The 72089-nt window shown below is 47.0% G+C and overlaps 3 protein-coding genes across 4 annotated transcripts; 2 read left to right on the top strand and 1 right to left on the bottom strand.

The window, feature by feature from the left end:
• The first annotated feature begins 7484 nt into the window (after positions 1-7484).
• LOC135806830 (transcription factor Sox-7-like) lies at positions 7485-10607 on the top strand. Its single transcript, XM_065321019.1, has 2 exons — positions 7485-7799; positions 8763-10607. The coding sequence occupies exons 1-2, from the start codon at positions 7660-7662 to the stop codon at positions 10159-10161; spliced, it is 1539 nt and encodes a 512-aa protein (XP_065177091.1). The 5' UTR covers positions 7485-7659; the 3' UTR covers positions 10162-10607.
• Positions 10608-33003: 22396 nt separating this feature from the next.
• LOC135812448 (protein N-terminal glutamine amidohydrolase-like) lies at positions 33004-45432 on the top strand. The gene is made up of 6 exons (XM_065325815.1): positions 33004-33316; positions 35518-35617; positions 36204-36257; positions 40293-40438; positions 42639-42772; positions 43449-45432. Exons 1-6 carry the CDS (start codon positions 33240-33242, stop codon positions 43568-43570), a joined length of 633 nt encoding a protein of 210 aa, XP_065181887.1. The 5' UTR covers positions 33004-33239; the 3' UTR covers positions 43571-45432.
• A 239-nt stretch (positions 45433-45671) lies between these two features.
• LOC135812431 (transcription factor SOX-11-like) lies at positions 45672-62820 on the bottom strand. Of its 2 annotated transcripts, none has more exons than XM_065325803.1 (3): positions 62311-62820; positions 48660-49399; positions 45672-47344 (listed from the first exon to the last, which is right to left on the bottom strand). In XM_065325803.1, exons 1-3 carry the CDS (start codon positions 62362-62364, stop codon positions 46264-46266), a joined length of 1875 nt encoding a protein of 624 aa, XP_065181875.1. In that variant the 5' UTR covers positions 62365-62820; the 3' UTR covers positions 45672-46263. The 2 variants fall into 2 exon arrangements, with proteins under 2 accessions (XP_065181875.1, XP_065181882.1); XM_065325810.1 differs by lacking the exon at positions 62311-62820 and adding an exon at positions 49610-49822.
• Positions 62821-72089: the final 9269 nt, after the last annotated feature.

The raw sequence follows: 72089 nt of genomic DNA, 5'->3' as shown, positions 1-72089 counted from the left end.
GAGGTGAATTGAAAATCGAAAGATTTTCTCTTTTGAAACTCGGATGTTGAGCCTATAATAAATGTAGAAAGGAAAAGGAAATATAGATACGAGTTGAGAGTACTCTCTGGTTACTCTCAACTCGTATCTATATTTCCTTTTCCTTTCTACATTTTCTCTTTTATTTTCAGGAATCCTGAGTAGCAAGTTCCTGAAAGCCTCACCCGGACCAGCCCAGATATCCCCATGCTACCGCCCACACAGACAACGGATGAAAGGAACTACAATGTAAATGCTAGGCAGTACCATGACTGATGCACCTGGATGTTGTCTTGCTAGTGCATGTACGACTAGCGGAATCAATGTGTCGGGTAGCATTTGACGTTGTTTCTCAACCACGTACTAGACCCGGCTCCACTGTTCCCAATTGAATTAGAAAACAACCAGGAATGTGTGAGTCAGAGCATGACATGCTAGATACAATGACATGTACTTGACATTGGATATTGTCATTCTCTTGTTCATTCATGATGTCCATTATACACCCATTCAATGAATCATAATACATGTTCATGTTCATGTATATCAGGTCGTTTCACTAGCGCATGTGACCTGGGTCAACGCCTTTACCAGACAGCACTACATTTTCTAGGAAAGTAAGCTGTATCGCCTCTCCTTGGAACATCTTCCACCCCCTCCCCGACATACACGCGGACCTACATTGACAGACACACATGTACAATTGTGTGTACATGTACATGTACATGTATGTGCTGATGTCAGATGTCACCCAACATTAAAAGACCTTCAAATCACTTATCATTACATTGTCATGCACCAGCAGAATGCTGGTGGAATCAGCATTTCCTACGCGTGGAAAAACTTAGGAAAATCCTCTCTACACCATACTGCGCGTGCGCCATGCATGTACGTGTACATGTACATGTAGTTCTGATGTGTCTTGACTCCTGCCAGTCCTGCGGTACATCCTCTCCTCTCCGCTTCTACTCTAGCCATTCCTCAATGAGTACTCCACAACTTCTCTCTGTTGAATGTGCACTCAGGCCGGTAGCTATTCATGTACACCAATGTATAGCACCCACGATACTACGCCGCCCCGGCCTGCGTGGTGGAAACTCTTTCTAATGAGTTAATTTAAGAATCATTTGTAAAGTGGGTGACGCTGAAGTATGTGAAGGTGTGGTGCATGCTACTCCATGATTTTTAACTCTTACTTGTGCATGCATGTAGCTTTAGTGTGGTGGCAAAGGAAGCAAGTGAGTCTGTCTGACTCAGACTCCGAGGGGGCGGGGGAAGAGCTGACATGAGCTTCTCCTCTAAGATTGATGCACTGAAGAGCTGAGACGTTGACTCGCATTGCCCTGGTCACTGGTCCTTCCCTTTCGGCAAGTTTTCGCTTCGCACTGGCTGGGTAATATGTATGAGCAGCGAGGGTGTGTACTAGTATACAATCAGGCATGTACTCTATGGTGTAGACTTCCCAAGAAATGGTAGATACAACTCTACTCGGCATTTCTTCTGTTTGTATAAGACGGCGACTGTGGACATCGTAACGTTCATGGAAGTCCCATCTTTTACTAGAAGCATGTTGGAACTAGAAACTGCTGCCAATTGACCTTTTTTCGCAGGTGAAGGTGCAGAATACCCCTCGCTCTCTCAACAACAAGGCAAGGCTCCAGTTGCACATTGTTCCGGAAAGGGCCAAGATCCAGGGAAAACGTTACTCCACACCTATGCGGGGCTATGATGTTGTATAAAATGTCGTACATACACGTGCATGCATAAAGGATTCGCACAGAAGATGCATGCAGCGCGACACTGGTTGCCTGCACTTTGGAAGCAGTAGGGGAAAGTGCGTGCTTGGAACTACCACTACTCAGATTGGTACACAATCAATCATCCACTTCTAAAAGCGTACAATGACAATGTGCAGTCATGTAGATGGCAAATGCGCTCTTGCCAAGTGGGCAAACGGCAATGTATGCTGTATCTTGGATGCGCGCTCCAACAACCTTCCAACTTGGGGCTCTAAGTTATGTATATGAGGGGGTACTTGTCATTCATAATAATTTTATTATCACTTGTAAATACTAATACTAGTACATGTAAGTGGAACTCGCAGGACAAGAAGGCATTGTACGTCGGTGAATTGGATCCCGCTACGACATAGCTCGATATCACACTGGACCAAGTCTAATAACGTATTTTGTTAGATCAAGAGACCCCCCCCCCCCCCCCCCCCCGCCTCCGTCCATCCACTCTGAGTACCATGTCATTGATGTCGTGTACATGGACATGACTGCTCTATTGTGATTTAATTCACGTATAATGTACATGTACATGTACATTTTTAAGGGGCCCCAGAGGAGCAAACAATACACATGTACATGTATGACATACATACTATAGTATCTGTTCACATTTTTGGTATTGATCGGCACTTATGAAATTCAACAGCAGTATCCGCCGGATATACAATGTAATTCATGAAGGCACGTTAAATGTGGCGTTGCTGACAGGGATAGACCGGTTGAATCAAGAACTAGGGGAGGAGGCGGTTACCTTTGTTCGGCGTCGTGCTGCGTGGTCAAGTTTTCCTCCGCCCCAACACTTGTTGTGTATGACGGAAGTAGGACTTACACTATATTCAGCAAACAATGTACATAATGTACGTGTACATGTCAACATTATGTACATGTCGGTGCACTAGTAAGTGGTGTGGAGGCGTGCCTTCGCCTTGTCACAGTAAGCTACATGATTGTACGTGTATTTGGGTAACAGTTTCTTTTCATGCTTTTGTGTTCAATCTTTAACTCCGATGGAGTGTTCTATTTACATGTATTGCCAATTTTTAAAGTTTCACAGCTTTGTGAATTCACCCGTTCTCAAGCAGTTGGGAGGGAACATGGGTATGCAGCTTTGCACGTACACTGTACATGGACATGTATGTTTTACGACTACGAGATTGTAAGATGGCAATGAACAGAATCAGCTGAAGCGACATGTTACAAAGGTGTTATTGAAATGTAAAGTGGTTCATTGCCATCTTAAAATTGTTGTCACCTCGCCGCCTGTTCAAACTACGAGATTGGATCACAATTGGAGTACATGATTGAAGGAGTGTTATCGAACCACATCGTAATCTGCATCATCATCATCTCGTGGCAAGCAATGCCAATATTGAATGAGAGAGGGGTGATAGCCAACCATGGCCAAATCAACGAAAGAAAAGTAGTAGACATACATGTATAAGAAAGAAGAAAGAAAGAAGATACTAGTAACTCAAAAGAAAGAAGATAACTCAAGAGATACGAATTACACAGTGGCCCAGAACAAATGAATACCTAGCGAAGTAAAGTAGCAAAAGTGGAAAGTCTTTGGCAAGTCTTGAGGTCCTGTGACAGCAACGACCAATGTGTATATGCCAAAAATATAGGGGACTTCAGAAGAGTGGCTGTGCGAGAGTTTCGGGTAGCTGAGGACTGATGGAACCAGTTAAGCTGGGATAAAACATGAGGTGGGGCAAGACCAAGACGAATTTTATGAATTAGTTTACATGAAGAAAGCCTGTTAGAGAGAGGGCAGCTGGATGCGATAGCATCGACAGTATGAGAGGGCGTCAAACGAGGAATAGCAAAGACAGCGCGAATTAAGCGACGGTGTGTGACTTCGAGACGATTCGTGAGCGATGTGCTGATGCTAGCCCAAATGGAGGAACAGTAGTCAAATACAGGCAGAACATAGCATTTATACAGTATTAAATGGCAATAACGGGGGAAATGAGATAAGTGAGAGGAGAGGAAGCCAACAATAGAACTTGCACGTTTCTCGAGGTATGTAATGTCTGATATCAATACAGGGTTGTGATTCTTCCTTGCTCCAGTTTGTCTCCGCCCCAACGCCTATTTGTGCCGGCTAGCGGCTCCACGCAGGTGATGTATCACACATCCAGTACATAACTTAACTTAATTTCACCCACGTGTCACAATGGGTGACATGTTTGGTCCTGCCTGTCATGATCTGATTGCTGTCAGCATGTCATGTCTCAGCAAACTAATTTTACTGGTAGAAGCGCAGGTGTCACCGATTCCGAAGGTTATTCATCTCCCTGGCACTAAACTCTTTCATGGTGAGATTATTTTGTGATGCGTGTGCCATCCTTACTCAGTGCAACAGTAGGCCTGTCGAGTCCACGTCTACTCACCCAGACAGGGCATTATTGAAGACGTTTTTATGTGGAGTCGTTGGGGACAACGTTTGAGGTAATCTATTGCCATCGATTCATAATAACTGTCAATGTCCCGATGCATGAACAACTAACAATGTACCGGAATGCCATTGTGGCCCATATGCCACATGAGACATGACTGCGACAATGTACCTAGAGTAAATGTTATGATCCGCTGCCACATTGTGGCGTGGGCAGATTGGAGCGAGGTGTCTCTTGTTACACAGTTTTTCACACCAAAGCTCCTACTCAACCCAATCAACAATTCTATCGGCACACGGAATGATCACCAACGATCGTTGTTTACCCTAACCAGCTAGTTTAGGTGTGAAAGTTAAGACTTACTTAGTACAAGCTTACGCTTGTGGAAATATCAGGGCCTGTATTTTAAACACAGCGGATAGAATGTTGCGTCAGACAGATTGCGGCGCGGTCTCGTGCAAGCATGCTGATCATTGCCGGCCTGAAGACTCTGAGTTAAGTGAATTAAGCAGTGGTGCCCGTAGTGTTCTCTCAACGTACTGTCTACGTGATGCCAACCCCATTTGGACATTACTGATAACTCTCCACCAAGCCAAACGTCTCTCCACTGCTATCAACAAACTTGACTTTCATAGTTCGAAAGAATTTGAATTTACTGGAATTGACCCTTTCATCTGCGTATGGCTGGACAATTATTCATTAGTGGGGCCAGTCGATGTTACTGCAGGGAAGGAGGAGCGGGCAGGAATTTGATATTGTGCCCAATACCTACATGAACAAATCATGTGACATGTATCTCTGGAAGGAGGAGCACGCAGGAATTTGATATTGTGTTCAATATCTACATAATTATGTGCATGCAGAAAATTTGATCACGTGACATGTATCTCTGGATGGAGCTGTTAGGAGGCTAGCGTTGGAAACTTGTGATAGCGGAGAAGCAGCACTGCAGTGGGACGATTCTTGTAGCACTTCTTGGAATGCTTTGGCAGGTTTTGTGAGACTGGCGCATGCAGGCACTGTGTGTGTGCATTTGTAAAAGCTTGACAGCCTGTGCTTGTTGTCTTCAATCTGGCAGTGGATTTGGCGACAGAAAGTGCCTTCCCAATGCTGAGCGGTTGTCAAGTTTTGGACATGTCTGGATGCGGTATTTGACATGTTTTACATCGGCACCTGGACCCATCGCCAAATGGGGCCATGCCCAGCGATTGTTCATGCAGTGACAGTGCGTTCCAACCCCACCAACGCATTTCCAATACTATACTGTATCATGATAATACGATCCAGGCTGCTGACCATCTGCAGCAGCAATGGACTGTCGAGAGCATACAATGTACATGCAGAAGAGGAAAGCGAGGATTCTTCTTCTAATTCTAACAACAGCACTCACTATAAACAAGCATTCACACCTACATGTACATGTACATGTACATGTACTAATGAGTAGATACAAAAGTTACATGTACAATGAACAATGTACAATGTAGGTGTGCCGTTGCTAATGTCATGCTAATCCTACGTAAATATCTGGGACAACAGGGGAAGGCATTCGGGCATCCAGGGTTTCGGCATTATTTTTTCCTAGATTGGCTAGGGTAGATCTACCCCGTAAGGAGACCATACATGTATACATGTACATGTATGGTCTGTGGGGACTGCCCTAGAGAAATATGAATAATTACTACTTCAAGTATTATACTATACTATCCAAGCATCTCATGGAGCTTACAGATTTTGACTTCGTACTCATCTCGCTGCACGGCTCAAGTCTCTCAGGAACGCTGCGCAAACACTTTCTTCGCATTGCGAAGTTTGTTCTCCAGGACTATGTACAGATAAATCAATATACAAAGCCAAGCAGTGAATGCCGTATGGTCCGTCACCCAAGCATGGGCTTGAAGAGGGCTTCCCCATCGGCACGGCTACATTCTGAGGTTTCGTCCTAGTGTTCTTCTTCAACTTGCTACTTCGAAGTAGGATTTTCCACTTCAATGAAATGTAGAAAGATATTCACAGGTACATGTACATGTAGGTACTGGTAGTGCCTTGCCATGAGGTTCGTGTCAACCCCTACTACCGTAGTATAAAATAAAACAGCTGTGACTGGCTGAATATTGGGCGTCGTTTCTCGGACAGTTGACGTGATTTAATAATTATTTTTAAAGCCCGCTGAACCTACATTGTACTACTAGTACAATATGTAGTTGGGAGTGGCACAACGTAGAGCGACCGTTATCACATGGGTGCATAAGAAACCGCTATGGTTGACTTCCGTCTCAGTGAGATGTAGCGGACAACACCTCTTCGATAAGCTCCCGCAAGTAATTACTACTACATGTACTTGAGAACGGTTTTATTCCCAACAGCATGACGTAAGAGTCAAAGCAAAAAGACAACCCATTTTCGCAAGTAATAATTATTACTAGTACTGTACTCGCGCTCCGGCCCCAAATCCCTATCCCACGCATTCGGAGGTCCGGATCCGGGAAAGGTGAGACACGTGTTATTCCCCACTCAGATCAGGAGTGCCAGGCCCAGAGCTACCTAGTCCCTGTACATCGTGGTACATTGACATTGTCATGCAGCTCGCAGCCCGGCCGCGGCCCTCTTGTGGACCAGAATAAGTAATGCAGACTGACTTGCACCGCGTTCCGGTATTTACGTCGAAAATGTGGGGGCACGCGCTTGATGAAACGACGTTCTCTCTTGTTTTGCGAAGACTGGACATGTTCTCAAGTCAGGCAGGGTTGATGTACAAGTGCCGCATATCTGACTGCTGAGCTGACCGAGCTTGTCATAATTATCGGGTCGCGGGCTCGTATCGCGTACTGCGATGTATCAAAAAGGTGCAGGACCTTGGTCGCGTGAGCTTATCACGCGTATGCATGTTGACACATGAAAACTGGACAACTGCAAGGTGTGGAGATCAAGAGCTTTCAAACGGCCTAGCCTCGTTCCTATGTGACAGGCGTAAAACACCTCACAACCCAGGGAACGACCATGTAAGTAGTTGAAACCGAGTAGGCTGCCAGAGATAACGAAAAACGTTTGACGAACATGACTAGACTGGAGACTCGGAGAAGAATAGCTGGCCACCCACAAATATTCCCCCGGGAGCTCTGGCGCGAGGACGAAAAAATTGAGTACCTTCCATCTGCAATCTCTCCTCGAGCACTTGCCCCCCCCCCCCCCTCGATATTCGAACCGCTGCACGTGCATAGCGGAACGTCACAAGAAAGTGAAAAAGTATCATTATGATCAGAATGGCATGAGCCGACATCGGGCGCCAACCAGATCGCATAAAACGAACGAACTGACTTGGGACGGCATCATTTTGCTCGCTCCATCTGCAGCAGAATAATAATAATTATTGGAATTCCACCAACCAAATCGGGTTGTTCGGCACCTTCACTGCACGTCGCTACTCAGTCTCAGCAACCACGACCACGATGGCCAGCATGAGACAAGGACAATTTCCGGATCTTGCGGAGGGTTCGCCGGGAAATTGGAGCTCGAAGTCCAACTCACCGAGATCATCGTACGGAATTCCTTCGGCCTGTAGCGTCTACTCGGGCTCGGATCAGGGCAGGTGAGTTGAGCAGTAACAATAATATTGCATGCTGAGTTCGAATAGACAAAATCAGATAGGTAAAGAATGCCCACAGATGAATTTGGTCAGTTGAACGGCCGTGGTATGGATTATCTAGATATCCGGTTTGAACTAGGGTTCACCATGCCAGTAGAGACTTGATTGGAAGGGATGGGATGTGCTGCAGAAGAACCACGTCAGTTGGCGTAAGTCCTTATTCCAGAGAGCCACCGATAGAATCTATCGAAAGAATCAATGCCGATACTGCGAATCGTCGCCTCGTCTGGGTATGCCGGCACCGCTGATAGTGCGACAAAGCCATTCAGAGCCCGAAACAAAACATATCTCGGGTCCTGAAGCCACTAGCTAGACTAGATAGGTTTGTTAGCCTGAACCCATGCTTGTACAAAGCTATGTTGGCCGCCGCAGCAGTCGTAGCGAGAATGCAGCCTATCTCATTTACGATATTGAGCTGCTTCGGAGGAGCTTCATAAATCAAGCCGGCTGGTCAAATCTGTGCCATTCCACGAAGGGATCAGAAAAGAAGCAGTTGGGAAGCGGATCCTCAAACCTAACTGGTCCGTATGCTGTTACGTCTTATCAGGCACATGTGTGTAAGTTTTAGCCTCGCTGCATGGGGCCTGGGGCCCCATCTTTACCCTGATACAGAGAGTAGACATTCAAGCTGCCTCGCTATATTTGAAAAGCCAGTGTTGTGTACTGACAAACACCGAATGTCCGAGTGTGTTAGATCTGCAATTGTCAATCATTTGTACAGATAACAGCAGGGTAGAGCAGTGTGCCGCGGTACGACACTAATAGATACTGAGAACAGTGTCTTATGATGCAATCCTCAATGATCTCCAGCTAAGAAATTAGAAACACTACTAGCTATTGCCATCGTCCGCACCATGACTAATCCGGCTGTTCTTTCCAACTGTTTTATGGACACCTTTCCCACAGATCGTGCCCGTCGTCCCCTGAGAAGAGACCGGACAGTTCGCCAGAACCAGCAGGCGTGGTGTGCACCAACTGTTCGCACAGCTTGGTAAACTCTGTCTCAGCCGCCGGCAAAGCATCCCCGCCCGTTCACAAGGCAACTGCCGCAACACCACCAGCGGGCACAGCCAAAGATGAGGAGGAGGAAGAAGAGCCAAAGAAGCTGAAACGGCCAATGAGCGCCTTCCTGATCTGGGCCCGAACTGAGCGCCGTCGTCTCCACAACATCGTCCCACAGAAAATGCCGAACAGCGAAATCAGCAAGCTGCTCGGTCAGAAATGGCGCATCATGCCCGAGGCACTGAAGGCTCCGTACCACGAGCAGGCCGCCAAAGCTTGCGACGAATATCGCGAAGCCAATCCGAAACGCCGACGCCGACAGCCTCGCGCCCAAGGTGCCGTGCCACTCAAGGCCACGACGAAGAGCAGCATCACGGAGGATACAATGGTCAGGCTGATGCAGTTTGACGAGGCGCCAAAAGAGACTGCATCAATTGCGCCTGCGCCCAATGGCACACTGCCTCTTGCCGCTGTTTCAACGCAGGACTCGATGGCTTGCTCCTCTCACTATGACTACAGCCCAACATCCACTTGTACGGGCCTGTCGTTGTACAGCAGCACATCACGCACGTATTGCCGATCTACTTCTTCAGATGATTCGCTGCACGACCATCTGCTGCAGCTAGAGGTGGATGCTGCCGACGTTGCGAGAATGCAGCTGCCCATGGAAGCGGCCTGGTCCCCGCAGCTGACGGCACAGTTCCCGTACATGGCGGACATTGCGGCCTACAATACCGCGCTGCAGGTCTCCACGGCGCCACCGACGCCCAGCATATCCGGAGCGTTTTCCTCCACTGCCCCGCCAGCCATGGCGAGTAGTTCGGCGGCCTTCCTACCTGGCATGATCCAGCGCATGTTGCCCGCGACACCACTAAGCGCCGGCCCGAACCACCCGGTCTTTCTCGCCGACGAACCGCCCGTGCATGCTAACTCGCACCTATCCGGCTCCCCAGTCGACCCGTCGTCATGTGTGCACGTACATGTCCACGTTCCGGATGTGGTGTCTTCGGCACAGCTGATGCCACCGCAGAACGTGGCAATCGCGTCATCGACACGGGAAGGCTCGGCTATGTCCAGGCCCGGCAAGGCGCAGCAGTCGACAGCGCCATCCTCACAACATCCAATGAAGCCTGTGAATAGCATGCCGCCTGCAGTGTCCCCACCCGTAAGTCTCTCAGCTGGAAACATATCGTCGCATGGACTGCAACAGAATGGCTCCATGCCTGTCGGTGCACTTCTACAGCAAAACGGTACATACGCTCCCAGCCTCCAGTTCCCGAGCTGGTTTGGTGATCTGCTTTAGGCTGTGCTAGTAGTTCCCTATCGATGCCTCTACGCTCGGAATCGGAAACCTCTTGTAACTATTTATAAACATCTCAAACGTGTTCATCATGCTTCACTGTTTATTGATTCAAGCTCTCCTAGCATGTGGTAAGGACAATTTCGAACCTTAACACCGACAGTAGCACCTGAAGCAGGCTTTGGTAGCATGCATCCAATGCTAAATTACTTGCGCATTATGCCGCCAGGACCTCAGCATCATAGCAAGTGCGTGTGCTGGAACTTGGAGCCTTGTAAATTTCTTATTGGTTGTATCTAAGCCAACCAGAAACAATTTATAATTCTAAGCTTGACCGTGCCAACCAATTGTTGTTCTTTGCTAATTTAACATGCTTTATTGAAGCACTAGCCTGCGTGATGACCTGTTTTGCTGGGTTGAGATTTGTCCAAGGTTTTCATTACTTTCTTTTAAAAGACAAGCGAATGTCGATGCTGATGATAGATGACTTGTCGGCTAATGTCCCTGCAACCTTGAACATGCTTTTTGCTGACCGTCGCCTGAGGTGTTTTGACATACAGGAAGTTTACCCCAGCCTGTAGCATTATGTAAGGTAGTCCACAGTAATCTGCCGGAACTGTTTATGTTGCCCTGCAAATGATGAAACGCAGGTTTCCTCTAGAGATGAGTGCACCGCACGAATATCCTGTTGGGCTCAAGGAAACAATATCTTTTCAGACTATGCGTGGAGCTTCACACCTGTGGTTGTTTTTGCCACATTGGTTTGGTGTAGACTTTGCGAAAAGCTGGGCTGGAATCGAACTAGAATAACATGGCATACCGGTAAGAAATTTGGAGTGCTGGGTATTGTAGTGATTGGACTAGAATCATCGGACATCGAATGGCCAATGCTTGGGTGTTTCAACGTTGTAATTGAAAAGACGGAATGACTGTTGAGTTCACATCGTGCACGTATTGTGGTACTACTAAAGAAATTCTTCGAAAACCAGAGGTACATTTACCCCTTCTCCTTACCATGGGTTTTGGGGTGGTAGTGAACGGAGTTGTGTGTTGTTGATTTTTATTTTTACTTCGCAAGGCCAAACGGGCAATGGTGCCCAATTATATGGAAGCAAATTGTGGCTCTTGATCCCAGATGACTACAAGTACAAGCCAGTAACTAAAACGTTACATGACTGTAGTCATTGGTTTGAGGGAAAGATGCAAGCGGAAAAGTCTGAAGACGAAATTGGCTGTCACCACCAGACTGTGTTCAATAATTATTTTGTAATGTGTTTCGTAATGGACGTCAGGACGGCTTGAATTAAGCCGCTGCCGTTGCAGTTTTCGGCGATGGGTAAAGTTGAAGAGCTGGTTGAAATCCCAAGCAGAAGAACCGCTTTGTCTTACTACTAGCTATGCTTTCTCGATCGGACTAAAAGCGACCTATGATGGTCGAATACAGCTGTCTGGGGGCCTGAATAAGAATAGATCACCGGCCGTATCGAATGCCGTGCTTGACCTTTGCTGTGAGACTCAGAGTCAGTGTGTTGGGTGCTTAGAACATTATGGTGGGTGAAGAGGAAAGTGATTCACCGTTCTCAGGCTTTTTCGAATTACAACTCGAACAGTATAGTTCCCAAAGTCGGAAACGAATCTCCACTATGATAACTAGTGAACGAACCCATGGCCTTGAGGACGACATACCGTTGTCGAGTATTTCTTTCCACGTCCACTACTACATGTAGCACAAACGAAGTGATTGTACACGTAATCTTGCTAGATAAGTCTAAAAACCTAGACTTCTAGTACATTGTATTAATCTAAGAGGTATGGTTCAGACCTGTCGCCTAGTCTTTGAATAACTGCTTGCAGGCAAGCAGCCTCCAGAAAACAGGAACCACAACACCTGCCTGCTGTGTTCCTGCCTTTGCCTACTGCGTTCCTATCAACAAAGTGCGACCAGTGCTAAATTAACACAGGTGGGAATTCGCTATGAATTATGTCGACGACAGAGCAGGTAGTCAGGAAAGAGATGCCGCAGAAACCCGTCCTTGCCCTGCGCGCTGCACCTCCGAATGCGCAACGTTTCGACGTGTACATGTGGATGTCCAAGACGTTTTTAGGGACGAACTAACTAATAATTACTTTGATTGTTTTCAGCCTTGTTACAACACAATGATATGTCTGTATCAACTAGCTAGGGGATCAGCGGATTTGACGGTAACAAGTTACAACTAGTGTTTGCAACCATGTACGTGCCCTTGGGCACACAATCATCTTGCCTTGCACTAGCCACCTTGATAGGCTGGGCAGTGGGAGTCGCACAAACGCCAAGAATACCGGTACAAACCAGACAACCTGTGTTCGGAGACAAAGGCTCAAAGCTACAGTGTACATGTGGATGTTACGTCATAGCACAGGATTGTCGGTGGAAACTGGAGCGAAGGCATTGCAACGAAAGGCTTGGTGATGTGCTGGACTATAATGACCAGTTCAGGTAATCTACTTCGGCACATGCTACGCGGGACTCGACGCCAGATTTCCCGCTGGATACAGTCAAGAATATCGTTGGTTACCGATTTACAGCATACATGTATGCCTTGCATACATACAGTATGTGTGTTCGATTATCCGGTTCCCTCGCCTATCCGGATACTTTTTTGATATGACGAAGTAGTAAGTAGATAATGCAGTCGTGCACTACCCTGGTCTGAAGAATACTGTATATTGAGCAGTCAGTGTATTACGCTCCATCGAGTCGGCTCGACTTTGTTGAGCGCCACTAGCTCTTTCTGCCGAGTTAGCGACAAAGTTAGTTGTCTGCCCTTGTGGGTAAATCTCGCTGTGCTTATCTCAGTTAGAGCACGCTGAGGGTGATGCTTTCAACACTTTGTCATCCATTAAACTTCCGTGATTGTGATCGGTTCGGCCAGTAACTCTGAGCTCTGCCAACGAGATCTAACAAGGTGGAAATAGCTAGCTGTCCGGATATTGAGTAAACTGAACAGTAGTACCGTAAAGTCGCGGATAAAAGCCGGGCTTATAAGCACATAAGCCGCTTTCTGCATCAGGCTTCAATGCAAACCAAGCTTGTATGCAAACCATGCTTATATGCACCACTGATATTTTTGCCAGGCTTGTATGCACATCGGCCGATCCGGGCTTGCATAGAAGCCAGGCTTCTACGAGCGACATGCGTAGATTTACCACTGGCTACCGGTATGGCGGCAGTTTTACTATGCACTGTACATAGCGCATGCACTCTTGACCTACTCGATCCGCACTTGCATAGAAGCCAGGCTTCTACGCGCGACAGGCTTATATGCATTGACCCGTTTGATTTTCAGGCTTCTATCCGCGATGTGCTTGTATGCAAACCCGGCCTTTATCCGCGACTTTACGGTAATAGGTTTTTCATTTGACCCGACGAGACCCCACGACGCAGATCACAGCACGAGCAGTCCACCAGCCACACTCCACGAAAGCAAGTAGTAGTACTCCCGACAAGTCTTGTTTCGTTCCATAATGATGACGGGGAACTCATCAGACGAGAAGCAGTTGTTGAATGAATGGAGCTTAGCTGAATAATCAACAGAGAACAGAGAAAAGATGCAACTGCAGGGATAAAGTGAACTGCCCCATGCATGGAAACTGCCAGATCCAGTCAATCATATGCAAGGCCAGCGTGACAGAAACCGGAAAAGACGAACGAAATGAGTACCTCGGCCTAACGGAAATGACGTTCAAGAAGCAATACGACGGACACATGACGTCAATGAGGCATGAGCGAATGGAGAAGAGTACAGAGTTGTCGAAGCTCATCTGGGACATGAAGCGCAAGAACGCCGGGTACAGCATCAGTTGGTCAGTTGTCGCCCAAACACCAGCATACTCCAATGCCACGAAGCGCTGCCCTCTCTGTCTGCGTGAGAAGCTGGAGATCTTGCATGCTGACAGAAGGGTGAACATCAACAAGCGATCGGAGCTAGTGGCCAAGTGCAGACATGAGAACAAATTCTACCTATCTAACTTCACACCTCCAGTTACATAAACCAGGATTACACCTGATGTCTGGCGCTGATCTTGCAAGTACATGCATAGAATCACTGCTTGACCTTATTTGCGCTTAAATTCTCTGATTCCACTAGCACCTTACCACACTATATCAAAAACATTGATTGAGTTTTTGTAATCATGGCTATCTGATGATCGCCACAGGTGTGAAACTCTGAGTCACAGCCAACCCAAGCTCCGTATCCCATTCTATTCTTTTTGTATGAAGCTCTGCACCCCGGTGCATTGAGCACTCTTTCGAGGACCACACCCAACTTTCCGTGTGTATTCTTAAGAGAAGATGCCGTGCACATCACATTCATTCAACAATAATTGCTTCTCCTCTGATGAGTTCCCCGTCATCTTTATGGAACGAAACAAGACTTGTCAGGAGTACTACTACTTGCTTTCGTGGAGTGTGTATTTTGTATTTCTTTTGTATTTTATTATATTAAGGGATTTCCCAAAGGCGTTGGGCCTGTCGAGGGGATCTCCTGCAAGAAGAATGAAAATGACAACTTTATGTAGAGGGAGCAGTTAATCGAGGATAGGCTAAGGAAATAGATCGAGGCATACAAAACCTGATAATTAAGGAGTTGGGATACTGTCAGTGTAATGAATATATCGGCCAAAATGCTAATAGAGAGAATGCTTGAATTCGGGGAGGCTGGTTATAGAGGTAAGAGAAGGCGGTAGGCAATTCCATAGCATTGCAGCTTTGTTGGAAAAGAGGGAAGAGAAACGCACACCGTGATAATTGATGTTAAGTTTGTTTGGTCTTCTTGGACTTGAAGACAGTGAAAGGTGAAAATGTTGGAGGTGTTCTGGAGATATATGTATAAGTTTAAATAGAGTACCAAGAGCTGATACTTGTCTGCGAAAGTGCAAGGATTCTAAGTCACAAAGGGCATTTAACTGGGATTTCGTTTCGCATCTATCTACATTGACTTTTTTACGTAGCAAATACTTCCTAGCTACTCTGGCTTGTAAAATATTTGTACGCTTCAGCTCAGCTTTGGTGATGGAATAGGACCAGGCGGAGGTGGCGTGTTCCAGGGCGGGTCGGACAAAACATTTATATAGAAGTAGAAAGGCTGTGGGGGCAAGATGCCGTCCCATGAAGCATAGCAGATTAACACGACGTTGGAAGATTTTCAGGATGGTCTGAAGTGGGGCTGGTGAACTGTTCGTTGCTGTGATCTGCAAGCGTCATGTGGTCTCGTCGGGTCAAATGACGGACCTATTGAAGATAGCAACCAAGTATTAAACCCAAACAGTCATGTTATAAATGTAGTGTCTTTGCAGGGTGGCAGCGTTCCTACGGATACTGAATAAACTCAGTCTGACCGAGCCTCAAGTGAGCCGTGATTTTTTTCTAAATACGTACAATTTTGGTGTTATGAAACCTGAGGCCTGTGAAGGAACTTAACTTAAAAGGTGTGACTTTCCCGTAAGATAGGTTTACCGACATCTCTCATCACATCAATTAACAGTGTATGCACTAGTGCCTCTGCTGTTCCTGCTGTTGTTGTTGTTGTTGTTGTTGTTGTTGTTGTTGTTGTTGTTGTTGTTGTTGCCTTTCAGGCGTAAGATAAAATACATGTAAATGAAGGTGCTCGCTTTTTCTACCGAAAACACTTCACAATCTTCAGAGCTAAAACCATAGTGACCGCTTCATTGACTGCGTGTTATTTCAACCTTTGAGGTCAGACGGATCACTATCGCCATATTTTCATTATAATGCCTGTCTGTGGGCCTGCCTGCCCGTCTTTCTCCCTGTTTCTCTGACAACCTGCTTGTTAACTCGTGCGGTTGTTTTCAGACGTAAAACCCTGTTGTAGAGGTATCAGCCCTCGTTTGTTAGTCTCTCCCTCCCTTCTCCCACCCTCTCTCGCTCTCGGATCTCTCTCCCTCTCTCTCTCCCTCTCTCTCTCTCTCTCTCTCTCTCTCTCTCTCTCTCTCTCTCTCTCTCTCTCTCTCTCTCTCTCTCTCTCTCTCTCTCTCTCTCTCCCTCTCTCTCTCCCTCTCTCTCTCTCTCGCTCTCGCTCGCTCTCTCTCGCTCTCTCTCTGTTTTTGGTGGACAAAAACATCTCTGGCGTTGATTACTTTCTTGCTACGACTTCTGCCGTGCCTTTGTTCTCGTACTCCCCTTTATGTACTAGTGTTGTGCAAACCCTCCTTATGGTCTGTCTCATTTTGCCCTGAGATGTTTTGATGCATAATGATTATCACGCTCATCATTCGCTCCCTTGTCACTGGACAGTTCTGTCCGTTTGGTTTTAGCGAATAACAATAAAGAAAACAGCAAGAACAGCAGCAACCTCACGAATAACAACAACTCCCGAATGACGACACTGTCACTGTTCTCATTCACGATCGAGGGTCGATATTCCAAAGGTTAATATTATACGTCCACTGCAAAGACAGTGCAGCAACTGCCTTTACCCAGGGAACGACTTTCTAACATTTTTTGCGAGGTTTTACTTTTACTAGTTTTAGCTGCTACATGAGTTTCATGCGCCGACCCTCGGGTGAAAACCTTGCTCTCCTGCATGCACATGTACATGTACATGATTATACTGGTACATGTAGGAGAGAAGCCAAAGTGATCAGGATATCTTGAAGTCAAGTAATAACTACATGTATGTTTGTTGGAGACATTTTGTAGTGCACATAACCTGATAAAGCCATTCGCGGTTAGGATAGGCCTTTGTGGATAATGCCGGCAGAAAAATTGGCAGAATTCGGTACGTTTTCTGGTAAGTTTCATGCGTGTTTGGTTTGTGGATAAAGAAACGGAGCAGAATTCGAGGAATTGCCCGCCATAAGGTTTGTATGGTTCTGCCAATTTCACTGCTTTTCGAGCAGAATCTGCCACCTTTTCGAGCATGATCCGCCAATGCCTATTCACGGTGCATGATAACCGGTATGTGCATTCATAAATGTAGATGTACATGTACGTGTACGCTCAACTATCGTTTGATAATATATCATCGGCATCGATGTCGATTTTCACGTGTGCCGTGACGTCAATATTCTGTTTCAACGAGCATTACTTGCATTCCAAGTCTCATCCCTCTGTCGTAGTGTTCTATTTGGGACAGTACTCGGCTTTGAAGAATGAAGACAGCACCCATGCACGATCGAATCCAGGCTCACTGCCAATTTCGTACTGATAATGCTGACTGTATACTGTTGTCTGTGACACAAGGCAGAACAACAGAGACCAAAAAGCTTTCTCGTTACTCCTAGTTTCGTGTTCGAAAAACGCTCATCACTTCATCAGACGATAAAACAGTCATAATAATGCTATTCGCTAGTAGGATGAAGTTGAAGACACCACTGCAGCTGTACTTATGGTTGAGCATGAGGCGTGTATTTACCGCCATATTGCCAGGTGTGTCTTTACCACCATATTTATCAACCGCTAGTTATATAGGGTAATTGTAATGTAGGCTAAGGCAGTGCTACAGCCACGAAACTTGAGGAGATAACACCAGCGCTAGACTACACTGTGAGTAGTAGGAGTGCAAGTATCATGGATGAGATATAAGGGACCTTTCGCATTTGCTACGAATCGAATGCGAAACGAAAGTTTGATTCGGCTCGTAATCGTTTCGTTGAAAACAGAATTCAGGTTTCGCAAGTCGTAATGCAAATGTGCATGGCAACTACGAATACGGCCGGTAGCTTGGCGTACGGGTGTGTTCGCGCACACGTGCATGGATCATGGAGTCAAGGGAAAAATGTGTACCTGGCAAAATATGTGTACCTTGCAAAAAAATGCTATACCGGTAACCAAGATGGGAGAAACATGTAAAACCAGTGCAGGAAGTAGGTTTCAGTGAGAATTGCGTCAGGCCAAAAGTTTGGGTAGTACGTGTTACATAGCAGATACCAGTGTGGATAATGACACAATACATGGATGCGGTTTGGTGTGAGTGTGAAATAATGAGGGTGTACATGTGGGTGCATGAGAGAGAGAGAGAGAGTGTGTGTGTGTGTGTGTCTGTGTCTGTGCGCGCGTGTGTGCGTGTGTGTGTATGTGTGTGTGTGTGAAAACATCGCATATCCCATCATGTGACCCCAGTGTAGTTTGCGAGCGAGAATTTGTTGGCATGTCTGCACTTCGAGATGAGCTCACTTCTCTTGTTGAGGCATGTTGCTCTATCCGATGTTATGATCGAAAATTCTCCGAGAGGCAAAGTTGGCACCTCGTGCTGATGTTGCTGTAGGCTCGTGCTCGTTCCGATATACTCCACTGGATAGAGTAGTCTTCCTGTCTCTCCTTCAATTTCCAGACATAATTGGATAGCTCGGTACTCTTCCTTCTCTGCTCGTGCTTGAATGAGTACTTGTGGTTTCCGTACAGGGTCTTGAATGTTGGCTCCATCCGTCCGAAGTACACACGTGCTGGGTTAACATTACTGCTTGTCACTTCGGCATTGCAGACCAGCTGCTGTGTCTGGCACTTTCCTCTCATAGGACACTCAGGCTTCGCTCGGCAGTTGCATGGCAGATCTTCCTGTTGTGGGCTGAGTAGCTTGTTGTTGTGTCCACGGATGATGGCGGCTACATTCGGTAAGCAGCTGTAGGTCACCTTCACCGAGTTCTTGTTGAAGATCTTGTGAAGCCTTGATGCCAGACAGGGAAGTGCCTTGCCACGAGGATCAGAAATGACCTGGCCACATTCGTTGATACACTTCTGCTAAACGGACGGTTAAACCAAATTATCTTCATATGGCAATAAGTAGGACGAGCTGAACTGACTTTGGATTACTTTATTAAACAATGTAAGCGATGGAGACGATGCAAAAACAATCTAAAGGATAAGGAAAAATACATGTAAGAAGAAAAAGCAATGGAAAAAGGATGATTCGAACAAGTTTTCGTCACTTCAGCTCGTCCTACTTATTGCCATATTAAAATTGTTGTCTCCTCGTCGAATATTCAAATTATCTTCCTTCTTCTTTTCTTCCTTCTTCCTCTTTTTGCCTTTTCGGTGCACTCCAGCGTTTCAGAATGACCGCTATTAGTTAGGGCGCTCCTGTATACCGGTACTGCCTCCTGGAATACATCATGACTGGATGATATGTCGGACAGCCTCCTTCGGATGTTCCGATGGATTTTGGGATTGGACAGGGCATTGAGGTACAAAGATGTATCGCCCGGTTTCCTGTACGGCTTGTACTGGCCAGTCTGTAGGTTCATGGTGATGTCTAGGAAGTTCACTACCTGCAGGTTGACGGCGATTGCGATCTTCAGATCATGGCGCTGGAATTCTTGGGTTATCCTCTTTTTCAGTCTGTCAGCATCACTTCCCGAGGTGTTCCGCAGCACAGCCAGGCCGTCAGCCCTGTACAGTCCGATTGAATCACTGCAGACATGCTTCCCTAAAAAAGTTCTGTCAGAAGGAATGCACCCACCAGCTCGCAAACCTCAGCCCCATCAAAGCCAAAGGAACCCAAAGCAACGTCAAATCGGTTTGCTTTGTTCCGTTTCACCAACTACTTGCCGTCGTGGAACAGAAGCGACTTCATTGAGTGTTTGATGGCTTCTTCTTCATTGGGGCTCACTCTGCAGAACTGCTTGGCGAATGATAGGGCCTTATCCAGAAAATCTTCCGTATTTGAAGGGTAGAATTCTACTACGTCGAAACATACGAACGTATGCCTCTGTTTGTCGGGAAAGGCTTCGAACCAGTCAATGACGGACGGTGTGTTTTTCCATAAGTTCACGTTCGTAGCTTGTTTTATTGCCAGGAGTGTCTTGTCCAGAGCTCTCTTACTCACGATTCCATTTCGGATTTAGTGGGGTTGATTAGTCTGCAAGGGAGGTTGTATGTATGTTTTTATTTGAATTCGCAAGTACACACGGGCTACAAGCCCAATTACATGGAAGCGAATGTGATAATGAGGTTAATCAAGAAAAAGGGTGGAGGAAGGAGGAGGACGGTAGCAAAGCAAAAGGGAGGACAATTCAGGAGCAAAATTAACAATTGCACAAATATGAGAGTATGTACCTGAGACTGAGGGTACCTGTGGAGCGATAAAATGCTAAAGCAAACAGAAGAAAGGAAATCACAAGCCAATATACGCTAAACTGTGCTTGGGTTTTAATAAAGGGGGAAAACTGGAGCTCAAGAAAAGAATTTAACTGGATGAAGAGTAGCATAAGCAAACATTCCCTGACAACTAGAGGGACTGTTGTTGTTGTTGTTGTTGTAGAAGTTTATTTAACGTCGCACCACAAACAGGCGATTTCGCTCCTTTGATGCAAGTGGACGACAGAAGGAATGAGAGAGGGGGGGGGCAGAAGTACGGAGAGAGGAAGGGTAGAAATAAATAAGCAAATCAACCTCAGGGCTACACCAAAGCAAAAACGGAATGGGAACATATTATTATTATTATTATTATACGCACGTCCGCGTTTACGTCAACAGTAAGTCCACGTATTCGCATGTGCCAGAAGACAGGCAGAGTGGGCAGAGAGGAAAACAAAAAATAAAGGTAAAAAATAAATGTAAGACAGCAGGCGATAGGCACATAACTCATGTTCGATGATAGGTGCTCAATGCACGGGATCTATTCGAAAGATCAAAAAATAAAACAAGAATAACAGACAACGACGATAGGTTTGTAACTCATGGTCGATGGTAAGTGCTACATGCACGGGATCTGTACAATGCCTCTGTCCCATCCGTTAGTTACTGCGTACATCCTGGCACAGCTCGCGCCACGCAGGCCTGTCAGCGGCGATGGCCCGCAGGTTAGGCCCAGACAGATTCTGCTCCGCTCGCCTCGATATTTTGCCGCAAAATGTTGCTGCGAAATATTCGATATTTTGCCGAGCCTGGCACAAGAAACTCGATATTTTGCTCCGGAAAAACGTGTATTTTATCCCCTTCCCGTACAACGTTTCATAAAAATTGCAGGGTCGGTTTCTCAACACAGATTTGCACACACGTGTCCCTGAGTTCTTCCAAAATCATGTCGATCCACAGTGAATCCCAGTGATATTTCGGTGACATGATCTCGTCCTGGGCAGTGTGTCCTGCTCAACGTGTAAGAAACAAGGAAATCCAAGTATCAGGCATCGATTTTACCCAACATCTCGATATTTTGCTCCGAATTTGCCGGCAATTTCCGCTCTTTCAATTCTTCGATATTTTGACGAAAGAATTGCCGGCAGGATCTGTCTGGGCCTACCGCAGGTGCTCCAGGTCTGCCAAGTTCCTCAGACTCCTCAGTCCTACTGATTCTAGGTCCGCGGATAGTGTGGACACGATGGGTGTCCGTGGCCGCCCTCGCCATACCTTGTCCCCACAGGTGAAGTAACTCTGCATAGCGAGGGCGGCAGGCGTGTCTTGAGGGAGTCTGAGGATATGCCCAAACAGGCCCCATCTGGATCGCCGCATGAGGGCACTGATGGGCTCTGCGTGGCATCTGCTGGAAGGTTCGAACTCAGGCAACGAACATGTATCGCCGTTGTAGAAATGAGTACTTCGCACGTCAATGCCAAGAACATTCCAGAAACCCCCGCCAGATTTGGAAAGTCATCAATACCGTCACCGGACGCGGGAAGCAGAAAACCGAACCAACCTGCAACATCGAAGAGGTAGCCAACGTGTTTCATGACATTGTGACGGATCCAAAGCGCCCATCATGCCTAGCCTCTCCCGTCGGCCCACTTCCATCGGATAGCCTGCACACGTTCCAGCCAGCCTCTTGTTCCGTAATCTACCGTCTACTAAGTCAAGTCAACCCTGCGAAAGCAACGGGCAGCGACGGTGTCCCAGGATTCCTCCTGAAGTCCTGTGCCGAGGTCCTCACACCATCTGTCACCACACTCTTCAACCTGTCACTGAAATCTGGTGCAGTGCCTGCCGGTTTCAAGTTGGCGGCTGTAAGCCCGCTGTTCAAGTCTGGGGATCCGTCTCAGCCGACAAACTATAGGCCAGTGTCGCTACTTCCGATTTTGTCAAAGTTGCTGGAAAAGCTGGTCCAGCGGCAGCTTGTACGGCACCTCGACCACACCGACGCTATCCCGGAAACTCAGTTTGCATTTCGCCGGCAGCACTCGACGGGTGATGCACTAGCCTTACTGGTTGATCAGCTGCAAATGGCTCGCGACAAGAAGGACTCCTCTGGAGTGTGCTTCCTTGACATGTCGAAGGCCTTCGACAAAGTGCGGCATGCAATTATGATCCAGGACTGCTTTGAAATTGGAGTTGGCGGTACGGTGATGAAATGGCTCGTTAGCTACCTTACAAACCGGACACAACAAGTCCGCATCGGTAGCGAACTGAGCAACATCACAGTATGCACAAGTGGAGTACCCCATGGATCTGTATTGGGGCCCATCTTGTTCAATATATACACCCGAGCGGTAGCTGCAGTAGCTCACCCGACCCCTAGCATACAATTTGCTGACGATATTGCACTGTACCAAAGTGGTTCCAACACGGCAACTATTTCACTGGGACTCTCGTCATCCGTCACTGCGCTGGCCGACTGGCTCGAAAACCGTGGCCTGATATTGAATGAACGCAAAAGTCAAGTTCTGTCCAACTGGAGGGATGCGCAAACCAGTATCGCTGTAAATTGCCATCAGACCCGCTTACCTGCTTGTACTGCGGCCAAGTACTTGGGTTTAACCATCACCGAGCAACTGACCTGGGACCATCATATCCACGATGTTACAGCGAAGGTGAACAGGAAAGTCGGAGCATTGTGGCGAGCCCGGCGATCCCTTTCCCAGAAGGCCAGGGTCCAATACCTAAAATCCGTTGTGATGCCCGACCTATTATATGGAAGTGTGGCCTATAGCACGTCCCTCTCAGCTTTCGCTCTAGGGAAACTCCAACGTCTTCAGAACCGTGCCATCCGCGCTGTGTTCAGCCTACCACCCACATCTTCGGTAAGCGACCAAAGGGAGAGCATATCCCTCCGGAAAATCGAGGAGACACAACACCACCGACTCCTCGATCTCATCTGGCGCGGCCTGAACGGCCAATGTAGTACAGCGCTTTCAAAGCAGCTGAAGCCCGCAACCACGGCCCCAACTCGACATCAAGCCAACGCCGGGCTCATTCTCCCGCTGGCCAGGACGAATACAGGCACTCGCCGACCGTTCTTCCGTGGACCTGCGCTGTGGAACACTCTGCCAGCCAGTGTACGTTCCTGCAAAGCCGTGGCCGATTTCGCAGCAGCCGTGTACCCGTACACTCTCAGGCCATAAACGTTTTTAAAAGAACAGAAACAGTGACATACCCCCCCCCCCCCCCACACACACGGACAGTATGTATAGGCATAATTATAACGAACGGTCTTTTCCTGTTAGCTCTGTTTGTCCAATACATGAGATAAACGTCTTTCTTGTTGTTATTCCTTCTCCATGTAGCTGCTTTCAGCATGGTAAACGACAGTACCATGGCCTTTTCAGATTTTCATTGTACCTATTTGTAGTACCTCCCGGGATCAGTATTTTCCACTTGAAATAACATCCACCCCAATGCCTCATTCTTAGCATTCTTTTATTCGCTTCCATGTAATTGGGCTTATTGCCCGTTTGGTATTGCGAATTCAAATAAAAAACAACAACATCTGCCGTACAGGGCTTTGTTTGGAATCACCTGCGGCCAGCGGATACCCAGGAGACTCCGAAGTTGTCTTCGATGGAATGTGTCCAGACGCTCCCATGCTGAAGCCGTTAGTCCCCAGGTGCCTCCATTGTACGTTAGCACAGGGATGATAAACGCGTTGTAAAGCCTTAGCCGTAGACTTTCGCTGATGATCGATCGACGACACCATACCGTGGATAGCGCTCTGAAGGCTGCCGTTGCTAATTGTTTCCTTCGTGCAACATCTTCCTCGTCGCCGAGGAGTGATCCGAGTTTTTTTTTGTTTTCCGCCATACTTCAGCCAGGCCAGGCTCCGAACGGAGATCAGGCGGGAGCTGGTTCCACATGACTGCGCCGATGAACTGCAGGGTCGCTCGACCCGCAGGACCGGGCCAAAATGGTACTCGAACGAGGTGATGTGCTGCTCCCCGAGTGTGGTCACCAGTAACTCTCACGAAGAAGCTGGTGAAGAGGAAGCTAGCTCGGGAGAACAGACAACGACGGACAAAGATGAGGACCTTAATGTTAAACATGTCCTCCAGGGTGGTGAGGCGGAGCTGTTCAAAGATCGGGCTCGTGCGCGACCACGGTGGCAGACCGAAGAAGCCGCGGATAGCGTACTTCGTTAGACGTGTGAGGGGCTCCATGTTGCCAATTTGATGTGACGGATAAAAGGCGTTGGAAGCGTACGACAACCTACTCTGGATCATCGACCTGTGAAGCAGGATCTTTGACGCCAGGGTGAGGCTTCGGCGGCTCCGCCACAGCGCACCTACTGACTTCCGCACCTGCTGGATTGTGTGATTGACTTGAGGCTCCCAGGAGAGCTGCCCATCTACCATTACGCCCAGGTACCGCGCTTGTTCCACAACTGCAAGGGCTGCATTCCCACAGCGAATTCGAATGTGTGTACTGTAACTACAGCCACGGCAGTAGCTGCTGTAGCAGCAGCAGCAGCAACAACGACAACGACGACGACAACAACATCAGCAGCAGCAGCGCCGTGCAGACTACTCCAAGGAGTATGAGATTGCGAACATAGAAGGGAGTTTGCAGATCTAGCCTGCCAGCGTGAAGGGCAGTGCGGCTACGGCGAATTCACTGGAAGGTTGAGTAAGCGAACTTCGCTGGGGAGGGTGTTAGGTTGTTCTCGAACCGGTCATTGTGACTGATCCTTCAATGTGATGAAGGCATTCGCCTTGGGTAACACCACCATTCGGTCGTCGATTTTCAGCGCCGACGCTAGTTGCTTGGCTTCGCTGTTTATTTCTTCGTAGGTAGGTAGGTACATTTTTATTTGAATTCGCAGAACCAAACGGACGGTGTCGCCCAATTACATGGAAGCGAATGGAAACTGTAAAATATTGTAGGAAATAGCCTAACATGATAGCAGGGTGTAGTACAAAGCAAAGAACGCTCAGTCAATGAATAACGTTAACGTTAGAATACAACACCGGGGAGGCAGTAAACACATGACTGGTACTGTGGAGTACCGCAAACGTTCAAAGGTTCCCGTAGTGTTCAGTAGTGGGTGCTACTGCTAGCAAGACAGAACGGGAGGCAGGCTTGTTTGAACGGGTGGTACTGGGTAATACCACGTACGTCGGATGGCAGGGTGTTCCATAAAATGGCCCCGGGAGCGTAGAAACCATCTGGTGCGGTCTTGTATGTCCTGGTGACGTTATCGTGCAGCCGCTTGTGGTACTGCTCTTGCGTGACTTTGTACAGGTTCCTTGTTTTGTCCACCTTGACGATTACGTTCTTGGAGCTCTTAATTTTCCGAATCTCCTCTTTGAGCTTATCCTGAAAGTCATCTGCCACCTTCCGGAATTTCAGCGTTTCGATCATCTTCTCCAGGTCATCTTCAAACGACTTCATCTCCGGCATCTGAGGTGGACAATTCTTCGTTTTAAGTGTGATGTTGTCTTTGATACGGAAGTGCGCATACTCTTTCGATGCCATGGTTACGTGCTCAACATGGTCCAGCCGGGTCTTCAACACATTATTTTTAACACAATATCATAGTGACGTACGACATGTAGTACGTCACTATGATATTGTGTCTTCAGTCTTCACTCTGACGTCCGGAAGTCGAGTCCAAATTCTGACTTCATTTTTATTACCTCCAGAGGAGAGGGTATCATGCGTCATGTGCAATCATGTACATGTACATGAACATTCCCTCGGTGAGGATTATGCACATGAACTCAGCTACAACTGGGAGAGCTGGTCCTGTACTTAAAACTGATAGCTACAAGTAGTAGAGCTAGTAGAGCGCTGGCACTGGCGTGGCTAAGAACTAATGAAGAAATATTAATAATTGAATTACGGACATGAACACTGTGCATGTGAATGTGAACAAAGATAGCTACTGACTCTCTGGTTGGCTAGCTGCAAAATGAACCATCAGAAATACCAATGCCCATCATGCCATATCATCGCTCTTCATTGGAGTAGAGCGTGTCAAAGCCTCTTTGTCCAACAGCAACAGACACTGAACAATACAAGGCTATTAGTGCCATTATATAATTATTGCTTGCTAGATTGAGTGGTCCATTATGACTTGGTGGCCATCGGCCCTGGACTAAAAGAAACCGGCAGCAGAATAGAACACAGTGACACCACAAGTAATTCACAGATGCACGCCCGGCAGACAATGTGGTCATGAGTCTATTCATGTACCTGTAGTGGGTCGCCTCTTCAGAGATTCGCGAGAAGTTGTCCACACAAGTTGTCCACAGGTGTACCATTCCCGCCCCAGTCGTTGTTGCCCTTGCCAGGGGTGGTGTTCCAGACCATCACAAACGAATTACTTGCACGCAACCTTTTCCACTCAATGTAATCACATTGCTTTTGCGACACGGGGCGTAGAACTATACTTCTGATCATGTTCATGTAGGTCTCCAAGCAATAATTGTACACCGTGTTGTAGAGTACATTATTTTCTGACTCAGAGTCATCGGATGTAGGGGGACCGGCGGATTCTGCTCGAAAAGGTGGCAGATTCTGCTCGAAAAGCAGTGATATTGGCAGAACCATACAAACCGTATGGCGGGCAATTCCTCGAATTCTGCTCCACTTCTTTAGCCACATACCAAACATGCATGAAACCTACAAGAAAAAGGACCGAATTCTGCCAATTTTTCTCCCGGCAGAATCCGCCGGACCCTAATCGGATGCCAATATGAAACGTAGCCATGTTTCATTAGATCAATGGAACGACTACGTGATCGCCATTGCCTCACAATGCGAGTTGTTTATCCTCTTGTGTAGATCTGTATTCAAGTGTACAAAACTCGTTAGCCGACCTACATGTACATGTACAACATGATTGTGTACCATCCAAACTAGGGTCGTGCTCAGCGAAAACCAACTGCATCGCATGTAACTATGTTGAGCTGCCCTCGCTGGAATCTAGAGCCCAGACAATGTCACGGTGGTCATAATTCCTGTCCATGCACACACTGGCTGCCAGTGGCTGAATGAGGATTCACTGTGACAGAAGTGAAGTAGAAACTCCGCGTTTTCGGTTACCGGTACCCAAACATCATGACCTGCTTTGGGAATTGGAACCGGAAGGGTTTTTGTTTCACCAAGAATACCTGAGAATAACAAACGTACAGTATGTATGTACATGTAAGGACCAAAAAGTAAGGATGTACATGAGGAAGGACCAAAAAGCAACGAGTTGTCTCTTATACTTCTCATCATAGTCATAGTCATAGTCATGTACAGTGCGTATTGGTTATAGCGTGGTCGTGTAAAAGAATATACTGCCTACAAGAATGAACTCGCATGTTTTCATAATCATAACATGGATTTCAAGTGCACATTTTATTCTTTCAAGCAATTTTATCGCATAGTAGAATATATCGGTCCTAAGAATGATCTTCCTGCCCCTGCGCACATGCATGTGATATGCCACACTTGATTTATCGTGTGTAAGAAATATCGGAAAGAAGAATAGAAAGTCATTTTTTCAAACACCCACGCTATAACCGATACCTACTGTACATGTTAGGCACCGGCGGATAATGCTAGTTATATGAGGAAATTGTGCTACTAGCACTGCTAGTTATTTGGAGCGATTATGCTAGTTATAATGCTAGCAGTGCCGATAGTGCTACAAAAATGTCAATCCATGCGGTGGGAAATAATGACTTCCCTATGCAGTCACTCGGAATATGGCAGTATCACAGGGCAAACACGGTGGAAACATATTCACACAAAGAAAATTGACATTGAACTTCAAGACAAGCATTGCAAATTTGGAAATCAAATTTGCAAAAAGTGTGCACAATGCTATATTTAGCTCCAAGTACAAGTCAGTGCAGTTTGAACAACTCCGTAAACGCAGCAAACAGTGCCAAACACGCTTCTGGCAACGATGGCATCCAGCATACACTTTCATCTGGACGTAGTGCTAGTTTCACACATCGATTGTGCTAGACAAGGTCACATTCGGAGGCTTTATGCTAGGGCAGTGCCGGTCTTCCCCACATGGGTCATTATGCTAGTTATTATGCTAGCATTATCCGCCGGTGCCTAGTACATGTACATGAATACTTTTTGGCTCAACATCCGTAGATAACACGCTTACAACGTTGTAGTTGATGATTTGCTCTTGCATCTTAACCAGTACAGTATTGAAGTCGACTTGTAATTGTCCTCTACCTCTCTTCCTCTCTCTCTCTCTCTCTCTCTCTCTCTCTCTCTCTCTCTCTCTCTTCTCTCTCTCTCTCTCTCTCTCTCTCTCTCTCTCTCTCTCTCTCTCTCTCTCTCTCTCTCTCTCTCTCTCTCTCTTCTCTCTCTCTCTCTCTCTCTCTCTCTCTCTCTCTCTCTCTCTCTCTCTCTCTCTCTCTCTCTCTCTCTCTCTCTCTCTCTCTCTCTCTCTCTCTCTCTCTCTCTCTCTCTCCTCTCTCTCTCTCTCTCTCTCTCTCTCTCTCTCTCTCTCTCTCTCTCTCTCTCTCTCTCTCTCTCTCTCTCTTCACTCTCTCTCTCTCTCTCTCTCTCTCTCTCTCTCTCTCTCTCTCTCTCTTTCTCTCTCTCTCTCTCTCTCTCTTTCTCTCTCTCTCTCTAACTCTTCCAGTGAGTATACAGGTCCTTGAAGCTGTTTGTATTCGTACGCATAAGCCCGATTTGTGTAAGCAAAAAGAACATGTTGTAGCACTTAGGTTATTTTTGTGAGTTTGCACCCCGTGTGCATGAGTTGTTTCTGCACCGTTCATGCCCTTTTTGTTTTTCCCTTGATCACGTTAGTTCCGTATTTCCACTGATGATCGGAGCTTGAAAATCGATTTTGGAAACACACAAAACCAAACCTTAAACAAAATTGTCATGTTGCGTGGTGATGTTTTTTGGCATTCATACTTTTCATAGCTATTATTAAACTTTTATTCCGTAGCTATGCAGAAGACGTTACTTCAGTAATGTCTGGCGCTAGCCAGGGTCCACACAGCTTTAATTTGGTATTTGTGTGTTTGTTTGTTTGTTTGTTTGTGTCACGCCTGGCGCTATCCCGTATCTGTCCCGTACCGTACCGTACCATCAAACACAAACTGGCCGTAATATTCAAATAGGGCTTTCAAACGCAAGATCATAACGTGAAGCAACTTGGAAGAATGGGTATGAATGCGAAGTGTATGGGGGAATGCATGTACTTCGTAGGGCGATAGTGCGGGTTCGATCCCAGGATATGCCTGAAAAAAAAAATAGGAGAATTGAAAAATTTATAACATCCCTATGCTTTTTTTGCCATCATCACTGAGGCGGTAGACGGTGTCGTATTACCCTCGATCGTACCTGTCCCGTACCTATCCCGGACCGTACCATCAAAGACGGCTGGCCACAATGCATATTCAAATAGGGCTTTCAAATGCAAGATCATAAGATCATTTTTTCTTTTCCTCCCCTTCTCCCTTCCTTGCCGTGGTTGGCTAAAGCGGGATTCACAGAAGCTTTTTTGCGATGCGACACGCGATGCGACGCGATCTGCGATGGATGCGTGCGATGCGAACTCGCGAAATACCATTCACAGAAGAAGTCAGCGATGCGACAAAGTTTTGCTGATTTGGGTACGTCACCATGATATTCGCGCGGTTTGACACAACTTGTAAAAATTTATAGGCAACTCTTGCACCTTTGTACAACTTTGCTGTAGAAAAGGTCAAAATCGTACACCAAATCGATTGTCGCATCGCATCGCATCGCAAAAGTTGAGCTAAGCTCAACTTCTGCGATGGCCTGCGATGGCCCAGTTGCGGCAGTTGCGTGGGGTGCGACATGGCTGCGATTTGGGGTTTTCCCGGTTTCGCGTCTGTCGCATCGCGTGTCGCATCGCAAAAAAGCTTCTGTGAATCCCGCTTAACACCCTCTCTCTTTGTATTGGCTGGTGTTCTCACTGTGCTATGAGATGCTGTAATAAATAAATAAATAATAATAAATAACGTGAAGCAACTTGGAAGAATTAGTATGTATGCCAAGTGTATCGGGGGATGCATGCATGGCGCGCGATAGTGCGGGTTCGAATCCCAGGATATGTCTTAAAAAAAGGATTTTTTTAAAGAATTTATAACATCCCCATGCTTTTTTTGTCTAGGTCATCAAGGCAAAAAAAGCATAGCGTAGGGCCCTGAGCTTCCAAGCTCTCTCGTCTCCACGTAGATTATTTGTACATAAGATTCTCTGAGAGTTTTTTTCATGTTTTCCCAAAACTGCTTTCACTCACTACGACGGTTCCACACGGCCTAGAACCTTGCGGTTTGTTTTAAACGACGCAGAAAAATTGCCTTTAATTATGCCCAAAGATTCATTGCAAACCCTGCCGCTAACACTATCGTATCTCACTTCAAAGTTTTCAGAAAATACTCAACAACTTTGTGAAAATACACTTGCTCATAACTTCAATTCTAGTTGACCAAATTGAATGCAGTTTGTTTTAAAACACTCCTATCCGTGTGTGCATTCATACTTTATAATTATCAAACTTGTGTGAGAATGACCGTGCTTCGCCAGAATATGCATGTGTAATATTTTCAAAATGGTGGACAATTTGAATTGAAAACTGGCTATCTTAGTACCTTGACAATTGCAGGGCACTTCTAGGCATGCACACTGACATTGAAAACTCACCTCTGCCCATCCAGGGCTTGAAATATAGCAGCTACCTCCTCTCAATCCAACGGTAAACCAGAGTAATACACGCTGAGCACTAAAATACCATGCCACTTCTACTTTCCTGCCATAATTTATGACTTTCCTGCCATACATGTACTTTATGTAGTGTAGTAGTATAGTATTTATTCAAATTTCTCTAGAGCAGTCCCCACAGACCTATGGCCCTTACGGGGTAGGCTAGCCAATCTAGGGTTGCGATACGAAATTGACTTGGTGAAGCAGCAAGCCGGACCGATGCCGGAACCGTGAGTTCCAGCGGTCAGCGGCTAAATAAGAAAGAGAGGAATAACCAAATCGAGAGGAGGCTCGTGGAGTCGTGGCAGTACAAGTCCAAGCGAGACTTGAGACCTTGTGCAGGTGCGGCTACGTGCCTCAGCACGAAGGCAGATGTACATACATGTATATGGTAAATTTTTTTGTGTTAAAATTCAAAAATTCCAACCTTTGTTTTCAAATTATGGCAGGAAAGTCGAAATTATGGCAGGAAAGTACTACCATGCCAACAAATTATAGGCCGGACCGTACCGGCTAGCGGCTGCTACGCCCCTGCCGTTTGAATGTGCGAAGTGAAATCAAAACCAACCAATCAACCAAGAATAATCTCTGGCGGGAGTGGCAGGGTACGAGGTGATTTGGCTTTTTTTAACATTTGGCATTTTTTAACAAATGTGTAAAATTTGCTTTTCTTCTGGCTGTTTCTCTGCTCAGGATGGCTGTATCGAAACATGGGTGGTGGCAAATGGGAGCCAGTTTATTGTAGATCAATATTGACCAGAAAATTTGGTGCATATAATTTAATTCTCCCTGCCACGTTTTATTATTATTATTATTATTCTCAATTCATGGATTGGTATAACTAGTGGTGGGTGCTTTGCCATTTTGTGTAAAATGTGTAAAATGAGCCCCTGAATGGACGAGGAGGGCAGTGAATTGCTTCCGCAGGGCCTTTGGACGACTTCAGGTCGTCTTGCCATCACTAGAGACAGTAATAAAGAACAGTAGGTCACGGAATGCACTCTGTGAGAACGAAAACATCGCTGCGATGCTATGCTATCTATCCAATTCCACCGTATAACACAGCCACTAGTTACAAATACAAAAACACGGCTTTCGCAGCATGCATGCAGTTCACTCCTCTGTTGACAGATTAATTTTCATCCACTAGCAATCCTTGAAGTGATATCTATCAACTTCACAACATTGATGACCGAATATCCCAGTTTGTGATGCCATTTTACAAATTTGTTAAAAAATGACACCCCAATTATTTGAATCCTGAGAACACTGTGAAAGTAGGACATGATTCAAGACACTTTCCAAAGTGGGGTCATTCCCATTTTTGGACACAACGGGCATGAAGGATAGCACTACCACTTGCAACAATTCATTTGGACGTAGCTTGTCTAGAAGTGACTGAAAAAACGTCATTTTACAACCATGTTAAAAAAAGCCAAACCACCTCGTACCTGTCCTAGGGTGCTCTTGAAATAAACCCGTTCTCAAACAGTGTGTGCATGTGTATGGCCTACAAGCAGCGCCTTAAAAAAAAATATATTATATATATATTCACGGTTCGCGTGAGACTCGGCTGGAAGCCGGGTTTTCCGCATCCGTAGGAACGCCACCACCCTTCAAGGATCAAGGCGCAGATGCAGCTCCTAAAGCGGTGGGAGGTGAGTAGATCAGCTCACCAGCAAGTGGTCAAAGACCGAAAATCCCATTCACTGCATCCATATTTTCCTCGTGCCAGGCCACGAGTTCCCAATTAACTGTGGGTCGCAGCACGGCTGGAAAAATCCTACCGCTTCCAAGCAGGACTTGAACCTGGTACCCTCTGTTTCTCAATCATGGTCTTAGACCATCCCACTATGCCTGCCTGCAGCGCCTTGCAAAGTCAATAATTTTGACGTCATCATTTTCTGCAACGGACGCGCGGCCTTGAGGGCTTCGCACAGTCAAATTTAAAATTATTATTTTTCTGTCAGGCTCAGAAACAACTTTGGATTACTTTTTCCATTAGTTGACTTTCTGCTGGGCAGCAGGCCAGGATATCGATCCCCGAAGTAAATGAATGGGAAGCTGAGCAGTTTTGTTCGTTGTGTACATTGTACTGTCTGTTGTCGTGTATGTCGAGACGGAGACACTTGTTCTCGCCCGCCTCAGCTTTTCGATCAAGAAACTCAGAGTCCCTACAACTACACGTTTGTAATGTTAAAATCTCGACACGTTGTGACACTTGTTCACTATTATGGCTGATGCTGGTCGGAGTGATGATGTTTGCTGCCTGTTACCCAGAGAGTCATGCGTGTATACTGCATGCTACTGGTAAGAGAGATCATGACCAGTTACAGGTTTGACTGCGGTGATGTACGTATGTCAGAAGTGATCCAGACCCTTATGATTGGAGCAAGAGTACATAACACCCCGGAGTGTGCAACTCCCACATACCCTGCTGTCCCGATAGCATTTCAAGTTGACGTCATTATTTTATGACGCAATGCTCCTTGCACCAGTGATTTACAACGTGTGTACGGGTGTCAACGCATCACACGTTTTTCTTTGCAATAATTTGTACAGGATCAGATCGGCTTTGGTCAACCACAGGTTCCGGATTCGTCTGATAATCCGTGTACAGTGCGCATTGCATCATAAAAATGACGTCAGCTTGAAATTCTGTCGGGACAGCACCCATAGTCGAGTTGCACCCTCTGGGGGTTATGTACTCTTGATTGTATTGAATACAGATCTTAAAGGCTAGTATGGCATGGTATGGCATTCTGTGTTTCACTTCGTCAAGCCAACAGGCAATGACGCCTTCTCCCTAGTCATGAGCTGGCTCTCTCAAAGCGATGAAAACTTTCAAGTAACCACGAGGAGTTAAAAAGTCGGCGAGGAGACAAGAAAGCGACGTTCAAATCATAACATATTATTTCCATTGTTCTCGTGGTATGAGTGCGCTTTCAACCATGAGGAGTATTGAGCATGATTAAGAAGGATGAAACAGGGCCGCCGGAGCCGGTCCGGTTGGTCAGGTTATCACCGGACCAACATTTTAGCCACCGACATAATTATATTTACTAGTATGGAGAGGCCATACACAAAGTATGAAAGGCACTGAAACTACTGGACCAATCAAAAAGTGCTTCCGGCTGCCCTGAGAAGTAAAGTGAGTGCACTTGTACCATGACAACAGAGGAACAATATGAACGGATTTTAACGTCGTTCTCTTGTGACTGGGTGTTTTTTTGTTGTTGTTGAAATGGTGGACGGGTTGTTCGGGTCTGGTTACTCGTATGCTTCATCGTTGCCCGAGTGAAGAAAACAAGCGCTCTGTTGATGCGCACAGTAGAGTAAGGACGTCCGCAGACTGAGTCATTCAGGCTGATAATTCTCTGCATGCAGGTATTGGCTGAAAGCACAAAGTTCCATAGAGAGCTGCCATGAAATGGATTACACGTTGGCCGGATGGTCGTAGGAGAAAAAATTATGCGTACTTTTTTTGGAAGGGCCACCGGTGATGGGCCGATAATCCTCTGTACTGACGGAACATTGGCATCACGTTTACGGACGGATAACTGTTGAAAGAGAACAAAAAAAACACTGGCAGATTCGTTTGGTCAGCAAAAAAACAGGCTACGACTTTCAGGCGGTAAATATGCTGAAGAGGCAAACTGGCCGGTGACGTTGTCGTTCGTTAGTGAATGTGGAAGACACCAGGATTGCATGATCCACTTGTAACTATAAATTGTAGGCATGTATATAACATGTTGATGCATAGGCTGGCTTCGACTGGATGTTGCCAGCATACCACAAAAAGGTACGTCTTGCACTGATTGTGAGTGATTGTCCATGACACCACAACTGTTCAACTGCAGCAGAGGCCTTACGAACCAGAGACTCATGTGGCTGCCAGAAGAGCTGGTCATGCACAGTTACACTAATATTGTCCAATAAGCAATAAGTGTACAGTCGACTCAACTTATACCGAACTCGCATATACTGTAAAAGCCGTATATATAACAAAGTGCCTATTCTAACGAATTAACGAGGAGAAATCTGTCGTTAAAATAGAAAACGTTAGGCAGGCTCTCGCCCACATGACCAATGAGGGTCTGCATCAGGCTGACGACGTGTTTCTCGATGCCAGGAAGGCTGCACAGGAGTTGGAGCGATTCATCTGTCACCTCGCCGACGGCCGGTGGAAATGAGTGAAAAAGGACGGGAAGACCCACTAGCATTACACTGCCCTGCCCCTCCTGCGTGAAATAAAATCAATCAAAATCAAAAATCCTGCAGTACTACTCCTAATTCTACCTACTGCGAGCCTCCAGACCGGCCTGATGCCGGCTGGGCTGCCAGGGGCTGCGAAAAAGGCGAAAAAGCTACGGAGCTCCAAAAGTCCCGCCTGGCCTGCACAGCTAAAAAAATCATCTAGCAAGGCTCTTCCAATGCATACTCTCACTGGCAGTTTTGAATTGTATTTACGTTTGAAGAATTTTGTTTTGCTTTTCTGAAACTGGGTTTAGCGAGGAGAACGTGTGGAAGCTGTGCCAATCCCTGAAGGAACAAGGATCAGAGCTGCTGAGCTCTTCCTATGCGGTGTTTATATCCAATCCCGCTCGAAAGGTACGGGCCGCAGTGTGTGTGTGTGTGTGTGTGTGTGTGTGTGTGTGTGTGTATGTGTGTGTGTGTGCGTGTGTGTGTGTCCCGTATGGTGCAGTGGTATGTGCAGTTGATTTCCGATCGAGAGGTTGCGGGTTCAATTCCCGACGATTATGGTCGCACACATCTTTCTTCTCTTTCTTATTCTCCTAGCTCTTCTTTCGTTCTCCTGTGTGGTTACCAACAGGCAGTGTACGCCAGAGTATGTGGTGTGGTGTGTGTGTAAACAAATTATATAAAAAAAATGAAAAATAGGGATTTTCTGGCCAGAAAAAGCCACTTCAACCAGCTGCGTGGTGTAGATCAGGCTAGAAGTAGTTGCGGTCAATTCATCAGCCTTGCAAGCTGTTCGAATGATGTATTGCCAGCACAAGTTGCTATGTATTTTTGTTCCGCTTAGAGTGCATGGTCGATAAAAAAGAAGTCGAGTCGTACTTGTATTAAGCTCATGTATTGGCTTGGTGCATGTGCCTGGTTGGTGTGCGTATCGGAGTGGATTCTGAAGGGTGTCACCTTCGCTCACACGCTTGTTGTCTCTGTTTGCCTACAGATCCCGCTCTTCCAGCAGCGCGCCGGCAAGGATCGTAATGGACTAGTTGTATGGGTAAGGTCTTAGACTCCTATCACTTCAGCTAGTAACGTGATTGTTGGTGTAAATAGAGTGGTTCCCATCTGTCACATGACCATTCACAGCAGCCATGTTGGTTCCAACTTCACTCAACCCCTGCATGTACGGGTCACATGATGTCGGTGGCCATGTTGGTTCCACTGTCCACATGACATGATCACTATCTACACAAATTTAGTCACATGACAAAGATCTGAAACCACTCTATACTGCACACGTCTTCTACCCCGATCAACATTTTGGACCACAAGATAGTCCTAATCAGTCTTCAGAAGAGAAAAAAACTTGACACGATACAATTGGTATCCGTAGTATGGCGTGGACTCGGTATTTGGAGCTGGCACTGTGGATCCAGTGTGTGTGTGTGTGTGCATTGAACCTGGCACGGTGGATTTTTTTGATTTTATTTGGATTCGCGAGACCAAACGAGCAGGAGTGCTCAATAGCAGGGTAGCGAATGGTTGAGCTGTGCTATATGACAATGTAGTGTGTGCGTGTGGTGGTGGTGGGGGGGGGGGGGGGGGCTGCCGAGGCCCAATACGATGTAAGGCCGGGGATGGGAGGAGAGAAGGCCAGCAGAGAGTCAAACTCAGAAGAGGGAGGAGAGAATAGCTGAAGTACACGTGTACTGTGCGAATTCAAATAAACCAAACAAACAGCGAAACGAGTACACAAACTCAAGAGAATAAAGACAGGAGCACAGAAATGAACGGGAGACAGTCTACGAAGTGGTGGTACCATCGGTGCATGCACCACGGTACATTATCACATTATCGGCTTTGCAAAGTTCGTGGGTACTGAATACCATGGTATGGCCAACTGTGTAGCAATCTACAACGTGTAAGGAATAGCAGCTCGGCGGAATGCTGGGATGTTGCCCATGGCTCGCACCGTGTCAGGTATATGGTTCCATAACAGGCAACCGCGAGATGCCGGTCGGCATTGGCCTGCTCGGCTTCTGGCTATTGGTTGTTGTAGGCCCAGACTGCGCTGAAGGCGAGTTGCTCCGCAGTTGCGAACAAACAGTGCCTGCAGAGCAGGACTGGCACGGTTAGGAACGCACCACCATACCAGCACGAGCAGTTTCTGGCGATATACCTCGTCCACGCGATATACAGAGAGCCTCTCCAAGAGGTCACTGGCCCTGGTAAATCGTGGTCGTCCGAACACCGCCCTTGCTGCGCGGTTTTGGGCCACTTGCAAGCGGTTTAGCTGGTTGTGGGTCAAGCGGAGCCATATGCTGACGATCCATATACTCAAACCGGCATGATGACAGATAGGAAGTACTTGCTTCGACTAGCTAGAGTGAGGCAGCGTCACGCCCGCCACAGACTACCGATCTTCATGGCAGTGCGTGAGATGCATCGATCAACTTGCGGTTGCCAGGCCATTCGTTCATCGATTAAGACGCCGAGGTATTTCGCGCTGGTGGTGTGCGGATGGACATCATTTCGACAGCGTACAACCACATCCGGCTGCTGCCCACTGCTGCTGGTAAAAACCAATACATTGCTCTTCTTTGCAATTAATACAAGACCACGAGCGTCCAGCCAACTTGAGAGGGAGGTAACCGCCAAGCTGAGCGCATCAGACACCGCTTGCGCTGTCCGTCTTGCACATGTCAGGGCGATGTCATCCGCAAACTGCAGTGATGATGCCGGCGCAGATTCAGAGGGGACATCTCTGGTGTATATGGAGAACAGCATGGGTCCTAGTACAGAGCCCTGCGGCACACCACAAGTGCACGGTGCAGTTCTGCCCAGTCGGGAGCCCATACGAACGCGTTGATGGCGCCCAGACAGATGGTCCCGAAACCATTTCAGGGCTGTGCCGGATATACCGATGCTGAACAAGTCCTGGATGAGGGTGGCATGCTTCACCTTGTCAAAGGCTTTACTCGCAGTGCGTGTGCTTCGAGCATGGCACGGTGGATGACGTGCTTGTGCTTCGAGCATGGCACGGTGGATGCAGTGCTTGTGCTTCGAGCATGGCACGGTGGATGCAGTGCTTGTGCTTCGAGCATGGCACGGTGGATCATTCACTACCTGTGTTATACTGTGCTCAATAACTTACTCCTAGGAAATATGGTCATTTAGCTTTAATGCTTACTCCACTCCTGTGTTATTCACACGATGCTTTGCTAATGACCGGTAACTACCCTGGCGACAGAAGGTTATACTCACTGGAAGAGAGAGAGAGAGAGAGAGAGAGAGAGAGAGAGAGAGAGAGAGAGAGAGAGAGAGAGAAAGAGAGAGAGGGAGAGAGAGAGAGAGTAAGTTACATTTATAAAGACAGGTAAGTCTAACAAATGAGGACTGAGACCTCTACAACAGGGTTTTTACGCCTGAAAGCAGGTGCATGATTAACAAGCAGGTTGTCAGTCTAGATTTTATGCGCAGATGGAGAAAAAATGCGCAGAAGAGAAAGAGAGAGAGAGAGAGAGAGAGAGAGAGAGAGAGAGAGAGAGAGAGAGAGAGAGAGAGAGAGAGAGAGAGAGAGAGAGAGAGAGAGAGAGAGAGAGAGAGGGAGGGAGGGAGGGAGGGAGGAAAGGGGGGGGGGGAGGTAGTTGTTGAATTATATTTAAAGGCACAGTCCAGTAAGAGGCTGGCTTATCTGGGGATCGATACACACATCCAATTAAGTGGCGATGGTCTTTTCCGTTTAACTCAACCCAGACTGCTTCCAGGTCCACTTGGCTCAGGTCTGGTCTCGGCTTACTGGGCAAGGATGAGCGAAAATACAGACAAACACCACCTCCTTTGTGGCCCCGGTGGTCATTCTGAACAAACTGTAGCCACCAATGCTCACCTCACCACTCGTAACTGATGGATCTAGCCATGTCTCTTCAGCTCCAATGATGTCCCAGTTTTGTTCCCTGATCAGAGGACTTAATAAGTCGACCTTGTAGCGCAAACTACAGATGTTAAGGAATCCAAAGACAATACTCTTAGTCTTGTTGGGGCAGGTGAGGAACATGACTGGTTAGCTGACGTGGGGAGAAGTCATGATGATAATAAAGAGATCGTCAGGCCAATGCCGCTACCATTGGGAACTGTGTTCAGTGTCTGTGGACGCGTCGTCAGTCGTCGTCCTGCCCTTGTGGCTGACAGTGAGGCCTTGGATTCTGCAGCATGAAACACCCAGTGACGACAGTATGTGCGACCTCGCCAGAAACCCTGAGAAAGAAGCACCGCAGCTGTGGGTGCGCTCACAGTGAGCCGAGCGAACACGGTCGACTTCTCACGTTTCGCACCTTGCATGTGACACTTGTGGAGCACAATGACACCTGGGTTGTTGGCACTCTGTGTCACGTAGCCACGGAAACGTTCTTCTGTCACTGTTGGTGACAGCCCTCCAACATGCAGAACCACTTTCCTGCGGGAAGCACACACACACACACACCTCGCCACAGCTCCTCCGGACCAGGTGTTGTTGATGGGGATGTAGCTGCCGCTCTGGCAGCCTGGACCAGGTCTTCAATCTCCCGTGGCTCAGCTGGCCTTGGGGTTTGCTGGAATTTCGGCAGCCGGATGCTGCTGCAGCAAGTTGCAGTGCTGTCGCGGTGTCGCAAATACCACTCGATGAAGACGTGACTTCGGAGATGTCAGCCTTGACATCCAGCAGATCCAAAGCGACTATTGCAGGGCGTCCTAGAAGAGCCTGCTGGAGGTTATTGGCAACGAAAATCTCTTGTCGAGAAGACTTGCCTGCATGTGTTAACACGCGTCGAACACATATTTGAAGTGGATAGCAGGAGTTCGTTTCAGCCCTAGTATTTTCTGAATCCTTTGGCTGGATTTGTGCCAGTATGTCATTGTTTGGATGATCAATGTTTTGCTGAAGCAGGCACAGAAAAACAGAGACAGACGGGAACAGGCAAAGACGAAGGCGGTGTGTGTGTGTGTGTGTGTATGTGCATTTGTGTGTGTGTGTGTGTGTGTGTGTGTGTGTGTGTGTGTGTGTGTGTGTGTGTGTATGTGCCGACACATATAACTCTCGCAATCTATCCAGGACTATCATGTCGTGTTCGTATGTCATCCGCCCGGCCAGCATGCCGTTGTGTACGACCTGGACACACGCTTGCCGTTCCCCTGCGGCTTTGCGCGGTACGCGAGGGACTCATTCGGCATGCAAGTGGCTGACCCGATGTTCAGAAGGTAAGGTAATCTTTGATCAGACGTGTTTGGACTGGATGTTTACGGTTAAAAAAATTCATGGTTCGCTTGAGACTCAGTTACGTGAGTTTTCAGCATCCGTAGGAACGCCACCACCATGCAAAGATCAAAGGCGCAGATGCAGCTCCTAAAGCGGTGGGAGGTGAGTAGATCAGCCCACCAGCAAAGGCACGTTAGGAGAGTTAAAGATCCGTGTTTCTTTCAGGCATTAGCGTTATGTTCCTGCCAAGCTTACGAAACACTTCTGAGTTGTATGTACAGGAAGTCAGGGCAACAACACTTTACCAAACGACCACCGATTTGAATTTTGGAACCGGTGAAAGCTGAGCGTATTTTCTTTGAGATTTGCGTTCCTCGAATGTTTGTCCTTTGATTCAGCCTCTCTTGGTCAGAAATTAACTAGACTATGGTATATAGGCGAACCTCTTTTTTTTGTCTGTACTCTTATGAACCCCACAAGGTGATTCTCTATCGCCAGTCCTGTTTACTGTCTACCTCGAGGCTGCATTGAGATTGATTCGAGAGCGACTCTCACCGCGACCAGCATTGGATATTCAGCTTCAATTGCCCAATGAAACAGCGTATGCGGATGACGTAGACTTCATCAGCACCAGCCTACAATATTTGCATGACAATCAACCCATACTATCATCCTCGTTAGCGGAATACAATTTAAAAATGAATGAAGCCAAAACCGAATATACTACAATTAAAAGAGAAAAGGACAGAGTAGACGAGCGATGGCGGAACACGGTCAAACTAGGATCGATGCTTGGAGTGGAGGAAGATATCAGTCGGAGAAAACGTCTAGCAACATGTGCCTTACATCAGCTGTGGGTGATATGGCTAAGAGGTAACCATGCCCGTGAACCCCTTCGGATTAGGTTATACAGCAGCTTTATTCTCTCAATACTTCTTTATAACTGCGGCACATGGAGCCTGACAGAGACTCAAGAAAAGAAACTTGACTCGTTCCACCGCCAGCAGTTACGAGCAGTCATAGAGGTCAAATATCCCCGTATAATAGGCAATGAAGCACTGTACAGGCGCACTGGCTCCAAGCCACTCAGCAGAATCATCCAGTCTGCTAGGTGGAGAATGCTTGGCCACATGCTTCGACTAGACACCTCATCCCCGGTCCAGCAGGCTATGTCAGCATACTTTCAGCCAGGAAGCTCAGGGTTCCGAGGCCGCCCGAGAACAACCCTCCCGCGATCCATCAACAACGACCTGAAAAATTCCAGATCCACAAACTCCCTCACATCACACGAGGATCTAGTTGCACTGAGGCAGCTCGCCCAGGATCGTCGAAAGTGGAAGGAACTAATGTGTGCTGTGTGTAATGGCTGAAGTTATACAATTACACTAGATACCCTTAACAATAATAACGGATACAATTACACTAGATACTCTAACACACTAGATACTCTAGATACTCTAACAATTTTATCAACAATTATGATAATTACCACATCAAATGCTGCAGAGACCTATCCAGAATCGGCAATATGCTGGCCCTGGCCTGGGGATCTGCAACTACAATACTTTGCAACATTAACGGATTAGTCCCCTTTGTCGATTGATGGATCAATCGGTAGATTCGGCTCTGTTTTTCTTTCCTTTCTTTCTTGTTTTGAATTGTATGTTGAACTCATTGGATTTCTTTGTATTCTGTATCTCGTTATCGTTATATTTCCCTCTAGCCCTCTCGCTTAGGATGAGCTTTCTTTTTTTATGGCAGCTTAAGCGAAGGCTATATACCTGCTTTATGCAGGTTGATGCCAACGCGAACAAGCAAAATAATAATAACTCTTATGAATCCGTCCGTACAGGTACATGTTTAACCCTTTCAGTGCCAAGGCCGACAAAATGTAGTTCGACGCATTGAAAGGAAAAATCGGATTTTGTTTATCAGGGCATAATTGGTACTGCTACGGTGACAGATGCATGGACCGTATCTTTCATCTGCATACGCCTGTGTATGCTCACACCTGTGCATGTGCACGTGTGCGTCCACACACACACGTACACACTCACACACACACCACTGGTCAGGATTTGAACTGATCCAAGCAGAGGGCATATCCTGAACCGGGATTTGGTGTCACTGACTTTTTCATGTCCCACATAGGCGTATGCCCTTTGCTTGACAACACGATGCCGTTTCTGTGTACTGTTGTAGGATCTTTCGGGTTGTTCCTGCTGCGTCATACCTAGCCGAGTTTGCTAGTGACCGCAGCCACATGCGGAGCAAGACTTCTAGTGGCAGTGGATGGATGTCTCCTCCACCGTCCTACGCACCCATTAGAACTGATTGTAAGTACACAGAGGAACCTCTCTTAGTGGACACCTCACAACAAAGGACACCTCTCACCAAAGGACACCTAGTTGTTTAGAGACCTGTATGCTGAGTGATCATGGGGGATCAACGCACTAAGCCGGGGTAGGTTGTTGTGATCGGTTGAGAGATGGGCAGGTCGGACAGAGGGTAATCTCCCAGGACCATATCATTCACGGGGACACTTTTTTTTGGCGAAAAGCGTGCAAATTCCTCAGATTTCTTAGCAATCGTGGAGGATTTATAGCCGCCAGTATCGGCAATCAGAGGTACCATGATGTCTGTATGGCGTCTTTCGCCACTTATACACCTTGGCTTATTTAGCCACTGCTTGCTGCGCATGGATCAATTGATCAACTGCATCTGCGGCAGATCCTTGGCTCGGCGGGCTCGGAAGATAGTTGCAACTGCGTCGTTGACAGCTAGAGGTATCCTGTTGAAGCCAACTGTGCTTGTAAGCATTAAAAATCACTGGTAATTAGGAGCTTGGTGCCTTGCTGTGGCATTCGGTCAACTGGGCTGTCATTGTGTGACAGTATGGTGTATCAATGTCAGCACACGAGCCTGTGTGTGTGTGTGTACGTGTGTATGTGTGTGCGTACGTATGTACGTGTGTGTCTGCCTGTCTGCTCCTGTGTTTGCGCTGCTTACTAGGCGAGGTAAATAACATCCAGCAGTTCATCTCAATGGAACCTGCTGAGAAGATCGCCAGTAGCACTGTACACGGCCTGGCGGAGTTCGTTGCTCGCTTCAGTGGCCTAGCAGCTGTCACGTGACTCTGGATGGCGTTCTTCATGTGCTCGTTATATCCTGTGGGGTTTCCTTGAGCTACCCGCCAGTGCATCATCTGTCAGTGTTGGTGCTTAATGCAGGAGTTTCACAGCCGCCTGGGAACCTGCTTAACCCTTTCAGTGCCAAGGGGGTCAGAAAAATTCAAATTTTTCTGAGTTGAGCTGAACTCAAATTTTTCATAGCTCAGCTGTATATCCACGGATCTTTACAAGCGATGGCTCTCTGGAAAGATATCGTGGCCAGGCAGACAGCTGTGAAGAGAAAATGCAGCGAAAATAGTCTTCCTCGCGAGGGCGCCTGAGCGAAGTCCGTTTTCTGCATTTTCGTAGCATCTGCACTTTCTCACGCGCGCGATCGATCGCAGTGCAGTCAACTTTCAACGCACGGAATTCGGACAAAGTTGGCCTGAAAGCCGCTGAATATCTCGATGTTTTGATACCCAATACGCATGGGTTGCCGCGAAAGAAATAGAGAAACCCGCGACGCGCATACGTCATGTTTTCTACGGGCGACACTTGTTTGTCCGAGCGCGCACGCTTCAAGCTTCGCCCTGGCGATATCTATCCTCACGGACACAAAACGATGTGATGAGTCGATAGCCAAGGTCTTCCTGAACACGTAGAGTGGTCGTTTGTAACTCTCCTGTGTGTAGAAGTGGAGATACGAATTTATTTGTACACACATACTCATTTTGGGCGACTAAAGTCGCCCGTGGCACTGAAAGGGTTAAGATGGTTTCACGCTGTATGCCCACACGCTGTGGAATCTCTTCAACTGGCTCTGTACGAGCATGGTCCCAGCAACCCACATATGGAGGAGATAAGGGTATGCCAGATTGGACAGGAGGTGCAGCGAGAAACTCAGGACGCGACTTAGACTTAGCTCCTCTCATGATCCATCGGTAAGGTCAGATGCATATCATCGTGTGGTGACTCCTGGACCAACGCATCAGTCATCACCATCATTGCGCCAGTAATTATAATGGCTCATTTCGGCCTGGCTGCAAGTCCAGCCGTATTCACTGGCCAGAACGTGACATCTCTCATATCATTCAGAACCGTACTAGTACAAGTTGGGACTTTCCCTTGTCGTGTAGCTTCAATGGATAACAGGAATGTGGACACCAGCATTTCATATAGTCAATAACAGAGTCACAGTCGTTCTGTGCGCCTGATGCTGGAACACAAAGGTTAAGTATGTGTTTGCTTTCCCACATTGTTATCATTCACATACTACGTTGGGACTCGAACTAAGACATGACGAAAAGCAGTGACCGCAACCAAACAAGAAGACTGAAAAGACAAGACTCAAGACTGCCAAATCACACATGCTCATAGTGCAGAGGCACTCAATGACACGAGACAGTTTGGGGAATGTCATCACACAGGAAAACAATACACAGCCATCGTCTTACAACATGGGCATTCGTGACATTTCAAAGTCTCCTCTTCACAGAGGTTTTGGTTTGCTCTTCTTGACGCGCCCGCTGTACAACTAGCAATGTTGCTATCAAGTTTTTTGTTTTACCCAATGCGTCTTTCCCTCAAACCAGTGGAAAATTTACCCAATGCCTTTTTTATTGTTCAGTGTGACATAATCCTGACTCTGATATGTTATTTTTTATCATTGGTATCCCTGCCCCTTCACCTGGCATGAGCACCCTTCCTTCGCTTTCCCCTTTTCACTGTTGTTGTTGTTGTTGTTGTTGTTGTTGTTGTTGTTGTTGTTGTTGTTGTTGTTGTTGTTGTTGTTGTTGTTGTTGTTGTTGTTGTTGTTGTTGTTGTTGTTGTTGATTTTATTTTAATTTGCCGTGACCAAACGAGCAGAGGTGCTCAATAACAAGGAAGTGAATAACTGGCCATGTGTACAGGTTCAGGCACCACCAGCTTGCATTTGTTTTGCTCAGCACCTTGGATTGAGGCAATATTAATATGCTAGTAGTGGTTTTACATCTATCACATGACCACACGGGACAACCATGTTGGGTCCAACTCCACCCAGCCCTGTATCTATGGGTCGTATGATGTCGGCCATGTTGGTGCCACTGTCCACATTCTGCACAGATTTAGTCACATGACAAAGCTGTGGAATCACCCTCTCCACACCAGGGATCTAGAAAGTAGTAATATTACAACCGTTAAAAGCTATGTTGACTTCCACAGTACATGTACGATCGTCGGCAGGCTGAAATTAGATAGGAAAATAGTGGCACACGCTGGACTGCCAACAACGAGTGCAGTGTTGTTATGCATAAGGAAATTCAACGTCAACTGTTTCAACTGCACAGTACAATGTGGAATGCACGGCAAGAATTTTCACAACTGTTGGGGAACAATTCATTAAAAAAAAACTGCTAAAAAGCTAAGAAAGTCCACTTTGAAGTTTTGTCGTTTTGACCTGTTCGAGAGGCATTGACAGTTATTAGTGAGTCTAGATCAAGAGTCCAGTCCAGTATTTTTGGTGTTCTGTAGTTCTTCTGCGATTGAGGTTCAGTTGTGAATTTTACGGCCGGCCCACATGTTGCGTAGACAGAATGGTGCCGAGAATCCATGGGACCGTGATTCTCACGCAACGCCAGTGCACAGCTATGGCTTGATTCCGCTGAGGACTTGCAGTCCATTCTGCTGCTGCTGTACGAAACATGTGTGCGTGTAGCTGGATTGTAGTTGAGAGATTTTTAGTTGAAAATGGGTAGCTGCATGCCAGTAGATAATGTGCTTGGGTTTGCCAGTCCTGGCATGAAGCCGAGATACGGAGAGTGCAGTCCATTGGCCATGGTGATGTCCTGAGGGATCGCCGGCGCGGACCATAGGTGCTGGGCGGTCGGGTTGGTGTTGGGATGCCAGCTGTCCATCATCAGTGTGTTGGCTAGGTCTGGCCACATGTAGGACTGGGCGTAGAGAGACGGTGCTATGCTTGTCAGCTGTGCTGCCGACCATATCGGCTCGGGTAGGAGCACAGCGGTGTCGTCGATACCTCCGCTGGGTCGAATCGGCGAAGAGCTGCTGGAGAAAAGAGAGCTCTCTGACTTCGCTGAGCCCAGGCCTTGCAGGAAGTGGCTGACATCCTCGGCCTGCAAGAGTGCGTCCAGCGGGGAAGCAGAGCCGACTGCACTGGCGCTGATGTCCGTCAGGCAGTGAGATAGTTCACTATCGGTTAGCAGGTCAGCGCTCAGCAGCCGTTGGTAGTCTAGTGCTGTTGCGGAGGATGAAGCCGGTGAAGCCAACGTGTTCATAGTGCTGCACGCTGATGACATGGATGAACCTGCAGACAACGCTAGCGTTGCCGGCTCAGCGACCGATGGCGTAGAATTAAGGTACATCGATTCAGAGCTGCGCAATGAGGAGCCATTGCACGACGCTGTGCTTACGCGCAGAGCAAAGGCAGTCATCTTGTCCTCGCCGGGGGAGCTCTCCGCTTTAGCGGACTCCAGCTTGCAGACAGCGAGCCGCTCTGGATGACGGTACAGTTCCGGGTTGCTGGCGCGGTGCTCGTTTCTCAGCTGCTCGGCCAGTTTATGATAACCGCATTTGCTCTCGACCGGTGCTTGCTTCCACAGCTCCCCCAGTACCATGCTAATCTGCCAGTTGGACAGCTCGCCAAACTTCTTGGCAAGTTTCGGCCGTGAGGACTGCGCCCAGAGGAGGAAGGCGTTTGTGGGCCGTTTGTTCTTGTTCCCTCTACGGCCACCCTTGTTTGCTGTACTGTTGCTGCCGCGACTATCGCTTGTGCTCTTCTGCCGTCTACCCAGTTTCTTGCTGGAGAAATAACACACAGCGATGGAGACAAAGCACGATTGAGAATACATTGTCGCCTGTAGCCAGTATAACCTTCACTGTACAAATTCTTCCGTTGCTTCGAGTTTAACACAACATTTGAGTGGTTGATCTATCCGGTTTCTCTATTCATGTTCCCGTATGTCCATATACCTTTTCATACATGTACAGCTCTGTCAACACATTGCGGGCCTAGGTTTCACTTGTATCCGCTCTATAATTTTGAACCAGAAAAGAACAGTTCACTGTCGGTGGTGCGTCCGAGAGCTTTCAATGTTTGGCGCCCATTAAATATCTCCAATCGTTCAGAAACTCGGCAATATTGGGCATATGCACCTGACTTTGAAATGATACTAGACCATCGTGGAGGACAAAAAAAAGCCACGCTTTCCAGAAGGTGCTGGAGAGACATGCTACATTTAGACCACGTGCCGGTATATAGTTTGGTGCCCCAGACCTTGATGGTACTTCTGAAGTACATGAGTTTGTCCCAGTAGCTCTGACGTCATACTGCCATTCCACATTCTCTCTCTCTCTCTCTCTCTCACACACACACACACACACACACACACACACACACACACACACACACACACACACACACACACACACACTCTCTCTCTCTCCCTCTCACACACATTCATCATGAAGAGCCGTCAATGCGTTACCAGGGAAAACAGTGTAGCCCGAACCCTCATCCTACGTCTTATGAATATGAGTTAGGAGCTTGGTGAGGGGAGAGGGTGGATGGTGGGGGAGCATTATAAACAGCAGCATCCACGTCAGTTGCAAGTTGCAACGCACCATGCTACCCTTCTAATTATGTAAGTAGCATACAGACTGCTAGTGGCTCACTGTGACTGCTTGTATTTAACACAGGAGACTGGAGCCTGTGCACTTCTATTTATGGGATTGCCTTAATTTGACGAATCAATGACCAATGCAGGTAGGTTGTAAGTGCGCACAGGTGCCGGATGGTGCACTCTCAACAACAGACTCAGTGATAATAATGGTACATGCACTTCAAAGTATGACAGTTGTGACCAAAACCTCTCTTTGGATAATGTTTTCTAAGTTCCTTCCTCATTAGTACGTATAAGTAGTTGTGTTCTCCTTAGAATCTGTGTTGAGATGATGAGCCGACAAAGTACCAAACATTTTAGTGAGTCGGTGCCTCTACGCACAGTATCGACAAGTAGTTACATGTTTAAGTGAATAATAGCAAGAAGGTACAAGAGAAGAGCTAGAGAGAAAAGGGAAACCATGACAGTTGTGACAGCGATTGCAGAGTTCTCACCTTCTACTGGCAGGGCAGGTCACTCTGGCGTTGTCCGATTGCGCTGACTTGTCCCAGGTTTCGCCAGCGCCAGCCTCACCGGTGTTGCTGCCCATCGCTTCTGCTCCAACCTGCATGAGCGGTGGGAATTCTTTCGAGTCCAGGACGACCTGGACGACTTGATGAATTTTCTCGTTGACGATCTTGTCCTTGGTGAGCGGCTTCTTGCGTTGGCGATGCCGGTAGTAGCTGGGGTGATCGTGACGATGCTGCTGTCGGACGTCATCAGCACGGAGTATGAAGGGTTCTTTCTGGCTATCTGGCAGCTCCTTCCATAGCTGACCAAGCAAGCCACTGATTGCTGCGTTGTCCAAGTCGGCGTGTTCGTCGCTAACTCGCTTCCTGGCTTCCTTGGCCCACATCAGAAACGAGTTCATTGGGCGCTTGATACGACGAGCGTTGCTTCCGCTACACATGTCCCTGCCGCTGCCTACCCCATATTGACAATCGTCAGGCGTCTCCATTTCCGGTTTCATGGTGAACTGGTCGGAGTAACTCGTTACGTTAGATCTGTGTTTTGCCTTGGCCAAGTCACCCACAGCTTTTCCCGCAGTGGCTGACTGCTGCCTCTGTCGCTGGGTGGCGTCGTCGCCAGCGCTGGCGGCCAATTCTTTTTTCTCGATGGTTCGCTCTGTGGAGAAGAGCTCAGCATGCGATGCTTGCCCGAGTATGAGCAGATTATCGTCCAACTGAGGTGAACCCTGAAGAGAGTAGAACGAGAATGAAAAGCAAAGAACACACCCGACAGTTTTATAGACTTTCAATGATAAAATTAAAAGCCTAAATTCCGGGCTTCAGCTTCATGTATTGTAGGCAAAGCAGGAACAGGACGCTGTTTTGTGTTTGCTTCCATCACTTATCGAACTCGACAAGCCAACACTATTATACAGCATGTGACAGTTTTCACGTACTTTTCAATTGTTTGTTGGTTTCGTGACGTCCCTACAGTGCTACTTTGGTGGTCAGCTCAGATTAGCCATCTGCTCCGGCAGCATTGAAGCGCTAACCCGGACCCCGTTCTTGCAACGCAGCGAACGCTATAGCCTGCTCGGTAAGCGCCAGGGAACCTTTGAACTCTGACTTGAACTCGACGCCAAGTGATCAGGGCCGTTTTGAAGGAGACGGATCACCACCACTGTTATTTGTAGTCATTTTTACAGTGTGTTGCCTGCTGCGTACATGTACGCATGTACGTATGTACACGTACTCGCATGCAGCTTTTGTTGGCGTGCCAAGGACTCTCGAAGGAGGACGACATTCACACCGGTGTTCTCTTAGCCTGCGTTTCCGGAGTCCGCGGGCATTCTGTACTACTGGGCCATCTGAGCGATTCGCTCTGGTATGGACGTCATTGCCGCACTCCAGCCTATCTACCATCGATCTACAGCGACCATCATTGCGCACGTGATCCGATCCCTTCAGAAAGGCGCTTCGATGGCGGGGCATTCAGGAGTCCTGGGTACCGGGTCCTGGCCTAGGGCCGTGCTTGATTATTACTACTGACTACTGTAGTACCGTCGAGATGAATGGCACAAGTAGTACAGTATTTGCACACCATTGAAAATAATTAATGGGTTTGTTCTCGTGCCATGATTTTGTACCTGCAACTGACTCTTTGCGCGCAGCGCGCGCTTTAGCCCTCACGTGCCGAGTCTTGAGGGATTGGCATTCACATTATTATTGTATTGTATTAATTTTGTATTTATTTAGGGTGGCAAGCAGAACAGGCAAATGGCCTGATGACAATGGCACCACTGTAGAGCAGCGAGCGAAGAGGAGATGACCAAACAGAAGTACATGTACAAGACCTACAAAAGCCCGCCGTGGCGAAAGGAAGTACATGTATGACAACATCCGTTATGGTTCAGGCTGCACAGTATGCAACGACAAGGACGATTGAGACAATAATACTAGATAATTATGATGTTGTTGTGTTGTTGTTTTCTTTACTTGAATTCGCTAAAATGACAAGGGAGCGAATGATGAGCGTCATAATCACTATGCATCAAAACATCTCGGGGAAAAATGAGACGTGATGCTGATAGATAATGGCTGGTACATCAGAGAAGCTGGATTGCGAAGTGCGGTCCAGAGGACCACACCGTTGAAGCTCACTGTGTGGGTACCGATCGCTGAACGGCGACGGAGAAACTTTAGCCTAGGAGGTTGGATTGGCCACCTCGCATCTGATTGTCCAAAGGCAGGAATACATCAGTCAGCAGAGGAGAACGATGTCCATTCGCACAGCGCCAGACAAAAGAAAGCTGTCTTTTACTATGTGCACATAAGCTCATAGTAAACTAGCAATATTAATAATGCAGCAATTCGACCTCCACCACATGCGCACTCTGGCCGACCTCTATTACCTCAAAGCGCGGGATCGCACTTCTTCATTTTCATTCTATGTGTAAAACTGTGCTTTCAAATTTATTCTAGCTATTCGTTATCCTCAACCTACACTGATGAGACCGTAGTGGTCGAAACAGTGCTGTATGAAGGGCATTGTATTTGTTGCAACAAGGAGGACGAGCTGAAGTGACATTCTGATTACTTTATAAAACAATGTCAAGCAATGAAGACGATGCGACAACAATCTAAAAGGAAAGGAGAAATACATTGGGAAGAAAGAACCATGGATACATTATGATTCGAACACGTTTTCGTACAAAACCCTTTGGGAATTGCTTTTTTAAGCCTCTTTTGCGGGCAAAAATTACCGTTGTGCAAAAGCCATGTAGAAGAAAAAGGAGGTCGGAGGCTGATAACAATTTCCAAATGAAGGTACATGTAGGTTCACAAGCATTCACGCAATTTTACACATCCAGTCTACAAAGCACTTCTCATAAGTTATCGAACGTTTTCGTTCCCTTCTCATCAAGGATAATACAGGGAGTGGCTGAATTTGGAAAGACTAAAACTTGATTAGTTGTTGTTGTTGTCGTTCCCGTGGCTGCTGATGCTTCCGTTGAATTTGAAAGTACATGTAGCTTCAATGTTGGAGCTGGCTCTGATTCCGGCGTGATAAGTCGCCTGCCACGGTTGCTCCTCACCACCACAGACCGCAAAGTAGGAGGAGCAGGGGGAGGCAGACTGGCAGAGGTGCCGCAATCACCCACGCTCTAACCACTAGTCAAGGGTCTTCTAGATAATTATGCAGATGGATCCATCACCCAGCGAAGAGTGAAGCAGCATGCACCGGGCGATGATTATCGTGTGTGTACACTACACGTAAACAGTCACTGCAGGGAGCTATCTATTTTAGTACTGTTATTGCGACACTCATTATTTCGACATTCAGTAATTAATATTTGAATATTTCCACTGAGCTGAGAGTTTCATGGTCACCAAAATGCATTCATCTGCTGATTGGGGCTACATCATAGTACATGTACATGTACATACAAATGTACATGTATAACTAGGTCCACTCGGTATCCTAAACAACGCGCTTGTTCCAGCCAGTACTGGTACTCCACCTACCCACATGATGCCTACATGTATGTACTAGCATGTACATGTACATGTACATGGTATTATATAACCCAATACCCACATGTACTACTACTATGTGCCCATTGCAAGCAACAATTACCCGGTGCCAGTATCGGTTTCGGCCAGATGTCGAACAAACAATCAGATCTGAAAGGGATTCTTGCCTGACGCCCAGATACTGGTTGCTTATACGCTCCGTTCGATGACTATTCATGCCCTCACTGGCCCAAGGGGCTAGTCCAGTTTTTTGCCTGTGCCAATGACAGTGGCTTGTGCCAGGCCCAGAGGCTTGAACGTTTGTACATGTATTGTACATGTAGGTGTGCCCATGCGTTCCTGTGTCTGTCGGTGGGTGATGCCGAGAAGTTTGAAAACCCGTCTCAAATCACAATACTTGAAGGTATTTATATGAAAAGAACTTCAACTGCAGAACAGTTGGAGCTAATGTAAAACACGCATACTCCAAATGGTGAGAGTCACAGTCAGTTGCCGAGTAATAGTCGTCCAATCCGTTAACTGCGTTACTTAGGCCCCACACGGTTGCAGCAAGTACAATGACAGTAAACTCCACGGCAGTGAGAGGGAGAGTCACTGAATTGGATCGACTTATCCGCTTCTGTATTGCAGGAATCTAATGTAGCCTGAACTTTCACCGAACTTCCAATACTGGCAATAGAGCGTTTACCTTCGCAAAGGGACATGGAAAGATTGAACTACATGTACATGTAATGTTGTACCCAGGCCACATTATATCAACTGTCTCGATCAACAGAAAACGAGCGGTAAAGTGACCAATAATTGCATAAGTATCACCTCTTAACTCGCTGGCACTGGACCATTATGTGTGACGTCGCTACATGATAATGGTAAAATTTTATGCACATTTACATGTACAACTACAAGAAGCTGTTGCCTGATGATTGCGAGAGCATGAAACTTGAAGTTGAAGTAGCAGCAAACAAGCCTTGATTGTCCTTGTAGTTCTGTTCCGTGTGTACAAGTAGATGTACCATGCACCACAACTGTGTTGCTGCCCGATCTACCAGACTTGCGGCGTGTATCAGTTGCAGCAATGTTCAATAATAATGGCAAATCCCTCTCAGGGAGCACACCGTTTCCTAAGATCCCTCTCATCTCTATTTTTATACCGGATTGGCACCCTGTGGAATCACGTTCCCCAGTTCGTACATCTACCTCACTCAATACAATGTAATTTGCAAGAATTGAAACGCAAACTCTATCGTTGCAGAACAAAGTATCAGAGTTTCAAAATCCAGTCTATTAATTTTATCGCTGATGAGACGGATGGTCCAAACAGCTAGCTGTCCAGACTAGAGGTTGCGTGCATGTTCTTCTGTATTTGCAGGGCATTCTAATATCTCAGACCAGCAGTGCAGTAGCACTTTACTAGCACATAATGGTGTCGTACTGCAGCTGCGCGACTGCCTGTATCCCGCAGAGCTAGAACCTCTCGAGCAGTGGTGCGGGTGGGCGTCTTGAGGACGGAGCGCCAGCGCTCAGCGTGAGAATAGTGAGTGGCTGGACATTGCAGCAGATGCGCCTCACCGGATGCAATTACGGAGTTCTGCATTGTTACCCCAAGAGGTCTGCACTAGTTAGCCAGAGCTTCGGCGGTAAATATCACGTACGCGTCGAGAGCGGCCGTTCTGAACTTGTTCGGGACGCAATCAGGGAAACGCTGCAGGGTTGACCTACTCAAGACTCCGCCACCCTTTCGCCTGTCCATTCACTGGCCGTTATCAAGTCAGCATGAAGTGCACCACTCAGACTCTTCATGGTCATTATCACGAGTTCCATGACTGTAGCCTGTAGGAGGTCGTCAGAGTCATGTTCCTCACTTGCTGCATGCCATGACCGTAGTTCAGCCACGTGATGACTTGAATAGTATGGGGATTTTGCATACGTGCCATAATTTTAAGGAAACGATTAATATTTAATTTTGTTGGATTGGAATCTTTTCTTCTATCAGATCCGACGACACGTACGTGTACATGTACATGTAACGTCTCCGGTTAAACATTGATACGAAGACTCCGGGGCCTCCAATGCTCCCCTCCACGGATATCCTCATTACAGGCTTGTACGCCCCGGTCGCTCCCTCCCCTCTCTTCTCCTTTACATTCCCGTCTCTACAGCGATGCCATTGTCAACAAGCAATTTGCCTGATCTGCTTGCCACTCGCAATACATACAAAAAAATACAATAAAATAACAATTGGTACATGTACATGTACATGCTTGTGGGAGGCTTCGATAAATGCACCTGTCGTTGTTCGTGCGAAAGCGCACGAACAACAGTCTGGATTACTCAGCAGTGATGGATTGTACATGTACATGACTACAAGTACATGTATAATTATGATTGTATTAGTATTTGGATGCACGTCCTTGGCGCGGAGTAGCGGAGAAGTGTAAACCTATACAAGATTTTTGTTCAATGTGGGATTGACTGGAGTAGGACTTCACCCCCTACCACCCCGCCACAAGCTCAAATTCGAATCCCTCACACACCCCGTCTGGTCTCATGTTTCGCTGCTTCGACCTGTGTGGTTATCTGAGTGCAGAACCATCAACACTTACAGTCATGTACATGTATACCTTGTAGCACTGGGGCACAGTGGCATTGCCCCAGGAAAGCGGATATTGTTGGAGTTCTGTCAATAGCTTTTCGTTCCGGGGGGATGAAGGATGCATTAATTTATACATTGGAAATTCAACATTCTTGGCTTGACTTTATAGTGCTGTCCGGATTCAAAAATCATGTAGCATTGCAACAAAAACATGGACAGCTTTAATTAATCTTCCTACACCCGCGCTTGCATGCTGAGAGTGATTAGTGGTACATGTATGGGTTGACTCTGGGCTGATGGCTAGACCGGTCACACACATGTACATGTAGATGAAAGCCGCTGCCACAAATCCCCACAATCACACTAACTCCAAAACAAAAGGCAGCAGTTCCCAGGAAGCAAATGCCATTAGCGCTGAAGACCGCCGACGTAATTCAATTACGCAGTTCCAGTTATTGAATCTGCTCTCAGCTTGGCTTGTTTGTAAATTGTAATAGCCTTGCAAGTACTCATCTTGTAAGCCATCTGATCTGCTAGTACTCTTAAATCATGTAATGGCTTATGCAAACAGCAAGAGTACGATGAACAGCTACATGTATCTAGCTACAGGCCAGGCCGACTTGGTTCACATTGCTGTGTATGAGCAATGCATGTGCATATGTACATTATGGAAATTGTACCTCGTTTCGGCACACGCGCTCTGTATACCCAGTCGCAGAGTCTGGATAGCACAAGAATACTGACTACGGTGCACGTGTAGGGATTGTGGCATTGCATACCGGTACAATCATCATTCATACCTGTAGACTAGATACTGAAGAACGTGGAGCCCAAGAACGTCCAGCCTGAAATTCTAAGAGCGCCACAGTCTAAAGCTAAGAACGGCGGTGTTGGTTTTCTGGTAGCTTATGGGATACATATGATCCAGGACGGATAGTTTCTTAGAATGTGCTATAAGAACGCAGCCAGATTGCTGACAAAGCAAAAACGCCCCAGGCTAACTCCTTGGAAACAACGTTCTTGGGCGCGCGATTCTACTGTCGTATGACTGCAGTATGATTGCTGGAATTGTTGCTCTTCATTCTGTCTGACATGTACAGTATACACGATGTTGTTCCAGGGAGCAGGTTAACATCATACCACTCCCCGATGCATACACGACACGAGGGATGCACCTAGTGTGCAAAGAATGCTCGATATTATGCCGTGGAGGCAGAGGGTAGAGCAGTGAAACAGTGTACAGAAAGGCTCTGTGGTTGTAACTCAAGAGTTTCGTGCACAACCGTGCAATGATCAAGTCTGAGGATTGCACCGTTGTGCATGAAACTCTGAACCAACCTCAGAGCCTACCTGTACACGTTTCACTGCATGTACATGTACATGTACATGTATGTGTACATGTACATGTATGTCTGACACAACACGCGTAGAGAAATATCACGTAGAAGGGACACTAGAGACCCGTATTCCCTCTAGCAGTCCCCCTCATACACACGTCATTCCTTACTTCCAGCACACTGCAAATCCCGTTGCAAGTTCTTTCCTTTCTTTGTCTTTTTGTGAGAGCTTGGACAATCCACTTGTCCAGGCAAGAAGGCAGCAATGCCTGTTCATTCTGGCGAAGTAAAAATAAAATATGCCAACCAATAAAGTGACGGTATCAACGAATTGTTTCTGTACTGTCGATTGGCCTGATTGGGCCCAATCGCTGTTCTAATAGTCAAGCTCGTGAATAGCGACCTCGGGTATAACAACTCGGGAATAACAACAACTCGGGTATAACAACAACTCGGGTATAACAACAACTCGGGTATAACAACAACTCGGGTATAACAACAACTCGGGTATAACAACAACTCGGCAATAACGACACATCCTTCAGACCTAGTGTAATGACCATTTGACTGCATACTCTCAACCTCACGAATAACCGCAACTCGTGAATAACGACATCTTTCCTCGTGCACAATCCAGGGTCGTTATTCGGAAGGCTGACTACATTGTACTTGTACGTTAGTATACGTGTTTACACAACATTAATGTACATAATACCAAGAGTGCTTAATTGCAGTTACGTCATTTGAGACACCCTACAGTCCCTACACCCCCGGGTCTTTCCTTCCAGCTTTTCGGCGTTCGTATACGTCTTACTGTCTTAAAAGCTTTGCTCTTGATCACTTTGTTGCTGTGGAGAAGTCTGATCACTTCAAGTCTGTGTGACATTGACAACACTCAACAGCCTGGTTTTGCCCATTCACCTCTTGCACAGTAATAGTATACACTGTATGCGTATTTGTGGCACCTCCGTTTTCGGCAGGCACTTGCCAGGTTGTTGACGGTACGCCCCATACCAACGCTGTCGCAAATGCCTTCTCAGATGGTCAGCGAGTGAGGGCACCTCCATTCATCTCATTCAGCATTGTTTTCCCCGATTGTGGCGTCTCTCTTCCGACAGTGACACAGTCTTGTCAGGTATGGAGTGAGGGTGGGCAGTTTGGGGTACCAAACCTATCCCGAATTAATCTGCCGCCTGCTCGGATTTGGCAAGGCGAACAAAAGATCGACTTCAGGAAATTCATCGTCGAGTCGGATACAAAGACGCTCCCACTCACACAAAGATTGCGTTCTTGGACATGCACGTGTATACATGTACATGTGCATGTACACACTGTACATGCACGTGTCATGCACAGTGTACATGTACATGATTATACACAATCGACCAATGGCCAGAGAACGGGACAAGTTCCCGCATATGTGTATCTGCTCTCGCCGGTTCCGACTAGTCTCGCATCTGGAGCGCCATCGGGTGGCGTGCTCTTTCTCTCTCTCTGCTGCCCCTCCGGGGCCCACGTGACCCTAGTGGTAGTGGCTCTACAGGACAGGACAGGACAGGATTATACACAATCACAGTAACAGTACTAACACGCGCATGAACTCACCCTGTCGTCAGCGAATATTCTGTTCAGCAACCGGGATAATGTACTTTATCATTGTTGTTTTTCAGGCGGCAAAGGGGGGGAACAGCCGGGGGGGACCAGCCGGGGGGGGGGGGGGGGACCAGCCGGGGGGGGGGGAGCCTAGGGCCGAGGATGACGTCAATGCTCAAGAGTCCACATACGCCAATACTGTCATTTGTGTGCTCTTTCTCCTAGGCTATAATAATTATACATGTACTAGCGATACATCAAGGGTGTGGATTTCTTGGACCACGGTGGTGTGGATGTACAGCAGAGGTAGAACAAACAAGTGGTTGGTACGCCTCCATGATGTAAGGAGACCATCCGCAACGATGGCCAGTGATTCTAGGAGTATCCGATTCCAAAGATTGAGTAAAGTAGGATTCACGCGAGTGACCATGAAAATGTACGTGTAGTATGCGACGCAGCACTCAACACGGGCAATGACCATGTCGGCCTTAACCAAGATGGCAGACAGTAGACGTTGTATTCTGCCCATACGTGTACGTTACGTGAACATCCAGTCTCTAGCAAGTCGTCGAAGCACACCCATGATTCCCTCAATCAAGGGACAATGGATACTGTTTCTTCCGCCATGCATGTACAATGTACATGGGCCATCAACACAAGGATGAGTGACTGAACCTGCGATCATAGTGCCGGCACATGTACTCATGTACATGTAGAACTGAGTGAGTGTTCAGGATTTTCAAGGGAAGCAATGAAAGAACAAGGTGCCGAATCTCTTTCCGCTTTTCCTTCCAACGAGTTCTATTACGTTGCGGATAGCCGACACACACCAAGCAGCTTTGTCACCTGGCCAAACATGGACACAGTGCGAAGCAAATAGGCCGATCTCTACATGGCATCCCTCCAGCCTAGGCATTTCTTTATCCACATACCAAACATGCATGAACCTTACCAGAAATAGTACCGAATTCTGCCAATTTTTCTGCCGGCATTATCCGCAAAGGCCTACTCCAGCCAGTTATACAGTAAAACCTTTAACTAAAGACCACCGTGACCAGCGACCAGCCTGGTACATGACTGTACTTCCGACCATTTCGCCAGGCACGGACTGTCTCACATTCAAATTGCTCTGTAACTTGCGACTACCTGCTGAACACGACCAGCGATCGCCTTTTTTGTCCCAAAGACGATGTTTGACCCGTAACTAGAGACCGCGATGGAGGCAATCAAATGTTGCTTGAAGCTCCTTCTTGAAACTTTGCTCCCCTAGAATAGAGGGGGTCAGAATCGGGTCTAACATCCAAACGGTTCCGATGGTCGCAACCGACCAGGGCTCTACCAACCGTGAATGATTGTAGAAAGGTCACTGTTTCTGAACACGGTGTCCTCCACCTTGTTACTTGCTGTCAGCCAACAACATGCCAGGCAACTTGTGTGACCCCTACCCTTAGTTCTCTCAGTTTCTAGTGTTGTCTGTTTCTTGCCTTCTGTGCCAGAGCTGTACATGTATGTGAGGAAAAAGAAACATTTCTAAAACCAAGGAACTACAAGTTATACTATAATGTCCACTAACACCACCAGTTACTAAACAATCAGCTCATGCGATAACATTGCACAACACTGACCGACGGTACTGACGTTCTACAACTAACTGGCTAACAGCTCTAGCACATCTCGTGGTGTTAGTGGACATTATAGTTCCTTGGTCCTTTTTACTTTTTATAAGTATTCCTTGGCTCTCCACCCGAGTTCATTAAATTTTCTCAAACCGTCTTCGATTCTGCATATACTTAGACAGCACTGACTTGAATACGCTTTCTCTTCTAAATATGACGGGGTATGGTGTTAGGTGGTTGTAGTATAGCCACTGTTTCCAAACACGGCGGTCCTGCACCTTGTAGCATACTGTCAACCAACAACACTGACTGCACATGTAGCGTTAGTAACGGTACAGGGCGACATCAGAATGAAACAGAGCATCAACACGTATGGCAGGTAAACGGCAGTGAATTTGTAATTTTGTAAGATTTATTGTTTAAGGATTCCCCAAAGGCTTTCGCCTATCGAGGGGGTTTCCAAACTTTCCATACTACCAAATCTGTAAAAGACGTGACGAGCAATAGGTGAGCAAAGAAAGAGAAAAAGACATAGTCTAGGGCAGAGGGAAAAACGAAATACACATACATGAAAGCAAGCACGCACGCACACAGCCACAAACAAAATCATATTGCTGGCCGCTGCTTTTCAAGTTGCACCATTTCAAGTTATTAAACCACATATACACTGTACATGTATTATAAACGAGTTATGAAGCAACTATCCACAACTGTAACAAGATAATAAACAGTCAGAAAGTGCGATAACAGGGCACAAAACTGACATGTTACTGAGACATTCGTGTCATTTCTTTTGTTTTGCTTTGAATTAATGTAAAGTTTTGCACTTGTGCCAACATTCCTCACCGGCATGTAATATATAATGGCTATTTTGAAGTTGTATTTTCCTTTCAGGAGTAGGATTGGGAGATGAGGGAACAAACTATTGCCAGCATACCCGCTGAATATCTCGCTGGTACGGCAATGATTTCGGGTAAGATGTGAATGAAACTTCTAACCTTAGATCAAGGCGAGACTTGCACCAGTACACCCACACATCACCCCCCCCCCCCCCCCCCACACACACACACACACATCAGACACATTCTGAGGAAATTGTACTAAGTTCACAAACTCTGAGGCTCGGAAACTGAGCGTTGGGAACCCCGAGCCACTGCTGTGAGGCTACCAACAACCTCAGCTATGAAGGATAGCTACGACACACTGGGCTCTCAAGATGAAAATGGTCCAGCTTCTAAATGCTTTGGTAAGATGGCAGCCGTTCAATAGTTTGGCCACATACACTCACGCGCGCGCACAAGCGCACGCATGAACGAACACACACACACATACATACACATGTAACACACACAGTCATATACATACACAAGTAACACACACAAGCACACACACGCACACACACACACAGGCGCACAGAAACACACACGCACACAGGCACACGCATACACACAAAGGCGAACACACATAATGAGGCTGGCCTCAAGCAAAGGTCCCTGGTTTGAGTGCTGGTGGAAACAGTCGATTTGTTTCTTTAGACCTTTCCCTATTCAACTCCCTCAACTGATGAACAATGGGGTACTCTTTGCCATTTAATTTCCTCACAGCTAGACTTTACATCACCAACACTGCAAGGTACCACGGTATACGAATTAGTGGACCTACAAACATTATAAGCGCCCGCTTTGCCAATGACGTGTACCGAGCAGCTACGTGAAGCTGCCTGCAAATTTATCCAGCTCTAAGGAAGTCGTTCTTGTTTTCTGTTTTGCAGACACTTTAAAAACTTTCCCCTCTGTTCCTCTCTTGATCCTCCTTCACCGTTGCAAGAACTCTTACACACACGTGACACTCTCACACCAACTCTGCTGAAAGCTTCACAAATTGTATAATATCGAGTACCGATGGATACATCCACAGCCATATTCTGTGAGACAGAACGCCAAGAATAATGTCACAGGGAGGGTGAAACACAACCTAGCACGATGATGATCACCAGTAGGCAAATGTACTGGATGGAGCAGCTACACAACCTAACACGTATTATTATAAATCAGAGTCGATTCAGAGGATCACCAAATACCACAGCCGGACACAAGGATCCTCCATCTCTTGCTTTGGGTTCCTGCTAGCTGGTCTTCAACGGCAAGACACGGTGGAAGCTCTACGGCTTTTGGTCTCTTATTTATAGACCAAACCAACTGCACCATCATACGCAACTGGCTGGTGACGATAACGAGAATCGAAAAAGCAGGAAAGTATATCTCTGAAAATGGATTTATCCTTTATTCCATCTTTCCATCTGTTTAGCTCTTTTCCTCTCGAGCCAGTTCCTACATTCCCTTGTTGCCATCTCAATATCATAGATGTATGAATGGATAAATGTTGGGGGCAGACATTGCAAACTCCACGAAATCCTTTATAATAACGGAGAGATTTCCCACACTTTCTGTGCACCATTTCAAACGCCAAGAGATTGAATAGTGAACGATAATGACATGCCAGCCACTCCCAGCACGCAACGAAGAGTTGGGACATGTTCATAATCATCTGCATGAGAGCGTATCTAACCAAACATGAGTTTGAGAGGACGAACCATAAGAAACTCCAATCAGACCTTCAGCAAATCTAGTTCAATGAGATGATCGAAAAATAATCTTCCTTGTGCTATTTTGCAACCCATTCAGAGTCGTTGTGAGGTTCAGTAGTTGTTCTCGCATTGATGTTTAAGATTATTTCCCTCCTAGTGTTCTTTCTGTTGACAAATACGTTTGAAAACATCACTGCCAGCTCTACTATGGAGATGAATTGCAGATGTATTGCTAGATTCGAATGAAGGCTTAGTGGAACCGTTACCGTTTGCCAAGCAAGATGCTACGCAGAGTCCGCTATTCATCTATGGCGCGAAAATACCCTCCCCACAGAGGGCACACGCACACACAATACCCATGGACATAATGACAGACATGCCACTTCCTGAAACTTACCCCAGCCATTGACGTCCGTGATGGATCGTTTCTCGAACCTCCCACCGGTAACATTGTCGTCGGAAGTCTGCACCAGATGTCAACTGTCGGTAGTGGCTCAATAGCGACACACTGCTGAGCATTGGCTTGGCACCGGCGCGCTGATTTACTTGTAGCTTGTCCAACGAAGGCGATCCGCAGACTGCCGGGTGATGGGAAGGCACGACAAATGTTTTACACGGCAAGTATTCACCTGCCCTTTATATTACTAATTCGTGTGATGTGATTGGACAGGAAGAATCCGTGGCTTGTGGCGGAGCCAAGAAGCGGGGTTCAACACAATCCGACTGCAATGTTGTGGCGAAGATATTTCCACCGGCGGTCGAATATAATGGGCGCTTCTCTGCTAGCGAAGCGGCTTCAATGGGAGATAATTCTACTGGCGATTCGGCTTCTACACTATACCCGTGGTAGGTGTCCTGTTATGTATTGTGCACGTTTCATTTTGAAGATTGACTGCGTGTGTGTGAGAGAGATGGAGTGAGAGCTTGTGCGCGGAAGTTGTTCTCAATATCGATCTCAGCCATGAAGCGTGAATCGCACTTGACAAGATTGCTTTGGGGACTGAAGCCAGTGAAGGAGGACAAAGACTTCCTCGCAGCAGCTCCCGGACAGTTTCAGTGTTTGCTGTTCAACCACCCTCGTCATGAGCTCATTTTCATATCACTTCAGGTTCAACTTCAAGTCCATGTGTTTCATCCATCGAAACGTAGTGTGTGTACGTGTATATATGTGTGTGTATGCGCGCGTGTGTTGTGAACGCGTGTGTGTACGTGTGTGCGTGTGTGTGTGTGTTGACACATTTGAAAATGTCACGATGTGGAGCTAGCTCTTTAGTCTTATCACCTCGAACCCAGGCCTCCCAGTCTCACGCCTAGATCCTTTCTGGCAAAAATCGGGACTTGAGCTCGCCTCTAGCTCTGGCTATGCCGCGCCGGCGCTTGGTCAAGCTCACGTACAGCGCGGCGAACATAATTTTATTATTAATTCTTGTGTATTTTGCGCTGCATCCAGCTACGTACATCTTACTCTAGCTCAGCTACACTGTGGGTAATTATTATTAATATTTGTACGGAACAGTCCAACAGTGACCTGCTTCATGTACTGGGTGTGTTTATCCCCCCCCCCCCCCCACCCTATCTCTATCTCCTTCAACGTGCGCACCTGGTCTGGAGTGTATGAGTGTTTACGCCTGTCTCGCTGGGCACTCCATCATGTGCAAACTCTCTATAGCTATGCACACTTTCTGGGTACTTATTAGATGCAATGTGCCTAAAATGGACAGCATTGTTTTACTGGAGGATATGTCAACGACATGTATAATTACATATGTATGTACATGTACATGTGGCGACGTATCCATCCACGTGATCATCCCACAACCAGGCGGTTGACACCAGGCCGAGGGCTACTGCCTCGTTTCGTCCATTCCTGAACGGAATGTCCTGAGGCTGCACATCATTAAATCCTGCACTGCAGTATCCGGCATTTGGGGTGCCATGGGGTTCGTCAACCATGGACTCCGATCGTATGTACACATGGATGTGCTGTGGTATGTAGGTAGAGGTGTCATAATCTTGACCCGAGCGATGCGGTGCAGGGATACTAAGTCTTGTAGCAGTACTAATACATAATGTAGTATGTCTTCTGCGTGCACACTGGACTTGAAGGGTGCTATCTCCCTTTGCTTGCGTTCTGGAGCATTCTCACTGGAGAGGGCCTGACAGAAGAGGCTTGAATCTCAAGTGTTCCAGTGAAAGTCATTCCAGAAACAGTGCCTTGGTATGCCCGTGCCACTGGAAAATATTGGATTACAATAATTGAGTTTGAATCTGGGTTGCTGTTTTCAATACAATATCGAGTGACAGGAAAGTAAACCTGTGTGGTCTGGCCCTGCACCCGCTGCGTTCAATCACTCTACGCCCCATTCCTCATCTGAGCAGTTGGGACGTCAGCTGGAGTTGAAGCGCGGACCGTCAGGCGGGTGGCATTATGTACCACTCATCAAGATTGCCCTTGCAATAGTTAATGGTCATAACATGCTGCATGGCTGGTGAAAGTCCCACAATACACGATGCCATGCGTCAGTGCTTGATCTCATGAACCAGTTGTCACGTGATCACCTACATGTACAAGTACATTGTACTTCTTCCGCCAGTGCGTCGATGACGTCGCGTTACAACCCGGACAAACCAAACAGAACGCTCAATACTGTGCCGAACTGCTGGCATCAATCCGTGAGAAACCCTTACTTTGGCATTACGTCACACGGAAGACCGAAGCTATGCTGAGTGCGGCCATTTCGTGAACAGTGCACCGGTGCCATGGCACTAGCCATTGGCATTGGGTAGTACATAAAATACTGACGCACTAACGCTCATAACAGGTTCTGAAGAGAGGACAAACAAAACATGGGTAGCCCACGAGGGGATAAACGTTGAAAAATCGCAATGAATAAAATAATCTGTGATCGTGCAAAGACTTTTTAAAAGTCATGTCACACAACCTTGCGTCAACACACATCATCTATGGATCAGTTTGTTTGTTCTCTAGCGTCTAAGAATGTTTTCCTGTGATGGTCATCAGTTAGAGTACGTCACGGAGTGATTAACAAAGAATACTTAAGTTTAGGGGTAAAGTGAATGTACCGAGTCAGAACATTTGTGGTAAACATAGCACTAAAATGTTCAGTGTGATAAGCAAATGTAACTTATAAAGAAAGAGAAAGAGAGAGGGCGAACAAAACAAGCATCCACGTGCCAACTACAGTTACGGTGCTAAAGAAAGAGTGTGAGTGTTGTGACAATATTCCTTTGGTATGCATAGGTCTGGTTTATGCTTATGAATGTAAACAGCTTCTAGGACTTTTAACTGATAGAAATTACATGCGTAACAAACAATATTACTTGTAGCAAAACCAAGAATCATTATACTAGTACGCCAAACGACACGGTTTACTGAACAACAAATGCTTATCACTGCTGACGTCTTCTCATCACCAATCTCTTCATCATCCTCATCCTCCAGGGTATCATCTTCATCATCCACATCCTCATTCACCGGTCAGGGAGGATTTGGCGATGCTGAGGTAACCAACACGTCTCGGTGGAATGGCCGTTCCATCCTTTCACAGCATGATCAGGATAGAGCGCGACGCTTCAAGAGCAATGACAGCCGCCCAGGTTGATGACATTTTGCAACAGAACAACACATCATGGACCAAACAAGCGCAAGAACGTGCTCGGCAAGATGCTATGAGAGCGAAGAAGGATGTTGTCAGCTAACGGGGCACTACAAGCATGGCTGAGTTCCGCCACCTGCGGCATTCGGCATCGGCGGATATGGCACGTCGTTTTTAGAGCAGTTGTTGTTGTTGTTGTTGATTTATATTTTACTTCGCAAGGCCAAACGGGCAATGGTGCCCAATTCTATGGAATCGAATTTCAAAGCGGGAGCTACAGAGAGAGAGAGAGAGAGAGAGAGAGAGAGAGAGAGAGAGAGAGAGAGAGAGAGAGAGACAGAGAGAGAGAGAGAGAGAGAGAGAGAGAGAGAGAGAGACAGAGAGAGAGAGAGAGAGAGAGAGAGAGAGAGAGAGAGAGAGAGAGAGAGAGAGAGAGAGAGAGAGAGAGAGAGAGAGAGAGCAGTGAGGTTAGGAGCATCGGTGCGTGGTGGGCGCATCAACGTGTGGCTGGGGGTAGCAGCGAATAACAAATTGCTGTACAATTAAGTCTGATAAGCGATTTTGCAGCGTCAACGGAGCGATTTTACAGCGTCAACAGAGGGAACAAACAGAGTTCATAGGTGCACAAACATGCAGAGAAGAATACATGACGTTGGGTGTGGACGGGCAAAGTCAGACAGAGCATTTATTGCAAGGTGTAGAGGATGGAGGCAAGCGTAAATTGCTCGGCAGCCTTGATCTCCCTTACGCTCGTTGGGAGTGCATTCCAGGCCAAAGCTGCCTCAAAGGGCAGGCGAGATCTGCCGACTTCTTCTTCTTCTTCTTATTATTATTACTTCGAAGTACTATTATTATTTCTCACGGTGGCCGCTGGCCAATGAGAGAGATGCAATTAATAATAGTGATTACTGAGGCTATGAGGTAACATCAGTTGAAATTATGGAGATACTGATAGTTCAAGAGTTGATCGCTAGGGAGTGTACTTCTGATTGTGCCGAGGGGACAGTGATGCCCCTGGAAACCTGGCGCCGGGTGGTGCTACCAGCGGATGGTGATAATAGATCCTGGAGGACACTGCTGGCTTTCCCGTTGACACAGCGCCACGCCAGGACGAGTCGCTTCTGGTTGTAATACTCGCAAACTCTGTACAGGGACATCCGTTCGAGCAGAGGCTGGGTAGAGGTGTGAGGCGGCAAACCGTACATGTATACCCGGATCTCGCCGCTCGGTTCTGCGGGACCTGAAGCGGAGTGAAGGCGATCAAGCTGCGAAGCCATGAAGAAGGAGGAGAAGGCGTTAGATCCGTATAGGAGGTCAGGTATGATGACGGACCTCACATACTGGATGCGACTACCAATGCAGAGGCATCTGCGGAACCGGCATAGTGCTCCAATCTTCTGCACAACTTTCTTCGCAATCGCGTCAACATGGGGTCCCAATTCACAGCGGCATCCAGGGTCACGCCGAGGTATCTTGTTGTTGGGCTAGGGGGGGGGGGGGGGAGGGGGAGGGGGGGGGGGGCTCTGTCTGGTTGCAGCGGACAGCGAGATGCTGAACCGCATTGCGTTGTGGTACGATTGACAGGACCTGGCTCTTCTTTTCATTAGAAGAAGCATATGTCGATGCTTGAGCCAGTCAGCGCCGTTGGTGACTGCCCCAGCCAGGCAGCCGGATGTGGCTAGCACTGATTCCTTGTGGCAGTGCACGGCAATGTCGTCGGCAAATTGCAGAGATGGAGCAGGATGGGCTATGGCAGGGACATCACGGGTGTAAATGCTAAACAGGATCGGTCCAAGGACAGAGCCCTGAGGTACACCAGATGAGCACTTAGCAGCAACACTGCAGGTGGGGCCAATTCGCACTTGCTGGGTTCGATCGCTTAGGTAGCTGCAGAACCAGCGAAGGGAGGCATTGTCCAGGCCGAGATCAAAATAATAGGTCCCGGGCCAATTGGCAGTGATTGACCTTGTCAAAGGCTTTTGATATATCGATCAGGCCGACGCCTGTGGTCAATGTGTATTCTTGGGCCTTGAAGATGGCATCTATTGCTACAACTAGGGCGTTGTCGTACCGAGGTTTCTCCAGTTAGCTCCATACACAACCTATTAGAGAACACGGATAACATTCGGTCGAAAGGAGATTCCCGGGATGCGGTGGCGTTGCGTGATGACTTTTTTTTTGTATTCTGTAACCAAGAGTACATAACCCCCCGGGTGGGTTATGTACTCTTGGTTATACATGTTTTTTTTTCGATAGTGAGGAAAATGTTATCAACTCCAAAGCACGAAAAAGGCCAAAAACTAAACCAAGAACATATGCAATAACATGTTATTTATAAAGACAGGACAAGTGATTATTAGTCAGTCCATTGTTCATGATGATCTCCGACGGTTACGTCGGCAAGCGAGCCTCCGCCACTGCCAAAGCAGCGTGGGCTCCGCAGGAGGGTGCAAATTTCAAACCAAAATTTAAACGCCTACAACCGCGAATGCACATGATACAGGATTTCAGAAGGCTGAAGGAAATCCTGCATCTAACAAATGCCATAACATGAGAGTAATGCTCACCCCTCTTCTCCGCCAACAGATGAGCAATTCGTTTGTACAGTGCTGTTGATGCTGGACCCATTCCGCCACTGGCTGACATGACCGCCGGAACAAAGGAGGCTTGCTCAACCTGCCTCACCCGCTCCTCATAGTGCCTTCTCTTTTCTTTTTCATGTCGCTGATACACAATAGTATGTGGTGCAGATCGATTTGAGCGTGATGACTGGGCACTGACTGGTATGCCCAATAACTGCTCTGGTGGGCAACCGTTTAGTGCGGACCATGCCATGATTGTGTTGCCCTACTGATCATTCCACTGCATACATGTACTTTCAACCTCAGGTTTACCTCGGTCGGTATTCTTTGCTGTCATAGGACTTAGCTTGTGCACATTGTCGCTGCGCTCACCTTCCCCTCTTCGGTCCTACCCAACCATGAGCCTTCCAAGTTTGAAGGCTGTTGGTTTGCGCGCTGGAAATGTGTTACTGTTAGAGTTACATGTAGGTCTCAGGTCGTTGAATGTCTCAGTAGCCTGGTTGTTTTGTGCCCTGTTATCGCACTTTCTGGCTGCTTTTTTTTAAATCTTGTTACAGTCGTGGATAGTTGCTTCATAACGCGTGCCCTTGTGTTTTCTTCTTCTATTGTACATTTTATTAGTGACTGGCTCATCATCCGACTTAAATTCTGTACACCTCAGTGACCTGATGAGCCGTCACAAGCAATACGGCGAAACGTACATGTACGTAGTGTGAAACTACTTGTTTTCGTGACGTAGTGAACTCATCCACAATAATGTCATGCATGAGGAGTACCGTTAGGCATTGGCGTTCGGTTTTGTACAATTCGTTTTCGCAAAGCTTCCCCTTTACTTTATCTCTGATATTGCTGACCCACCCAAGTTGGGTGGTGTGTTGCTTTGCTGCTTCGAATTGTAGTTAGACCGCATTGTCATGTTAACTGGTCTCGTCATCGTCCTGTAGCAGTCGGAATTCTTTGTTGCCGTTGGACGTAGCCTTTGCACATTATCGCTGCGCTCACCTTCCCCTCTTCGGTCCTACCCAACCATGAACATTGCAAGTTGGAAGGCTGTTGGCTGGCGCACTGGAGATGTGTTAGAGCTAGGTCTCAGGTCATTGATTGTCTCAGTAGCCTGTCAGTTTGCGTGCCCTGTTACCGCACTTTCTGACTGCGTACTATCTTGTTACAGTCGTGGATAGTTGCTTCATAACTCGTTTACTTGTGTTTTCTTCGTCTATTTTACATTACTCCCTATCCACCTCATTAACAGCATCATTATAATTGGACATAATATTGACCGGGTTCACTCTCACAACTGCTGCAGCTCTGCCTTGAGCTATATTGCTTCCATACAGTATTGCAGCTCTGCCTTGAGCTATATTGCTTCCATACAGTATTGCAGCTCTGCCTTGAGCTATATTGCTTCCATACCGTATTGCAGCTCTACTTTGAGCCAACTGTAGCTCTATGGTGACTTTGAGCTATCAGCAGCTCTACTGTGAGCTTCAAATTGTTTCGAAACCAGCACCCCACAATCCAAAGATGCCTCACTTGTTGACTTGTTTGTGTGAGGGAAGGGGCTAATCGTTCTGTAAACAATGCGATTGCAATCCTGACTCGACCCAGAGTATCCAAACAGACAAGCTTCCGGCGTAGCTTTTCGAATGGATCCCTGAAGGAGAAATAGTGGTGGAGCAAGCTAGATTACGCTTGTGGCAAGGCCCGGAACACTGACATTCCTCTCACAACCTTCATTATCAACGAGCAGAGCCTGGTCGGGGATAGTGAAGTTTGTGAGAGGGCAACAAGTTACGAGAAATCAGAGGCTTTCGCACATTTCTTTTCCACCAATTGCAGTGTGCAGGTCCGCGACCTTACTACGATGGACTGTACTGGACACGACATTCGCTGGCGCACCTGCACTAGCAACAGGCCACTTGAAATATATGTGGCCCACGCGAAATTGACGGTATGAAACAATGTAACAGAAAGAATGAACGATGCGCAGCACTGACGAAACTGAATTAACGGAGCAAACAGTCACTCTTCAAGCACACATGGCATGGATAGAAAGTAGCGGAGACGGGAACAGACCAGTGATGGGGACGAGTCCTGATGAGGCGACTGGTGATGGTTGCGGAGAGGATGGAGCCGTGATGTACATGTATAGTGATGATCATGCAATGGGATGGATTGTGAGACGGATGACGAGGATGAGACTGATGATGATAAGGAGAAGGAGACGGAGGACGGGGAGGAGGAGTTGGCTGGTGAGAAGCAGGACAAGGCGGAAGAGAGAGATGTGAGTAAGAAGTATGCGGTGTTTAGTCACTTGTCAAGTGAAAAAGTTGTTATCGAGTCCAGATTGTTTAATGTATGATGATTCTTACTTCTTTTTGCTTTGCAGTGCTAATTATGTTACTCAGTTGAAGGTTTTAGAAGCTGCCTTTCTTCGTTCGCACAACCCTCCTTTTTGTAAGCAAAATAGGCACGTAGTTGCTCTAAAGTTGTTCTCGTAGGTAGTCATCTTAGTGAAAACTGGATTACAGCGCAGAATCTGAGGGAGGTCCAGCTGATATGCATTAGGTCCTACCTTCTTGGTGACTGGATATGGGCCGAACCACTAAGGGCATAGCTTAGCTGTTCCGAGCTTCTGCAGTAAGGTGAAAGTCCTTACAATTATACCAACACCATATCACCCACATTCAGGTCGCTGTGCACTCTTCCTCGATCGCCATAGTATGCCTGTCTAGCTTGGGCGGCGACCATAGCGTCCTTAGCGATTTTATGATCGTCTTCCTGCGTCTGAATCCAGTTCCCAAAGCTCTCTCCTGCCAAATTCACACAGTGGTAACAGAGTGTCCCAATTGTCCTGCTTGTGATTAACAAACACCCTGAGTATCTTCAACAATTCTATTTACTCTTTCTGTTTGCCCATCAGTCTGAACGATAAGGTTGTGCCCAACTGCTCAAATAGCTCCCGAAAAATGCAGACGTAAATCTGGGGACGCGATCACAAACTATCGTGGAGCTCATACCGTACAATCTAATTTTTTTCTGCGAATATAATAATAAAAAAACTAATCAATATAGCTTTTCGGCTGTTTCCTTTTCATGTATATAATCTTCTCCTTCTTTTACCATGGTTGGCTTTCACCCACATCTTCCCGTTTTGGCTGCTATCGGAAGCCATAAGATGTTCAATAAATAAAATAAAATAAAATATAGAGACCAACCGAGCCCTTAGCGTCAATTTTAGAAGTAGTGGTGACTAAGTGAACGCCTTTAGTTAGCCAATCTACGAACTTGTAGATAGCATTAAAACCTCTAGGGGCCTCAGGCAACCCAACAATGAAATTCATTGAAATATCCTTCCAAGGCCTATCTGGTATTGGGAGGGCTTGAAGCAAACCAGACCTAGGCTGTCCACCCTTGGTACGCTGACAAATGCCATATGATTTTGACAAGCCTCTTGATATCAAGACCCATTTTGGGCCAGTAAAACAACTGGCGTAACCTGAAATATGTCCTGTGGCACAGTGCTGATGCTCTTGGATAATCTGCAGCCGCACCTCTCACATGGGAACACAAAGACAATTGTTAGGAGAAGCACGCAAGTATAGATATTGGGACTGTTCATTCCAGTAATAGCGCTCATATAGACTATCAACCGGATCACTTTGCATCCTCTGAATTATTGGGTACAGCTGCTCGTCATGTTGGTAGGATTCGGAAATTGTTTTGGATACACTCTCATTGCCTTCAAGTGCAAATCCTATAGCGTTCATATGCAATTCAGGTAGGATAGGTGGACAATCACTCACTACATTTCTACTAGAACTGGAATTGTCACGCAGATCAGGGTGTCGTGAGAGACCATCAGCAATGTATTTTCCTTGCCAGGCTTATGCTTTGCTATGTAATCGTAGTCCGCAAGGAATTCAGCCCATCTTGCTTCTCGTTTCCTGAGGTTCTGTTTGGGTGTTGTTGAGATA

The sequence above is a fragment of the Sycon ciliatum genome, chromosome 1, assembly GCF_964019385.1.
Source record: "Sycon ciliatum chromosome 1, ocSycCili1.1, whole genome shotgun sequence".
NCBI classification, from domain to species: domain Eukaryota; kingdom Metazoa; phylum Porifera; class Calcarea; order Leucosolenida; family Sycettidae; genus Sycon; species Sycon ciliatum.
Note: the sequence above shows the minus strand (reverse complement) of the source record. Positions and strands in the feature narration are given on the sequence as shown.

What these genes read in the sequence shown, in the direction of transcription:
- LOC135806830 (XM_065321019.1), top strand. Translation starts at nt 7,660, where the DNA reads ATGGCCAGCATGAGACAAGGACAATTTCCGGATCTTGCGGAGGGTTCG. An exon ending in TCGGGCTCGGATCAGGGCAG is followed by an intron (nt 7,800 to 8,762) that starts GTGAGTTGAGCA and finishes CCTTTCCCACAG; the next exon opens with ATCGTGCCCGTCGTCCCCTG.
- LOC135812448 (XM_065325815.1), top strand. Translation starts at nt 33,240, where the DNA reads ATGGCTGATGCTGGTCGGAGTGATGATGTTTGCTGCCTGTTACCCAGA. An exon ending in TATCCAATCCCGCTCGAAAG is followed by an intron (nt 35,618 to 36,203) that starts GTACGGGCCGCA and finishes GTTTGCCTACAG; the next exon opens with ATCCCGCTCTTCCAGCAGCG. An exon ending in CGCACCCATTAGAACTGATT is followed by an intron (nt 42,773 to 43,448) that starts GTAAGTACACAG and finishes GCTGCTTACTAG; the next exon opens with GCGAGGTAAATAACATCCAG.
- LOC135812431 (XM_065325803.1), bottom strand. Translation starts at nt 62,364, where the DNA reads ATGTTACCGGTGGGAGGTTCGAGAAACGATCCATCACGGACGTCAATG. An exon ending in CACGGACGTCAATGGCTGGG is followed by an intron (nt 49,400 to 62,310) that starts GTAAGTTTCAGG and finishes TACTCTCTTCAG; the next exon opens with GGTTCACCTCAGTTGGACGA. An exon ending in ACCTGCCCTGCCAGTAGAAG is followed by an intron (nt 47,345 to 48,659) that starts GTGAGAACTCTG and finishes TTATTTCTCCAG; the next exon opens with CAAGAAACTGGGTAGACGGC.